Below are 70,641 nucleotides of genomic sequence, written 5' to 3' on the forward strand. Positions count from 1 at the left end.
ATATAATTTGAAAAACAAATGAATAGTAAGTCAGTAATAAAATAACCATCATAATTGATTCTGCTTAGTGTATATTATACGATCATATGTGTGAATGAAGACAATTCTAGAACACATATAAAGACTTATAGTTATCCTTTCTAAAAGATCAATAATCAAATGTTAATAAAGTTAATTGCTCTCGACAAGGGTCTGATCTAGAACAGCCATTGGGGAAGATTGACTTATTAGTCCTTAATCAAATGATTAGTCCTTATCATAACAATTGACATTTAATTTGAGCATGGGGGAAAAAAAACAAATGACAAGACCCTTTTCTTATCCTCCTCCTAAAAGTTAAAGACGATGAGTGCATTATCTATATATATGTGTATGTATGTATATTATCATTATTTAAGGATAATTATTTGAAGGTAATCATGTCAGATTTAGAATTTGTGGCATTCACAATCTAATACCCCTCCAGTCTTAATATAGGATTTAATTGTTGAGGTGATTCTAATCCTAAATATAAAATCTATTTCTTATATTTATCAATTTTTTAAATTATCCCTATGGATACTTCCTCAGCCATAATCAAGTATAAAGGAAGGAAGGATATTAAGAAAGATGATTACGGTGTTTTAGAAAAAATATGTCATATTTTTATAATTAACTAACTTACCTAACTTTCTAAATCTAGTCAAATTATTAAATAGGTCTTATATTAAAGACCAGAGAAGTACAGAAGAAGAATATCCTGAGAAAATGCTTGGTTTGGAGTATAATAATGCAAGCAAGATATACAGTAGGGCTGTTCACGGGACAGGCTCGTCCCGATTCCGTCCTGATGAACAGTAACGGACAGATTTTCTGTCCCGTGTCCCGGCCAGTCCCGGTCCTGGTCGGGACGGGACGGATCCGGGACGAGACCGGGACGTCCCGAACTTTTTTTAAAAAAATTTCTTTTAATTTTTTAATTTTTAAATTTTTAAAATTTTTTTAATAAAATCTAATTTTTTTTAATTATTTTTTTTGACTTAAACCTTATAAAAACATCTTTTTATTTCTTTTTTATTTGTTTGGCACTCTTAAACAAAGCTTAAAATATTACATATAATAATCATTAAAAACTCTAAACAAAAGCTTTTACCACAATAAAAACTTGCTAAAAATTCTAATCATCAATAATCTCAAATCATTAACAAATATAAAAAACTCTAAATACATATATCCACAGTTCCATACAATAGTCTCAAATCTAAAAAAAATATGAAAAAAATGATATTATATAAATATGATAAAAAATTAAAAAAATAAAAAAAGGGACCGGGACCGGGACGGGGACGGGGTCGTCTTGTCCCGTCCCTGTCCCTTTTTTTGTCTTGTCCGGAAAAATTTCGAGACGGATCCGTCCCATCCCAATAAGACCGGGACCGGAACCAAAACGGGCCGACGGGACGGCCAGTCTTGAACACCCCTAATATACAGTATCCCGTATTGTAATTAGCTACAAATGAGATAGGAGCTTCTGGAATTGCAGCTTCAACTAGAAAATTCTAATCCTTAATATAAGAACCAGTTGAAGGGTTAAATTTAATTTTAAATATAAGATCTTAATTAATTTTATCTTTTAAATTTATAATTTTCTCCTAAATATTCTATTTATAAGTTGTTTTCACTAAAGAAGATAATTTACGAAAGCCAACCTATATTTGTTATAAATAATTAACTTAATTAATTTTATTAATATTTCCAAATTAATTATCTACCTCTTATATTAGGGATTGAAGGTAGTTATCATAGGATGACGCTGAAACAAGTTTTACCGCGGTAGCTGATTCACACTCACATATTAGTGTTTTTTTGGTCGACCCGGAAAATTTCACAGTGATGCTTGTAAATTGCGATGTATCATGATATATATAAAAAAGCTTATAAATTTTCACATAATCTAAGAAAATAAGGACTCTTCCCCAAATAATCTGAATAATATTTCCTGACCAGAATAATTTCAATATTGAAATTTATTCAGAACTAACATTTTTCAGTGGTTAATATATAAAATAAGATTTATTTGAAAAAGAAACATACTTTTCTCAAGTTCACAAGAACTTCCAAGGTCAAAATAAAAAGTTCATAAGACTTCTTTCTCAGATATTATACTGGAAATAAGCTTTAAAACAATTCACAGAAGCCCAGAGAATCGCCTAAGAACAACCCCATTTTGATGTTCAAAATGGGCCTTTGGATCGTATCATCACACGTAGCCTCAAAAGGCATGTATAATTCAGCCCACTACTCGCCTTACCTTCCCTCCCTGGTCGGTGTGATACAGGAGAAAATTGCAATAAAGTAGAGAATTAAATATAAAAAAATTCCTTAAAATCATTAAATTGTTTTGAAATGAAATTTCAAAAGACGACATTTTATTTTTCTAATTATCAAATTATTTTTATTATTTTTTAAAAAAATATACATTGATAACTAAAAGAACAGTCATTGACAATTTAAGATGTAATGATTAATATTGACAAGTACTAACAACATATTTTCTTAGTACATCACAAAAATATAATGCATGAGTTGTCACTATCTTTTGGAATAATTGTTAATCATTACCCCCTCTGTTTCTTATTATAAGATTTTTTTAACTAAATTGCGTAGTTTAAGAAAAGAGTTAAAATGAGTTAAAAACAATTAATATTTAACAAATATATATTTTTTCAAATATACTCCATATATAAATGGGTAAATGTGAGAAAGTAACAGTGAGATAAATGAAGACAAAGAATGTATCAAATGCATTAAATTAGGGATAAAATAGGTAATAATGCATTAAATGTTTAGACAAACTCAAAGAGGATCTTATAGAAAAAGACAGACCCATTTAAAACATTGAATCTTATAATAAGAGACGAAGGGAATACACCTTAACTTATTAATGACTGCACTTTCAGTTGTTAATGCATATTTAAAAAAGAAAGATAAGGAAAATTTGGTGATTAAACAAATGAAATATTTTCTTTTAGGACTTCAGAATAATTTGACAATTTTAAGGAACATTTTCGTATTTAATTCTCTTTTATAGGATCTTATTGCAATTTTTTGTTTGATATAATTATAATTATAATGCTACCTTTGGTCATTAATATAATAGTTTATTTGAATTTTATTTTGGTCTTAAATATAAAATTTTAATTCATTTTATCTTTTATATTTATTTATTTTTTTAAGATAATCCTTGTAATAATAGTAGTTATAGTCAAGACACATGATTAATAAAATGTCTTAAAAAAGACAATATATATTTATTACAAATAATTAACTTAATTAATTTTTTTAATTTACTCAAATCCGTTAACTAATTTAAGAATCGGAACTAAGATAAACAAAAAAACAAATTAAAGAAAAAAGTTAAATAATCAGAAGAGGGAAATTATCCAGTCAATACGTCCGGGTGGCTAAGGAGACGGACTCGAAATCTGTTGGGTTTTCCGCCTGCGCAGGTTCGAGTCCTGCTGTCGACGCATTTGAGCCGTCCGATTTTGTGACGTCCTAGCACCAATCAACGGATATTCAAAAAGTATTTAAGTGGGGTCCAAGAAGAATCCCGAGCTTAAGCAAGTAATGTGTTCATTATTAATGAATCCGCGTTTTGTATATGATTAATTACATCTTAAAATATGATTTGCATCCTGACGACTAATAAATCAATTTTTATTAATTATTTACGCATAGCATTTGAAACTCTAATAAATTATATTATTCATGAGTCATAAATATTATAATTTGTATTAAACATTTTATAAAACTTTGTATTATCATCAGGAAAAAAAATCATTTATATTAATTTTTACTGCATAAAATAAATATGTTTTCATTTTTTTCTTTGTGCAAGTATTTTGTTCGAAGTAATTGAATTTAAAGTACTGTTATCTTGTAAATATGAGTATCTTTTAATCGTGATTTGAATTTTAGCTCACTAACTATTAAAACATGTTTTGCTTTGATTAAAAAACTAAGTAAGCTAATTGTTTAAGAATTTTTTTTATATAAATTTTAATTTTGAAAAATGATTGTATTTGTAATATACTACCTCTGGTCCTTAATATAAGATCCCATTTGACTTTTTGTTTGGTCCTAATTATAAGACCCCAACCCATTTTGTCTCTCATATTTATGTATTTTTTTTCCAAGATAGTCCTTCTAATAATGATAGTTCTAACCAATACAATTAATTAGTAAGGATATTTTAGGAATGATAATATTTATTTATTACAAATAACTAACTTAATTTATTTCCTTAATCTCCTCAAATAAGTCAACAGGGTTTTATAATTAAGACCGGAGGTAGTAGTAATTAGTTTTTAATAATTTCTACAAATGTAAGGTAAATTTTCTTTTTCTTTTTTAATCTGTTCTTTTCTTTCCCCTTTTTTTTTTTTCCTTGGACGGACTGGAAAATTGATTTGCGATCCTTCTGCTTCAACCGCCTGGCTAGAACAGTGGTGACCAGAGCATCCTAATCTCACTTTCATACACACTTTCTCTTCATTCCCCTCAAAGCTCATCTACTTCATGGACAGAGAATCGCCAGCCTCTTCATCATCATCATCATCAACAACAAGCACAATGACCAGCAACAATCTCCCACCACCCGAAGATGCTTGGCTTAATACCTGCCACAAGCTGCTGCCTCGTTGGGAATCTCATTCCCTTTCTCATCAGGTCCCTCTCTCTAATCCGCCCAAACTTAGTCTCACTTCCTCAATTGGATTCTGTCCCGTAATTTTCCACTTATCTCGTGAGTTAGGGTTTGATTCTTTTTCGTCGGTCAACTTCTTGCTTTTCATGTTATTTAATGTTCATAACTTGAGTCCAAAAAAAAAAAAAGTTCATAACTGTGCCTTCTGTGTTGATTGGTAATTTTTTTCCAATTACCTTTCCTCTTTTGGAACGCAATATACGATTTCTTTGACGTTTCTTGTGCCACTCCCCTTCCACCAAAATCGGTTGCGTGTGAGCCGTGGAGTAATGTCTATCTTTCATCAATGAAGTCCAGTAATTTTTTGTTGTGCAAAATGATAAGCATGCCTGACCCTGCTATATTGCCTGATTGTTACTTTTCTGTGTAATATGATTTCCTTGCATTGTCAATTTTCACTGTAGGATGAATACGTGTTCATGTCCCCGCACACGGTTGGTTTTTTTTTTTTTTTTTTTGTTTTTGGGGCCTGACCCGCACACGGTTGATTAGTTTGGTTGAATTTCCTGCAGTCAACAATTCCTATTTCTATATCAAGAGTTAACCAAGTTGATGCTGCTAGGCTCGATGTTGAAATGTCAGCTATGTTGAAGGAACAGTTGGTTAAAGTGTTCTCTTTGATGAAGGTAAAGTAATGTCTTGCTTTCATATGTTATGAAATTAATTAACGTAGTAATCTTGGACCTTCTCTGAACATCTTTTAAATTCTCGTTGTTTTTGGATTTAGCCACGTAGTAATCTCGGACCTTCTCTGAACATCTTTTAAATTCTCGTTGTTTTTGGATTTAGCCAGGAATGTTATTTCAGTACGAAGCTGAGCTTGATGCTTTCCTTGAGTTTCTTATTTGGAGATTCTCAATTTGGGTTGATAAGCCAACTCCAGGAATTGCTCTCATGAATCTGCGGTATAGAGATGAGCGTGCAATTGAACCAAGAGAAAAGGGTAAGAAGGTCTGAATATCATTTAGTTGAATATGTGATATGTTTGAGTTAAAAAGGAGAGATTTAGTTTTCTGTAAGTTGCACAAGGCTATTGTTGGTATTGCCAGCGTTATGAATGACTGTCCTGTAAATGGTGTAGATGCTGATTTGCTCTTAATATCATTTTGTGAAACGTACGAATTAAGGTTGATTCAAATGTATCTTTCAAGCCACTGATGTGAAGTTTTTCTTGTATTGAGCTTGAATCTCTATGTCATCTGTGATTCTTCTCCTCTGGATTATGTTCACATGATGCGCCAATAGAAGGTTGAAATATGATCATGTGGAGAGGCTTTTCCTTGCTTTAAAATAACCAATAACTGAAGTGAGGAAAATTTACTCTGATCTTTCAGTGACCAGTAACCACTGCATGTATATTGTCATTAGAGTATATTCATTCTAGTGGTATGATGGCCTGTACAAACTTATTATAGTGTTTCTTGCATGGTAACTACCACAGTCAGAACCGGTCTTGAGGGTCCTGGACTCACTGTTGCTCAGAAGATTTGGTATTGTATTGCAACCGTTGGTGGTCAGTATATCTGGGCCCGCATTCAATCCTTTTCCGCTTTTCGTCGGTGGGGTGATTCTGATCAGGTAATTTCTTACCTTTTTGGGTCCCCAAATTGACAGCTGCTTTTATTCTCCAGATGGAGGTGGATGGAAATGAGTTCTCATTTGGTTTTTATTTTATTTAGAGGTCACTGGCACGCCGGGTATGGATCCTTATACAACGTATAGAAGGAATTTATAGAGCTGCTTCATTTGGCAACCTGTTGATATTTCTTTATACCGGAAGGTATTTCTGTTCATCAAATGCTATTTTTATGATTCATGTATTTTCAATTATTTTCTACTCTAATTGAGTGATTGGTTTTCTCTAGTGTTGACTGTTTCTAAGAGTTCTCTAGGATGAGTGCATCTCATAATAAACTCCGCTATTATGCTAATCTTCCTTTTGCTTGTGCTAATGTAAAGCAGATATAGAAATCTCATTGAAAGAGCTTTACGAGCTAGGCTTGTCTATGGGAGCCCAAATATGAATCGTGCTGTTAGCTTTGAGTATATGAACCGGCAGTTAGTTTGGAATGAATTCTCGGTAATTTCCTCACCAACAAATCTAGTATCTTGGTGACTTGACAGTACTTTTGAAAGTAGCTTTTTGTTTCAGTGTTTTCTGTATTGAAGTTGATCTGCATTGTGCCCATCGTTTGCTTATAGTGATGAGAAATTTGCTCTTGCTGATGGTTATATTTCGATTGAAATGAGATTTAGACCTTGGATTGTTTTCACTGTTGAACTCTCATACTCTATTGCTCCCCCAGTCCTTTTTATAAGGCACTTGGAGCGGAAATTTTTGTTTTTTCCAAGAAGGCATCATATGGGACGTTGGTTACATTTTCTCCATATTGCCCTTGTTTAATACTATTGGTTTATGTTTCTCACTCATCTTTTCAAGAAGTTGTTTAATGGGGGTGTAATTGGGAACTTCTTTATTTTTGAGACAGAGTTAATAAGTTTTAAGTCTTTTCTTGGTGCCGATGAAAATGCTGAGAGTGACTTATAAAAAAAATCAGAGGGAGTATTTATGTTTCTAGTTTGTAGGAATATGCAATTGTTTTTTGCCCTCATTTCCCGCCTTGGAGTTCATATCTTGTTCTGCTGGCAGGAAATGTTGCTGTTGCTTCTTCCTCTTCTTAATTCATCGTCTATGAGAAATCTCCTTCGACCATTTTCGAAGGATAAATCCTCAAGTTCAGATCAGGATGACAACATTTGCCCCATTTGTCGTTCTACTCCAACCGTTCCTTTTGTTGCTCTCCCTTGTCAGCACAGGTGCATTTCTAGACATACAATCCAACTATTATGTTGATGGAACCTGGAATTTCTATCTGTGAGAGTATCCTTTCTGTGTGTATGCTTTAAATTAAAGAAATAGTCATTGAAGGATCAAAATTTCTCTGAATACAGATATTGTTATTACTGTCTTCGAACACGCTGTGCTGCTGCTCCATCATTTAGATGTTCCAGGTGTAGTGAGCCAGTCGCTGCTATGCAGCGGCATAATGGTGGTGTCACAAATGGATGATTCATGCGCAGGGAGAACAACGGAATAGTATTGAAGAGCATTTGATCAACATACAGAATTAGCGATATATAAAACACTACCCAGAATCAGGGTGGTATTCTTTGTCCCTTTTGTGTTGCTTCCCTCTTAATATATTTTTTACGAAGAAATCCATATCTCATTATAGATTTGTAGTTATAGGTTTATAGCATCTCTTCATCCATTGAGTGATGTATCCTATTTTGTAGCAATTTCCGGTGTTTCCACGCCGTTCTCTCTGTTTTTCTTATTTATTTTTGCAAATCAAGTTATAGTCATTCATATAATGTTCTGTTCCTTTGTAATGTGGTTGCTTCGATGTTGATTATCGCGCGGGCGTTAATTTTGCATCCACTTGATTCTGAATTGAACAATGTTAAAATATCGTGGACGATAATTGAAGGTGATTTGAGTTCAGTTGATAGAATATTGGGCCAGATTTGTAATTATGATTTCACAATCTTAGCTGAGAAGGGAAAAAAAACTATCTTTTGATTAACCTTTAGCTTATGTTTTGGATTGTAGTTATTTATTTATTTATGTTCTGCCTGACAAATTGCTTTTCTACTTTATTTATTCATGCAAATCCAATTCTGTTATTCTGGGAGTCAGGGAGGTGGAAATATGGCGTGCAGCCAACTTCAACAATTTCGGCCATATCGGATCACCTTTTCTTTTTCTTTTCATTTATTTCTTTCCTTTTCTAGTAAATGCTAAACTGTATGTCCTAAATACTAGCTGTATTTCTTAATATAAGAATTAGTTAAAAATTGAATTTGATTTTAAATATAAAATCTCAATTTATTTTGTTTATCATCTTTTATCCAAAATACTCTCCATAAAAAAATGATTTCAATAATTTAATGCACATGATTGAAGATGATAGTTTAGGAAAATTAATATGTATTTCTAACAACTAGTGAATTTAATTAATTTTTTAAATATTTTTAAATTAGTTATCTAATTTTTTTTTTAAAATTAATATCATGGAAGACCGTTTTCTAACTCTTATATTAGGTAGTAGCCCCTTGTTCACTGAAACGTGGGTTCGGATTTTGCACTCCACGTGTTGAAAGAAAGCACCGCTGATGCTAATTCTAGTTTGCAAGGCACAAGTCTATTCCTTGCAAGATGCATGTTGAGCTTAAATGGGCAGACTGGACGCCCTCTGGCCTAAAAGCAATTAAATATTGAAAAAATTGTTGAAATTTTTCTTATTGAAATTTGTTTAGAGATTTAGTTACAATTCATAATATGTAACTATTCTTTAGTTACGTGCAATTAATCTTTTATGCATGTGCAAAATGACAGGCATTTTACATACCTAAAGATACGTTGCACATAATTAGAGAATAATTGTACCTATTTAATTTGAATCCTTTCAAGCAAAAATAAAAATCTTAAATAGGGGTTTTTTAGCAATCTTTTTCTTAATATTTTTTTAGTTTAAGATAATATTCATTCCGTTTAAATGATTACAGAGAAGGGAGAAAGTTTCAACACGTCAAATTCAGTCAAAGCCTCTTTTCCCCCTTTTCCTTTAAGTTTTTTTGGCTGTTTCCGTGCATGATTAAAATGAAAAGCTCATAATTCATAGAAAAGGGGAATTAGATGAGACCGCTTGGGATGAAGGATGTTGGTGAGAGTGGAAGACCAACGGTCAAACTCAAATTCTATCTCATCAATTTCTTATCATCATCTTCTTCCCCTCAACACGTGGCGTGTGGAATCCAGAAGCTTTTTATGAAATAAAGAAAGAGGAAAATTTAAAGGTGCGAAACAATTCCAACTTTGTTTGTTCTTTGGAACATTAGGGATCATGTTTCCTTTTCATCTATTCGTACTGTGATGGGAAAAAATTGCCGGGACAACGGATGCGTAAAGGGTTTCAACAACTTGGCAATTTGCAAAACTTGTCTACTTGCACAACTTCCCCACGTTATATCTATTTTGTAAAGTATAGTTAGAATTTGAGCTTTTTTTCCCCAATCTAATTAGAGGTGATGATCCTCCGAATACATTTTCTCTAAGCTTACGATTTGGTACGAAGGAATTGGAAGAGACGGGGGAGGTTGAAAAATTTTAATGAGTTCGATTTAAAAAATTGAAATAGTAGGGTTTTAAAATTTTAATTAAAAAATATATAAGATAGAATAGGAATAAAAATTTAATTAAAAACTTTTAACTCTACTTTTCTAATTTTTTAAATCAAGCTCATTAAAATTTTTACCCCCTCTTTTCCCTTTCTCTCATACCAAACGTAAGGTAAGTTAATATTATTATTGGCCCTTATAATTTGATCGAATTTTGACTTTGATCTTTGTAGTTTTAATTTATTGATTTGGATCCTTATAATTCATAGATTTAGGGGAGATTTGGATATAGCCAAACCATGGTTTGAAAAATAGCTTTTGGAGAATAGATTATAGAGAAAATAGATTTTTTGAAAAAATGATTTTAATAAAGTGAGAGTATTTGGATAGTTATTGTCAGAAGTGCTTTTTTATATATAAAAATTTCTAAAAAAGACATAAGTTTAAATGATAATTACATATAAGATATATTTCATAATATATGTTCATTTGAAGTAATAAATTTGTTAATGATATATATTTTGGCAACGTAATAAATAAGACATAAATAATATAAATAATAAAAAATTAATTTGTATATATATTAATAAAATAATTAAATATGTTTTTAGGAAAATGATTTATTTTGCCAACAAAAAAATATTATTATTTCACCGTTGGAAAAGAGGCGGAATGGGAGAAGAGGCACTGGATGTTTTTCACTGTTAAGTGATTTTGACACAAATAATGATGACTCCAACTCTTCAAAAGCAAAAATGGGGATGCTTATACGAAAACCATGGTTTGGCTGGCTAAAACCATGATTTTTTCTAAGACCTGGGTTTAAAAAAAAAAAAAGAGTGTTTGGCAATCAGGCTAGAAGTACTTTTGAACTGATTGCCAAACACCCCCTAGTCTAAATCTAAGCATAGATACCAAAACAAAAATTCATTTAAAGTATAAGGACTTTCCATTCAAATCAAATCAAATCCCTGTAAAAATATAAGATAAAATACAATGATTTGAAACTACAGCCATCAAATTTTAAATTTGACCAAATTATAAGGAAAAGTAATTGTAGGAAAAAGAATATAAGTATCTTAAATGATATAATTTTTATACTATTTTCGTGAAATGAATAGACTTAAAGGATTCAGTTCAACAAACAGTAAGAACCAATAGCAGAGAGGAGCAACTTGAAATTTTTAGGGAAAAAAGAAAAAATTTGAAATTTGGGAAATGAAATTGTTTTTGGGTTTGTTGTGTTGTTTATTGTTAAGCTCCTTGTGGATTTATCAGAATGCTTACACTTTCTGATTCTCCTGGTCGGTGCCTTGTCATCTCATGTTATCCCCGCCCAAAAGCAATGCCTTCCACATGCTAGAAATTTCGTTTTCTCAGACAAAAAAAAAATTACAATTGAAAAAAAATCCAATAACATAACTACATAAGTAGTTTTCTTTGAACCCACTTTTACATGTAATTTGAATTTTAAAAAAAAAATTATCGATTTAATTATTTTGGCTATCACGTTAAAATAATATAACCACAATTTTATATTGCATGAAAATTTAATATATTAGTTAAAGATTAAAAATGATGTTTTCTAAAATAATTAAGATTAACCAACAAGCTATTTTTTGGCATGTTAAACAATTTCATCCTGTAAAAAAAAGAATACAAATTTAAATTTTGAAAAAGGCAGTAATTGATTACCCCAAAAAATAAGATTAATACATGTGGGTTAAGTAAATTGCGCTTGAGCCGTCTCAGTTCGTTCATGTTGTCGGTACATTGTTGTTGATAATGTACTCATTTAGTCTTGTTTATAAAATATTTTTAATATATTTTATACAGATAAATAAATTTTAAAATACCTTAACTGTTGAAATATAATAAATTTTTAACTTTATCACTATTTATTATATATACTTTTTAAAAAAACCTATCTACACTGTAATAAATGAAGAACAAAATAGTATATTTATGTTAAAAATTTAATAAAATATAAATAAGATAAAAAAAAAACTTCTCTCCCTGTTATAAATAGGATCAGATGAGTATGTGTGTTTAGCACGCCTATGAGTCACGAGTCATAACTACCCCCTCTCTCTCCCATATTATCATAATACTCCTATCCTTGCATATCCTATTAATATGATAAAGACATTGAAGACATAATTTTATTCTTTTTTATTATTATTATATTAATTTTATTATTGTTTATAATGTATATTAGATAAGGATAAAATTAGAAAGTTGTTAAATTTAATTATAGAGTTAATAAACTTTAAAAATTTTTTATGTAATACATATTAGAAATGATTTATATTAACCAATTATTGTGGCTCATAATGAATAAAATTAATTCGGCGGAACAAAAATAAAACAAAGAGAGGCACATTTTTAATGGTGTCAGAACTGAACTAAGGAGCTTGTTGTTAATTATTGTCATATTGGGTGAGCAGTATTATAATGAGCCAGTAAGATCCCAAATTTTTGTTTGTACATGTGAACCTGAATTATTGCTTCCTCCACCACATTCCCCCTCTTATTTTTGTTAATTGTTATTATTGTTGTTATTATTATTATTATGCATTCTGACATTGATCTCAATACCATTATTAGGCCCTACCTCTACCCTATTCCTACCTAGCTCAGCTAGATATGTCTCCAAAAACAATCCCAACGTGTCATGTTGTTATTATCTATTTATTTTTCTTTTTTTAGTTATTTATTCTTTAAAAAAATCCCACAAAAACATCGCTTCAATTTCAAAATTTAAATTAGTTTTATTTCATCTACTTTAATAGTTATTAACCTTATTTAATAAACAAATAACAATAAATTTTTGTAAAAATTCTTGATTTGAGATTTCAAAATTTAAGTAGTATTATTGTGGGATTTTCTTTTTATCTTTGTATTTTCTTTACCATGATACTACTCTACTTGAATTTTGTTAATAGTTATTTTACAATTTTATTTTATTTTTAATCAAATTATTGTCATATTTTTAATTATGTCCTTGTTGTTTCACATAATTTTTAATCAGATCTCTTAGATGCCTAATAGGAAAAAAATCACAAGGAGATAATAAGAAATTAGATAAAATTATAATTAAGTACTTGATAAAAATAACTGTATAGACTTGATTGAAAATCAAGTAAAATTATAAACACACAAAAGAAAACTATAGGGATATGATTAAAAATAGGAACTGACAGATTAATTTTTCATATTTATTGCTTTGGTTTCGTTTCAAATTTATATATTTATTAATGTTTTAATAAAAAGTAGTAAATAATTACATGTTATTATTCATTAACTTTTTAAAATTGAAATATATTAATGATTATTGGGATTGTATGTTTTGTGACTTGTGTTGCGAGAACGCTCATGATTTTTTTTTAATTTAATCTTTTTTCTATCATATTTCAAAGGAGACTTGAATCTTTTAAAATTCAGGCACTTGTACGCTATTAAGAAAAAAAGTGGGAAATTTCAACCATATTCCAAGAAATGGACTTAATTAATCTAAAGTTTGTTGACAACCGAAAACAATACAATGACAAGTTTTAATGTAAGAAATGACAATTGATTTATACTAATTACTTGTTATTAAAACTTTTTAATAATTAAATTTTTTTATTGAGACTTTATCGTAATTCTCCCTTAAAAAGAGAGAGAAAGAAGGATCTGAGTAATCTACACGCTCATCCTCTCTGAAGCCTTTTGTTTTACACTTCTAATTTAAAAAAAAAAACTTTTTACTTAAAGACAAATTTTTTTAATAGATCTATATCTCATAGAAGGGAAATCACTTAAAATAAATTATAATTGCACACTCAATTTAAATATAGTGTAAATTATATTTTAAAAGTAGGTTGTAAACTCCTACTAATCACTATATTAATATATTCATAAAAAATCATAAACGGATACACCCCAAACCCAAATTGAGGAAGCTAATGAAGCTGCCACTAAATCCTATTAATTGATGTAATTAATTCACAGAGAGCTCTTAAATCTTAATGCACTGCAAGTCTACAACCCATCAGCTTTTCTCTTTCCAACCCCAACTTTATTATTATTATTATTAGTATAATAAAAGCGAAAAAGCATCCTCAAAAAGGAATGCTCGATGAAAGAAAGAAAGAACTTAAAGAGAACTCATGAAAATCAAGAGCCCCAATTCAAAGTTTAGTCTTTTCCTCTCCATCTCTATAAAATTCTGAGACTCTCCAACACTTTCAAGTTCCTTCATCAAGAGGTCCTCTCAGAAAATTGAAAATACTGTGATCAAATTTAAAGCTTTATACCATATACAGCCTCCTTGTTCGACTTCCTCCCAATCGCATATCAGCAAGTTAGAGAGAGGAAGGTAAAGTAGGAAAAAAAAACCCCAGAAAATTAAAGAACAAGAAAACTTGTCTGGGTTTTCTGGTTCTTCTGAAGGTCCGGGCATGAACTGAGGAGAGATCTGTTTCAGTAAATGATCGTGGACATGGGTGGGAACCCTAATTTGTGGAGCAATATGCATGACGCTGCTTATGTTCTTGGATCTTCCATTCCTTTCAATCCGATCCCTCAAAACTCCGAGCCTCGTCCTTCCACCTGGAGCCAACTCGTCTTGTAATTCTCTCTTCGCTCTCCATAATTGCTTCCTGTGTCTTCCAAGTGTTTGATAGAATGGTTTATTGAACTTGATCCAACAACTATGCCAGCTAGATAGCTAGCTTTCATGGCCTGTTTGGAAGCTTGATTAACTTCCATATTCTTATCTCTTTTCTTTGACCCAGCTTAATCATGCGGCATATCTTCAGTATTGGCACTGATAATTTTCCTTGGGTTGGTTTTGCGCAGCTCAGGAGCACCAGGAGAAGAGAAGAGACTGAGTTTTGATCATTTTGAAGCAAAAAGGTTGGGCAGGTGGGAAGAACAAGTTCTGAATCCATCCCTGTCGAGATTTCATGTCGACGAAGGAATAATAAAGCAACAGGGTTGCCTGTACGGCAGCCATGGCGGTGGTGGTGAGGAATTTCAGGGTACTCATTCTTCATCTGCAGGTGGGTCAGTAGTAGCTAATTGGTCACACATGGCGGGTCCTGTTTCTTCTTCCCCTAGGTCGTCCTGCGTCACTAGCTTGACTAGTAGTAATAATAACTACAACACTGTATGGGATTCTTTCTCTTATAAGAAGGCCGACACTAAGAAAAATTATCTCCCTGCCGCAGATCACTCATCTGAGGTAAATATTAATCATCAAGACTTTCAACCAAGCTGGTTTCTTGATTTAAGCATCTATGTAAACATTGTATTTTGAAAGTGATTAATTAATATTTTTTCTTATGATCTATCTATCCATGTACATAGTGTAGCACAGCCACTGGGGGAATCTGTAAGAAGGCTAGGGTTCAACCAACTTCAAGCCACCCTCCTCTCAAGGTCATCACCTACAAATCTCTCTCTCTCTCACTGTCTCACTCTCTCATCATCTTATTATATTTGAAGGACAAAAAATAGGTATTATTTGTAAAGTTCCTGTTATTATCTGGTTCGTGCTATACTGAAACTTGTGATATATAAAATAGTAAAATACTACTATGTGTACTGCCGCCAATTCTTATTATAAGCTTCAACTAACTAATTCATAAATAGTAAATAATTAGTTAAAAATAATAAATAGGTTAGAAATATATTTTTGTTTTCAAATACGTCCTTATAATAAATGAGAAAAAAATAAAAAAGAATGTGTGAGAAAATATGATAGAAGATAAAAAATTAAGGGTAATATTAGAAAAAAATACATTGAATATCAAGACAAACTTAAATTAAAACTTATAAAATAAACCACATCTTTTTCTAATTTTAAAATTTATAAATCGAGGCGTAGGAAGAAGTAGAGTATATGATGAGGTTTTTTATACTTCATTAATACTAGTATATTGTTCATTCTTGTAATCAAAACGTTAAACTACGTTAATGAAAGAGTAGGTGGCTGTCTCTATCAAATTAAAGACAGCATTAATTAATATTCTTTGTGGTACTGATCGAAGCAATTAAAGGTGTAATTAATGGAAGATGTGAAAATATGAACAGGTGAGGAAGGAGAAGCTGGGGGATAGAATATCAGCCCTTCACCAACTGGTTTCTCCTTTTGGAAAGGTAACCACCTCATTAATTAAATTTAATTTATACTATCCCACATTAGTGACCTTTTTTTTTTAAAAAAAAAAAAAGCAAAGTCGTTCTTATCGTTTCTTTTGTCTTCAGACAAACTAGTATTTATTTTTTTAAATTTTTGATATATATATGTATATGTATATGCATATGCATACTATTAAATAAAAGAACAAAAAGGAAAAGAAAAGGATGACAAAAGTGGGAAATGGTTTGCCTGTGCAGACTGACACAGCTTCAGTGTTGTTCGAAGCCATTGGATATATCAGATTCCTTCATGGTCAAATTGAGGTGACATTTCTATCACTCCCATCATATTTTTTTTAATTTAATTAGTCTAGTAAATACTAAAAGAGTGTTTGAATAAAAACCAAATTATGAGGGTGTTTGGCAACCTCCAAACTATGATTTTAGAAGTATTTTTTTCACAAAACGAGACAAATTCCTTCACATATTTACTTTATAAACTGTAAAAGCACTTCTGAAATCATGATTTGATTTCTATCCAAACACTCTCTATGACTTTAAAAGTGCTTTTAAGGTTGACGAAATAAATATGTAAAGAGGTTTGTCTCATTTTGTGAAAAAGTGCTTTTAAGAAACACTTTTATCAAATACCGCCTAAATAGTACACTGAATTCAATTTTTGGTAAATCAGTTATATATTAGTTTATTTAAACAGAATGAAAAAGAAAAAATAAAATTAAAATTAAAAAATATATTAAATATTAAGATAAGCCTAAATTAAAATTTATAAAATAAATCATATTTCTTCTCAAATTTAAATCTTACTGCCATTACAATTACTCTAAACAGTTAAAAACTAAAAGCAGGTGTTCTTGGTATTGTTATTGTACGAACTCTGCAAACTGTTCAGGCTTGAGAGTCAGTGACGAGAGCACGCAATTAAAGAGAAAGTTTCATCAATTTTTATGTTTCTTTCTCCCAAAAAAAATATTTAATTTTTTATTATTTTGAAAGTTTCTTTTGTTTTTTTTTTTTGAATTCTTATTTCTTGTTCTTGCATTCCCCGCAGGCTCTCTGTTTTCCTTATTTCGGAAATTCATCAAAACACTTGAGGAATCATCACTTTGTAAGTATTTGTACTTTTCCTTTACATATTCCATATCCATGAATCGATTAAATGAAAGGATATTTAAAAATTTTGCATGAAATTCAAAAATTAATAAAAAATTAAATATACAGTAAAAATACACTATCAGTTTATTTTGTTTTATTACAATTTATCGACAACATATATTTGCTATTATTTTTTATTCACACTAACTTGCATGGATATCCTTTGGTCTATGAATTCACACTAACTTATTTTTAAAAAAGAATAAATTATTCTGGTATATATATCTTTAATCTATTTTGAAATCAGTGTAGACAAAAAAATTTCTATGTATTTTGAAAAAACATTATGCATAAGCAATCTCAAAGAAAAAATAAATATCTTAATTAATAGTTTACTCTATATATGTTTGTTGAAGAAAGGTTTAATATGTAGCATCGCATAAAAACCATACATGAAAACTATTCCTTCTTTCACAACACACCAACACAAATGTGATATGTGTGTGTGTGTGTGATATATATATATATATATATATATATCTATTGGTGAGAGTGTGGCACATATAATGATATGGTTTAATGAACAGGTGAATCATGGAGAGAGAAATTCCGTATTCCCAGAGGACCCTGGACAGGTACCCGTTTATCATATTATATCATAATAATAATTATTATTATTATTATTTTTTTAAAAAAATTATGCATAATAATAATAATTATTATTATTAAATTTTTGTGCAAGAAATGATAAAAGTCCTTACTATTCACAATTTCTGTCGATTACGTTGGTTTTCCTCAGGACTTCATAGTGATTTTGTGTCTTTCTTTTTTAAAAAAGATAATGCTCTCATGAGAAAAGTATCTTTTTGTTTTATTATTATTTTAAAGTTATAACGTGAGATTTAAAAAAGGAGAAAAATATTATATATAATATATACACACAGACTGATGATTTCTTGTGTTTTGCTTTTGGGTCCTTTCTGTTCCCTTCGCGAAGCTCTTGAATAATGATGCTTCACTCAAAAGAAATGGAGCTTCAATTGCAAACCAGGTATTCTTTCTTTCTTTAATTTGATTTCAATACAAAAACAAACACATACTTTAATGAAGGTCCTTGATGCTTACACATTAATATATACTACCTCCAGTTCTTAATATAAGACTTTGTTTGACTTTTATTTTAGTTCTAAATATAAGACCCCAATCCACTCTGTCTCTTCTATTTATGTATTTTTTAAGGTAATCCTTCTAACAATAATAGTTTTAGCCAATACATTTGATTGGCAAGGATATTTTAGGAAAAACAATACATATTTATTATAAATAACTAACTTAATATTTTCTCTGAGTCTCTTCAAATTAATCAACGAACTCTTATAATTAGAACCGGGTAGCGTGTATATATATATGGACAATGAAAATCATATAATATTGATATGCCTCAGTTTGCTTATTATTGTTATTATTAATAACGAGGATGGGAATATCTAATATATCAGGAAAATGGAGAAGAAAAGGCAAAGGACTTGAGAAGCAGAGGATTATGTTTGGTGCCAATATCTGTGAGCCACCATTTTGGAAGTGATCATAATAATATCGGAGCTGATTTTTGGTCATCCACTTACCGCAGCGGTTTTTAATTAAGTAACTCCTTTCCATTAATTAAATCTGAGCCTTAATTCACTAATTAAATCCGTAGGCTCAGTCTATATATAGAATATAATTATAAGCAGGTTAAATTAATCCATCTCAAAAATAAATATGTAAACGTTACCCATAATTTTTAGTGTAATAATCCTTTTATGATGATGATACATATTTACATGTTCACCACTTTGCTTTGGTTTGCTTTTTAATTTATTCTTCCTTCTATTCACATGCGTAATTCAGTTCTCGTAGCTAGCTTCTGCATCCTGAGTAATCAATTTATCCTAGTACAAGACTGAATTAATATGAATAATGTTATATATTGCATTCGATCCTCTTTTTTTTTTATTGCATTCGATCCTTAATATAATACTCCTCCGATCCTTATTATAAGACCCAATTTGACTTTTTATTTGGTCCTAATTATAAGACCCAATCCATTTTGTTTCTTATATTTATGCATTTTTTTTCAAGATAATCCTTCTAATAATGATAGTTTTAGCCAATATACTTAATTAGCAAAAATATTTTAGGAATGACAACACTTATTTATTATAAATAACCAACTTAACTTACTTCCTTAATCTCCTCAAATAAGTCAATTGGGTCTTATAATTAGGACCGGAGGAGTAGTTAGTTTGACTTTTAGTTTAGTACAAATATAAGACCCAATTCACTCTGTTTTTTGTATTTTTTTTTCAAGGTAGTTCTTATAATAGCTATACATGTTAAAGATTTCATCAAATGATAATTCTAACTAATACATATGATTGGTAAAAATATGTTAGAAAAAATAACAACTATTTATTACAAATAACTAAACTAATTTTTTTAATCTACTCAAATTAGTTAACTAGTTCTTATATATTAAAGACCGAAGGTAGTAATATATATATATAATATGTGCGTTCAAGGTTCAAAAATTATCATCATCATGGTCATCATCTAGCATTTTCATTTTATTTGTCCCTGAATCTAACTAAGATGACTTATGTTTTTCATAAATGATATGTCAAGAAAACTGTTGATTGATCTGTAATTTTGGTTTGAGATTTGGTTTTTTTTCCACTAAGCTATTCATCACTATGCCTCCATGTAGTCTCTTGTGAGAACTGCTTAAATTAAATTTTAATGATGTATTAATCAATACTTAAAAAATTTAAGTATGATTTTAGTCCTTTAACTTTATACAATGTTTTACTTTATTCTCTTAATTTTAAAAAGTATAGTTTAAATGCTAAAATATTAAGTTTAATTTTTTAAAATATTGTGATTGTTACAAAAAAAATTATTTAAGACTAACGATTTAAGATTAAATTATTAAAAATACACTTTAATGAGTCAAATTAAAATTTTATAGAAAGTTAGATGACTAAATATATACTTTAGCTTTTTTAAATTAAAAGATTATATGTATACTTTAGTTTTTTTTAAAAAAATCATTTTTAAATCTGAAACAACAAATTCAATTTGATGAGGCCTATATTGCCTGCAGTTCAAAAGCCATTTCTCTTTCAAATATGGATTTTTATATAAAGTAGCAACTTAAATTTTTTTTAAAAAAAGTAATTTAATCATCCTCTTTGAAAGAAATAAGCATACTCTAAAAGAATACTGTAGAAAGGTTTATATAAAGTGTATTTTAATGAATATTAAGTCAATTTACAATATGATTATATGTGATTGGAGAATTTGATATAGTGGATATAAAGAACTTGATATATGAAAAAAAAAAAAACCTCTTCTTAATACATAATTATAAAACCATTTTTAAAATGATAAACATAGTAGAAAAAGAATTGAGTTAGAGTGTTAAAATACTATCATAGTTATAAAGAGTTTAGGTTATTCCGAAAACATCCCAAGTGACTCAGGATACATAAAACACCCATGGGTTTAACAACACGTAGAACAAAGCCTCAAAGCACAGTAACCGCCCATAAGCCCAACATAACATTCATCCCACAAAGATTTAGGGCACAAGAAACATAGGGTGCTTAACCCAGCCCACAAGTCATACACATAAAAGTATCACATACAGCACAGTCTTATGGCCTTCAGCTATTTTAACAGCATTCCATCAAATACAGTCATCTAAACAAAAGAAAGTATATGTCAACACAGTCGTGGGTCCTAAGATAGCAATATACATAACATTACATGCCTAAACCAAAAGAGGACTACTAGGCTATGTTCACTTATGCCTTTGGTTGCTTCCCTTCACGCCGAGCCAAACTAGATGGCTCTCTTGAAAAGCATTGATGAATAGTAGGGTGAGACATAAAGTCCCAGTAACCAAGTATTAATTTATGACATATACAAGTAGGATGGCAAGTTGGTGAAGTAGTACTCAAATATAGTTTAAGAAATAAATGATATTTTAATAGGTACAATCACATAAAAAGAGTATATCTCTCCATCCACAACACAGTTCATATGAAAGTACATATATGCAACAACACAATGAAATATGCCCTCCCATCACCTTACTCTTTCTTATGACTCCTTGACAAGGACCCGGGCTTTTTGTGCTGAGTAACCAGGTCAAAGGTTACCCCACTCACATCAAGCAACGGGCTCCCTCTTGTACCTACACTGCCCAAGAATGGACCATGGTGCAAGAGGTGTCTACCCAAGAGTTTGTTCTCAATTCCAGGCCAAGTAAAAGGAAGAACTACATGGGTCTAACAAAAAGGCCAAACACTGGGATCAATAGTGTAGGCATGCAGTGTGGGCTTCAAGAACAATTATCCTCCACATAACAAAATCCCAACCTCCACATATTAACCCCATGCATAGTCACGATATATATATAATCTCATAATTTTTTAAAGTAAGATTATATAATTTCAAACAAAGTACGATACATTTTCATTTTTTTTTCAATAACATAATATTAGTATATTAAATTCAGCACCACAAGAAAACAAAATTTATAATAAAGCACCACTCAAGTATACTTAAATCAACATACTTCTCACTTCACCAAAATTTGTCATGTAAGAAAATATACACTTTATTCACAGGCATAATTTCACAAATTAACTTGAGAAAATAAAAACATAATAAACACCTTACAATCCAAAACATGTATATAAAATAAATTAACCCCGGTTACCTCTACTTCAAATTTAACCTCACAGCTTGAGAAATAAGAGCACAAATTACAAACTCCGAAGTACAAGATAATCTACAAATAATATAGATACAATTTAATATACATACAAATAATTAACTTAAATTACATAGAATTTATTATTATTAATATTTATACATATATTTACTATCCAAAAATTCTTACTTCAAATAACAATTTTTCTCTACCCAAATAACTCATTTAAATTATAAATATTCATAAAATATTTTTTTATCTAATATTGTAAGAATCTCAATTTATAACTTAAGTTTCTAGTTTCAAAATTTTTCTAATAATATAGTCTTAACCTATTTTACATTTTAAACCGATTAAAATATCAATAATATATTAAGTAACCCAAATAAGTTATTTAACTTAAATTTAACTGGTAAAAACATTCTATATATCTTGAATAGTACATTTTCCAACTAAAATCTTAGTTTAAAATTCTCAAAACAATCAATAAACAAATATAAACCGATTAAAATTTCAATAATATATCAAACAACTCAAATAAATTATTTAACTTAATTTTAATCGGTATAAATATGATATATATCATAAATGACAGATTTTTCAACAAAATAAATTTGATTTTAAATACCATAGGTAATAAATGGATAAATCTAAATTGATTAAAATTTCTTAATAATAAATCTTTAAATTTTTACAGTCAAATATTTTCGAAACTCAATACTTACTCTATATTCAAATCACAAAATTTTCTCTAAACATTATAATGATACTACTAATATAAAGCTCTAAATATATAGGAAATACTTATGGAGAAAAATTTAATAGAAAGAAATGTTTAATATATTTATATGATTCCCAGAGCTTGTATGACTCTTCAAACTGCTAACACTTCTCTTCTTTCCTCTCGGTCTCTCCTTCTTCGCATCTTACTCTTTCTTTCCATTCTTTGTGATCACTTTCATTTTTTATCGTTCAAATTCCACCGTCCTTTCTCAATTTTTCTTCATTCATTAATGCTCTCTTCGTATTTTTCTTCCTTCAGTCAAAAGCTTTCCCCCAAAATTCCTCTCCCTCTTAAATACGTTCAGTTTTCAACGTGTTGTCCCTTTCCCTTTTTTTTTAATATTAATAAAATATTATTATTTAATAGTAATAAAATATAATATAATATATATATTTTTGAAATAATAACTTTTTTTTTAGGATGTCCAATTACAAATTACAATCCATTCAAAACCATAAATTAATCACAATTACATCCCATTTAAGTTATTGTGGAAAACACTAACGATGTTTCTTTCCTTTCACATGTACTATTAATTAATTAATTATAAAAATGTACGCTGATTAGTCAAGTAACATGTGAGTCAATTTTCAGTTTTTTATTACATCCTTTTTGCCACGATAAAAATAATAATTAAATAAAAATGGTAAAGCTGGAAAACAAAAGTAGTTGATCCTCATCTGCAAACTTTTCAAACAATTTCCAGAGAAAAAAACAAAGCAATACATCTTTATAATCCAACTTCGTAAAAATTTTGACACCACATATATATATGTGCGTGTGTAAGAAAGTCAGTAATATTTTAACAAGATTTACGATTTTTTCTATTGAAATTTACTTGTTTAATTTTTTATATATTAAACGATGATAATTTCAAAACCTAATCCAGGATTAGGTATATGAAACTTTTCATCAATGTTTACTTATTTGTAATTATTCCTTAAAAGTTGAAGAAGGGATAATTGTTTTATGTTTTTTTTTTGACCAGGATAATTGTTTGTATGTTACCTTTTCACTTTGAAAAGTAAAGCCAATGAGATAATGACTGTGATTACCTTTCTCCACTAACAGATTTAATTTATACAATATACTAGTATAATACTGCCTCCGGTTTTAATTATAAGAGCTAGTTGACTAATTTGAAGAGATTAAGGAAAGAAGTTAAGTTAGTTATTTGTCATAAATAGGTGTTGTATTTCCTAAAATATCCTTACTAATCAAGTGTATTGACTATAATTACCATTGTTAACAGGACTATCTTGGAAAACAATGCCTAAATATCAAAGATAAAGTGGATTGGGGTCTTATATTGAGGATCAAAATAAAAGTCAAAAGAGATTCTATATTAAGGACCGGAGGTAGTACTGATTATGAGTGTTTTGATTAGTTATGTGATAGTCCCATTCACCTAAGGTGGCTCTTAAATATTCTTTTGACCTAATTAATTGAAAATATGTTGAGTTCCAAAAAGCCTTATAAATATACTAGTAGTTTATAAGTTTGAAAGATTTTCTCATAAGATAAGCTAAGTTTTTTTGATATTGGGTTCTTTTTTTTAATTCTTTACCCATTATCAATGTACTTTTGTTATGAGATAGATGTTTAAAAAGAACGGTATCTACATAGTTCAGAATCTAATCGATAAGAGATTAAGTGAAATGTTATGACATGAAGTCACTAAGAATGCCGTCTCTCGAAAGAGGCCCATTGTTATGAGTTTTATATTAAAAAAATTTCAAAAATAAAATGTTACTACTCGTTGCTAAATCATTCATAAAATTGAAAAAAAAAAAGGGCACTGCACTTTGTTTGTGATTGCATTATTTCCCTGCTAACCAATGCTTGCGACAAATTGAAATAATATGTAATTGCGCACATACAAAGAAATTTTAAGCACGCAAAGGAAATTACTATGTTTTTTCCTTTTTGATTCCTTTAAGTGCTTTCAAAGTGGTGTCACTTTTCTAGTGCTTGGTGACTAATTCCACACCCCAATTGAAATAGGTCTTCTTGACTTTTTTTTTTTAATTTTCTTTTTCGATTCATTTGCGATTAAAATATTATTTTGGTATAATCCTTGCCATGATTTTGTTCTCATTTCGCAATATTATTGTAAAACTTGTCATCTCAAATCAATTGTCAAAATATGTTTTTCATCAATAAAATTATTCCGTGCGCAATAAGTGTTGAAAATTTCATGTAACGCTTTTTTTAAGGAAAAAAATTACTGAGATACTACAATTATTAAAAAAGAATGTAATTATTAAAAATTCTTATAAGCAGTCTGTAATGATAAATTATGGTGCATGAAATGACAACAATTTTATGTTGCTTCCTTATTATGAAATTTTGTGGTAATTATACTCTATCTAATATTTAGTATAGGACCTAGTTGAATAATTTGAAGAGATTAAAAAAGTAGTTAAATTAGTAATTTGTAATAAATATGTGTTGTATCTTTTAAAATATCTTTGCTAAGCATGTGTATTAATTAAAACCACTATTTAAACATTTAACATGTGTAACTATTATAAGGATTACTTTGAAAAAATAGATAAATATGAAAGATAAAGTAAATTGAGATTTTATATCTAAAATCTAATTAAAAATTAAATTAACTTTTATATTAAAAACTATTTGAGAGATTAAACGAAAAAAAAGACGTTAAAATGGGTCAAAGCCGGAAGCCTCCTTGTTTAAACAGCAAATCCAATGAGCGAGACGTTAAATATATTTGGGCTCGTTCATATGAAGCCCAAAATCTGTGAACATAAGCCGTAGCCCACAATTGCTCTTAAACTCTCTTAAAAAAAAAATTTTATCAACAGATTATTAGTTGAAATAGTAAGTCGTTTTAATTCTGCAAAGAAGAAAACACAAGTTCAAATTTAAGGAAAAAAAACCTACTTATTAGAAAGGTTTTAACACCACAAAAAATGTCTTACAGAAGTATTTATAAGAGAAATTTGAACTTGTAATTTTGCTTGTTATTAGCCCAATTCCAATGGGCACACTAATTATTCTTTCCAACGATGATATGGTATTTTGTTTCTCCGCTTCTTCACTATGTTCATGGATCCAGTCCAGATGATTTTAAGATTCTTAATATGGTTTGATTTTTAAAAATGTTGGCAGAAAATGGTGAGAAAACATTGATTTCCATTTCTGACCTCCATGAATGTTTGGACTCGCTATTAATCTATTATCACTGCCACGGCAATTCTCAATTGCCAATTCAAGGCACCAAACACGGGAGGCAAACAGGTTGTGTTGATTGGCAGAATTGAAAAATCAACAAATCAAAAGGAAGAAAGCAAAATCAGAAGAGGAACGCGGAGAGTTACAGGAGATGGCCACGCTTAAAACCTACCCATCCTTTTCTGGGTCATCTTGTTTTCCCCCGCACTGCAAGCTCACGCCCTTTTCATCTCTGAAATTCAGTGTACCCGATTCTCGTTCTGGGTATTTCCTTCTCTTCACTCTGTTTTCTCTAATTTCGACTGCTTAGTGATATATATACTTACTAATTTCGGTTTTTGCTTCAAGTGCCTGTGCAGTGGGCTCATCTATAGTAAACCCAATCCCTTGAGGAATTCGTCTCTGCGCTCAAATCTCGAGTTTCAAAAGGCTGCGCCTTTGGAAATGGCAGATAAGTGGGCTAACACGGCTCTTCTTGTCATCGACATGCAGGTATGCTCTTATCACTCCTCACTCAGGCCTTACCTCGTAGTATTAATCTGAACAAAGTGTAAATTATACTTCTGTATGCGAAATGCATGCTTGTGACGGGTCTTTCTAGTCCTACAAATTTTTATCTTGTTTGCCTCCAATTCTGCTAAATTAAAAGCTATGCATGTGGGGAGTTTCAATATGAGTGCTAGCAAAATTGAAAACACGCTGGTGGAAGTTAGCCTGTGGGATCAAATTTCTGTCTTACTCTCCGTTCTCTTTTAACTAGTACCTGGAGACCAAATTAAGGACTTTTAAAGGATCAAACTAGAATGTATGTGAGACGGATGAGACATAATAATTGAATCTTGGCGAAAGTAAAGTTTCTCTGGGCTTGGTTATTGCAGAGAGACTTTATAGAAGATGGCCGCCCCGTGGTAGTTAAAGGAGGCAAAGCGATAGTCCCCAATGTCGTTAAGGCTGTCGAAGTTGCTAGGCAGCATGGTATGCTCATAGTTTGGGTAAGCACAATTCATGCCCACTTTTCATTCTTGCCATTTCGTTTTGACCCGATGAACTGTGTTGTTTATGGCTGTGATAATGAAGATACAAATTTACAATATGTTAACCTGAGAGATTTGAACATCCAATCAGAATGTTCTATGGGGAATGAAGGAGGGATAATGGTTCGCATGTAAATGGAAATTTTTTCACGAAACAAGCCTTGCTATGAATTAATTGTTTAGTTGGTGGAAGCCTGAATGCTGAGTGAAGTTTCCAGGAAAGGTATATATAGTTGGAATAGTGAAGAAATGAAAAAGGCAAAGTTGTGAAATGAGTTTTATAATTCGTGTATTTACTTCCCAATACATGTTAGCTTATAAATACCCTGCACTGCTGTCAGCAGTTTTGCACATTTGCTTAGCTGATGTTTGTTTCCATCTCTCTTGAAGAGTCTGTATAATCTCTTATTACTGAAAAAAATAGAGTCTGTATAAGTAAAGAAAATTGAAGAGACATGTATCTTTCATTGTGTTATTAATTTTCAAATTTCCTTTCTTCTTGGGTAAAGTTGCTCCATTTTATTAGAGCAACTAACATAAAGGTTCCAAAGAAACATACTTGTCAAGCAGTTTATTATTTGCACTCATAGTTAGGTCAACAAATTTTATATTTGAAGGTCCAAAGGCATTACTTGTTTTGAGGTGCTTCCGCAAAATGTTTCCAGGTTGTACGTGAACACGATCCCTTAGGAAGAGATGTTGAACTCTTCCGACGGCATTTATATGGAGCAGGGGTAGTCGGACCAGCTATCAAGGGAAGTGAAGGTGCAGAATTAGTTGATGGCTTGGTAATTAAAGAAGGGGATTATAAGTTGGTGAAGACTAGGTTTAGTGCATTTTTTGCTACACATCTTCATTCATTCCTTCAAGGAGCAGGGATCAATAGTCTAGTGGTCACTGGTGAAAAGTTCAACCCAACAAACCGAATTTATTTATGCTTTTATGCGTGCATATATTGAATTCTCAAATTACTATTCTTAGGTGTTCAAACTCCAAATTGCATCAGGCAGACGGTATATGACGCTGTAGCATTGGACTATCAACCTGTAACTGTTATTGTTGATGCCACTGCTGCTGCCACACCTGAGATCCATCATGGTACGTCCTTTTCACTTGCTTAAGAGACTTGCAATTGGCTGAAAATTTATTTGGGATAACTATCAAAGATAGTTGAAATCCTTCTTTACAACATTTACTTATGAAAATACTGTGGCCAGAACAATTTCCTTTTAAGCTCTACTATATGTGTGTTTTATTGAATCCATTCAAGAATGATAAAATTGTGTGTCTTGTGATATTCATCTAAACTTTCTGGCTAAGGATCGGGTTTTTATTACTGTTGTAATAAGCATGACTATAGCCATATTTGCACTATGGCCTAATTCTTGCCTATACGTCAATGTTTCTTGAAAACTTCCCGTTTCACTTCTACACATTTTGCACTCGCTTCTCCAAGGATCACGAATGAGGGACATGTATGTCTTATCAATGAGTTGCTCACTATTGCAAGGGTTGGTTGATTTGTGTTTTATGGTCAATATAGTTCGAATTTCAGGGGAAATTATTTGTTTTTGCAGCTGTATAATGCAGTCAATAGCTTATACATCTAATATCTATTGATCAGGACCCATTAAAATTGATTTTAACTTGGAGAAAGTCATGATCCAGTGGTATGCCTGTGAGAAAGAACATAGTTGCATTCTGGGATGCTACCCTTCCCCTTGTGAATATTCCTTCATGTATCATTATATACCTTTGTGTTGTAGATTGTAGATGCCCTTTAGTCAATTTATTTTTTCTTTTAATTTCCCCCCTAAAAGACTCTGTGATAATCAAAGTTTACATCACTAGATCTTCATAATGGGCAATGGCCAATGTCTTTCTTTGTTTTCAGCCAACCTATTTGACATGAAAAATATTGGAGTTGCAACCCCAACATTACAAGAATGGAGCAATATGTATGAAGCTTGATCTGTGTGGAGCATGCAACTGTGGGATATCTCAGACGCTTAGGCTTTGATGTCTTCAGTGTGACAAACAGTGAAGCCAAATGAAACGCATGCATTGCTCAACCTAATGCCAGTAGAAAAAGTAGCTTATTTTCAATTTGACTTTTAAAAAAGTGAGTTTGAGTAAAAGTTAAATTGAGTAAAGTGAATTGTGTTTTGGATTGGAGTTTAAAAAAATCAGTTTGTAGAAGTGAGATTAGTAAAAAGTTATTTAGATTGTAATTAAGGGTGTGTTTGAATTAACGGTGGGAGAAGTAACTTTTTTTTAATGTGATTTTTACAAAAGTCAGATAGGATAATGTGATTTATGTTTGGATTAGATTTTGTAAAAAAGTCAGTTTGAGAAATTAAAACTTGTTTGGATGACTAATGAAAAAGTTAGTTTATATGCAAAATGAACAAAAAGCATATGAATTTTATTAAGTAATACTATCTCCAATTCTTAATATAAGAGTTCGTTTGACATTAAATTTGATTCTAAATATAAAACAACTATTTATTATAAATAACTAATTTAACTTTCTTAGTTTTTCCAAATTAATTAACTAGTTCTCGTATTAGGTACCGGAGGTATCACATATTTAATATCAAATGTATATAATATGACAATTGTCAAAAAAATATTGAAAATAAAATCATTTAAAATAAAGAAATTAATTTATTATTAAAAAGAAATTAAATAATGCTACCTTTCCACTGTACTGTTACATCCCACCGGTAAAAGCAGGATTGATTAGCTTTTTTCATAAGTCCATTTGAGATCCAAAAGTCAGATTGTATAAACGTTAAACCAAACACTACATTTTTTGAGAAAGCATCGTTTGGCATTTGAATCAAATGTTTTGGTGTCAAAATGTGAAGTAAAGTAAGTTTGTTTGTTAGATTATCAAAATGGGTATGAATTTTAATAAATAATCAAATATGATTAAAAAAATGATTTTACATAGTACAATAAATTTAAATTAATTTAATAGGAAAAAGTGAAATTTAATGAGTGAATTAAATTTTAAAACTTTAGAGAAATTATAAAAAATATTTTAAATATAAAGTGAAACATGATTAAAAAATAAATTTATATAATACAATGAATTTAAATTAATTTAATATGAAAAAGTGAGATTTAATGAGTAAATTAAATTTTAAAGTTTAAAGAAATCATAAAAAATATTTTAAATATATCCAGAGGTTGAGAGAATATTACACGAGAGACCTTTTCTGATTGGAAATAATGAAGAGGAGTGAGAAAAACAAAACCCATATGACATGTCCAACAGTCCAATAAGCTCGGTTTTCATTTCAATAAGCTCCTTATGCGAGCTTATTGTAAACGTACGTTTCTGATAGCTTTTGATCACAAATCTAGATACTTCAGCAGTTCTCCCAAACAGGCTTCAGCAAAAATTAATGCACAATTGTTTTTTCTTTCCTTGGAATGCTTCTCCAATAATAGTTTGATCAGTATCAACAGTATGCAGTAATAGCACAGGATGATCTTTCAAAGATAATATTTTAGAGACTATAATATTGATAGAAATAACAATGGAGTTGATATTCTTATTACTAGGTTTACCAAAATATAACATTTTTTGATTAAGGTGTAAATTTGTTTTGAAAATTTTTCATTCAAGAGTGTTGGGTATTTGGAATTTGTTTGAGAGCAAATATGCCTCAGAAGTTTAAAACCGTAGCAAAATTATCTTATACCCTTAAAAATATTAACATTTTAACGGTCAACGTTAGTTTTTTTATAGTAAAGGGTAATATTACCAAGATTTTAAACTTTTATGACAAATTTATTCCCAAAACAAACTTATGGATATCCAAAGTTTTTGAGTAAAAATTTTTAGAACAAATTTACACTTTAATTCAGTAGTTTTTAGTAAAATACAAAAAAGAACAATTTTCTTGCAAACAATTGTATCACTCTCTAAATGAAGCAAATATCATAAATATTTTGATTGAAAATTTGACACGTTTTTCTAAAAAAATAAATGTATTGTTTGAGTTATAAATAGTATTCCCTCCAGTCCTTGGTATAAGACTAATTTTATAGTATAAATTGCATTACAAAGTTAACTTTATATTAAGAATTAGAGGAGTATTATTTTCTATTAATATTAATTTCATATGTCAAATTGACAAATTATACTCCCTTTGGTCCTTATTATAAAGGGTTAACAAACTAATTCACACAGACTAAGAAATGATAGTTCTATCATAAAATGTACACCGAAAGTATACAATTTTTCAAACCTATACTCATAACAAATTTCGACGAGTTATTGAAAAGTTATTTACATGAGTAATATTACCCTCGATCCTTAATATAAGAACTAGTTGATTATTTCGATTTAAGAAAATTAGTTAAATTCGTTATTTGTAATACATATGTATTATCTTTCCTAAAATATTTTTATTAATCAAGTGTATTGGATAGAACTATTGTTATTACAAAGACTACTTTTAAAAAATAAATAAATATAAAAGACAAAGTGAATTAAAATCATATAATTAGGATAAAAATAAAAGACAAACAAGTTGTTATAAAAACCGGAGATAGTAATAATTTGTAATTGGGGATAAATTAGGAAAAGATTTATCAATGACCTTGTTAACTCCTTATAATAAGGATCAAAATTTTATTCATGACAACCTTTTGTGGTAGGGACTAGAGGGAGTATGAAAGGAGATGAAAACAAGAGTGAAGCTAGTCGATTGTCTAAACTCTAAACAAAGTGGTCCAAAATTTTAGCTACATAACTCAATGGTAAGAGGCTCATTTTCAATTATGATTTACAAAATATGAGGTATGTAAAAAGAATACTATCTCAATTTACGTGAAATATGTATAAGCATTTAAATAAGTCAATGTATTACATTAAAGGAAAAAAAGGGCCAACCTATTTGCTAGCAGACTCGGTATTAGGTAGAACTGATTAATATACAGATTACATAAAAATTAGTAATATTCATTTGATTTTTAATATATGGCCTAAATTAAGAGTTGATGTTGGTCTTATATGGAAGACTTATTTTATATATTTATCAATTTTTTCTTAAATTAACCCTATTAATATTCTTTCAACAATAATCAAATAGGCAATAGAACGAAGAAATTAAGAAAGATGATTAGAATGTTTTAGAAAAAGTATAACTTGTTAGCTAATTTAACTAACATTTTTAGTCTACTTGAATTAATTAATTAGGGTTTATAGTAAGAACCACATGAGTAATATATTTTTCTTAAACCATAAAATACAAAATTTAAACAATAATTAAAAAAGACACATAACATTGTAAGCAAATTGATTTTTCTTTTCTACCAACTGCAGACATATCGGGTACTATTGGTAACAAGTTTTAAACTTTTGAGCATGCAGTATCTCTAGTCCTATTTATAAAATTTTATTTATAAATTATAAATAAGATTTTATAAACAGAATCAGAGGTACTAATTGATAAGAAAACAAAACGAAAAACGTTACCGGGAACAGAGCACTAAATGATCATGACTGAGGCCTAAAAAGTAATAAATGAATCTGACAAAAGAATGAATAAAATAAGAGAACTCGAGTAGCACGAGCGGTTCAGCGAACCAGCTGCAGAGGTTTAAGCAAGTACGCACTGCTTAATGTGGAACCATGAGCACAGAGTTTGTGGAATTGTGGGCGCATTATTTGAAGCCCTGATTGAAATTATTTCATTTAGGAAGGTGTTTGAAAATGTTTAAAAGTTTTCTAAAAAGTATTTTTCTGTAAAATGAGATAAATTTCTCTACATATTTATTTCATAAACCGTAAAAATATTTTTAAAATCATGGTTTGGTTTACATCCAAACACCTCATTAGAGTAATAAAACTATTGGTGATTCATTTTTTAAGACTATGATGCAATAGAAAACCAAGTAATCCCATGCTCACCTTAGCTAAAGAATTGGTTTTAATTTTATATGCAAGACATTAATTCATTTTATTATTCATGCTTGTCATTTTTTTTAAAACTAAGTTATCTCATTTATAAATAACTTATAATCAAATAATATTATGTAAGTATTTTAAGATATTATATCACATATGTTATAATAAAATAATTTATTTAATTCCATTAATTTTTCTAAATTAATTAAGCTGCTTTATATTAATAGAAAGATACATCCTCATTAAGAGAAGAGAGATCCACGTAGTCCAGTGTGAAACAAAAGCGGCAAAGCGCAACGTCCAGACAATTTACCGAAAGCAACGTGGGACCTACTTCCCCCCTTATGTGCTGGCCTGCTAGGCATGCCATGAAAACACAATACCATAAAAGGGCATTAATCAACATATCTTCAAATCAATACTAGTACCATATTTAAGCCCAAAAATAACGAATTAATAATAGTTAAGTTCTTAATCTTTTTTAAAAAAGTTGCAAATATCCATTACAGTTGGGAAAAAAAGTCAATTATAAATTGAGAGTAACATTTAAGATTTAAATGTTTAATTACAGTTTAATCTGAGACCTGATTCTCTGTACAATCTTCGCACACTTACATTGTGTGTCCACAGAGAAAAAATTGTCATCCCCATGTCATCTTTCAAGCGTTTCCCACTTTTTGTTCAATTAGTTTCACTTTTTCCCTTCTTTTCTCCCTTGAACTACAGAAAAGATGATATGTTTGGACTGTTTCTTTAGGGACCATACAGTGCATTACTGGTATCAGTTTTGAGTCTCACCTCAGGCCTATATCTTTCAATCAACACCTCTTCAAACCCAAATGGATCATGGCATAAATCCCTGAAATAATCATCGTCCTCTGCACGTAAAGTTCTCTGCTTTTTCCCACTTTGTCACTTTTTTTTCCTTGTCTCTTCTATAACGGAGATGGAAGCCATGGGTTCTTCTTCTTGTTCTTCTTCAGGTGAAGGCGGAACAATGGCTCGTCCTCCTCTGCTTTCTCAAACCCAGAGACACAAAGGTGGCTTCATCACTATGCCCTTCATTATAGGTATTACTTTGCTCCAATCCATTCATTTCCAAACAACATATTTACTGGTTTTGTTACATTATTAATTTCTGTGGCATAATCTGGTTTTGGTTCATAATGTTGCAGCAAATGAGGCACTTGCCAAGGTGGCGAGCTTAGGGATTGGGCCGAACATGGTTCTGTATTTGATGGGGGGTTACGGACTTCATATAGCCGCAGCCACAAGGATACTCTTATTATCCTCTGCTGCTGGAAATTTCACCCCTTTGGTCGGTGCTTTTCTCGGTGATTCTTATCTGGGTCGGTTCCTCGCTGTTGGCTTAGGTTCTGTCTTCACTTTCCTGGTATTCTTCCTTTTCCCCTTCGTTTTCTCTTTAAGGAAGAAGCGAAGTTCAGTTCACAAGTGTATCTTGCTCTTTCACTGTTTAATTATTGCAATACATAGTAAGGAAGTGATGGAATCCCGCTAAATATATAGCACAATGATTTGACTACTGCAAAATATATACTACCTCCGGTTCTAATTATAAGGCCCAATTGACTAATTTGAGGAAATTAAAGAAGTAAGTTAAGTTAGTTATTTGTAACAAACAAGTGTTGTCATTCCTAAAATATCCTTGCTAATTAATTGTGTTGGTTAAAACTATCATTATTAGAAGGACTATTTTGGGAAAAAATGTAAAATATGAGAGACAAAATGGATTGGAGTCTTATAATTAGGACCAAACTAAAAGTCAAACGGGGTTTTATATTAAAGACCGGAGGTAGTATTGATTAATTATTGCAATACATTACTATGCTTCATTAATTTGTTGACCGATGCTGTTTTGACTGAGTCTGTCATAATCTGCATCATCTCAGTTTGTGCTAATAACTTCAACGAGTCAACTTTCTACTAGCAATGAACAATCTGTAGGTCATTTTTCTACTAACATTAAACAATCTGTAAGATCTTACAGATTGTTTATTGTTAGTAGAATAAAATAGACTAACACGATAACGACCGTAACTGCATTTTCATAAGAGAAGGACAATGACGCAATAGAGAGGAGGAATGATGATTCACTGATTACTACAAGAGAGACCCAAGTTTATGGTTCACCAAATGTTGTATTACTTCCGGCCCTTAATATAAGAGCTAGTTGACTAATTTAAATAGATTAAAGAAATTAGTTAAGTTAGTTATTTGTAATAAATAAGTATTGTCTTTCCTAAACCCATTATTACAAGGACCACATTGAGAAAAAATGGATAAATATGAGAGACAGAGTAAATTGGGATCATATATGTAGAACTAAAATAAAAATCAAACGGGTTATTATATTATGGACCGGAGGTAGTATTAGAATAAAATCATAAAAAATATGCTTATATTGGGATGTATGATGATCATCATGGGAAAGATTATTCCTAGGAATCCTGAAGACTTGAAGCAAATAAGACCTTACTTTCTATCGTACAAAATATTAACTTCCATAGTAGCACACAGGGAAAGCTGGAGATTCTTCATGTGGTATAATAGAGAATAAGGCCTACAAGAACAAGATTTTGGGCTTGACGCACTAATATAGCATCATTAAAGTTGAATAATTTATCTAACTGTATTGTGCAGACTTTAAATTACCCGCTGGGTGAGTTGGCATTCAAAATCTGCTGAGTAATGTTTTCTTCTCTAATTGACAGGGAATAACACTCTTGTGGCTAACAGCCATGATGCCACAGGCAAGACCACCACCTTGCAACCAAGCAACAGAAATATGTAGCCCAGCAACTTTAGGGCAAATGATTCTCTTACTCTCTTGCTTTGCTCTCATGAACATTGGAACCGGTGGGCTGGGTTGCTTATTAGCATTTGGTGCAGATCAAGTGAACAAAAAGGATAACCCCAATAACCAGAGAGTCTTAGAAATATTCTTCAGCTGGTATTATGCTTCAACTGCTGCTGCTGTCATAATTGCCTTCACTGCAATAGTTTATGTCCAAGATCATTTTGGCTGGAAACTGGGTTTTGGAGTTCCTGCTGCACTAATGTTCTTATCAACCTTCTTGTTCTTCCTTGCTTCTCCTCTTTATATAAAGCGGAAACCAACAGCTAGCTTGATCACTAGCTTCTCACGTGTCGTTGCTGCGTGGTATAAGAACAGGAAACTTCAGCTTCCACCCAAGAACTCACCTGGAAGGTATCATCATGAGGAGGGCTCTGATGTCCTTGTTCCATCTGATAAACTCAGGTGATATCAAAACTCCCATTTATCGGACTTTAGAGAATTAAGTAGATATTAGGCTTGTCTTTCTATCAAAATAGCTTTAACCATTTCAATGGGACTTACCTTCAGATTATTTATCTTTAATTCATTCTTCACTTAGTCAAAATGGGAATCTAATATATTTTAATACCATTCTTCATGAATCAATGTGCAACATTAGGTGACACCTTTATTTGTACAGGTTTCTGAATAAGGCTTGCTTGATCAAAGATCCAGAAAAAGATATAGCCCCAGATGGTTCAGCCACAAATCCATGGAGTCTCTGTACTGCACGGGAAGTGGAAGAACTAAAAGCTATCATGAAAGTGATTCCACTGTGGTCTACTGGGATAATGATGTCGGTTAATGCTAGCCAAGGCTCATTTCCGTTGCTCCAAGCCAAATCCTTGAATAGACATATCACATCAAGCTTTGAAATCCCAGCAGGCTCATTGACTGTAATCATGATATTCACAATATTTGTGTGGGTAGGTATCTATGACCGTCTCCTCCTTCCTCTAGCATCAAAGATCAGAGGCAAACCAGTTAGGATTGGTGCAAAAAAGAGAATGGGAATTGGGTTATTCTTCTACTTTCTCCAATTGATTGTTGCAGCAGTCGTGGAGACTATAAGGCGAAGAAAAGCCATTGAAGAGGGACATATTGATGATGTTCACGCAGTTCTTGACATGTCCATAGCGTGGCTTTTCCCTCAACTTTGCCTTGCAGGCATAGCAGAAGCATTCAATGCAATAGGCCAACAAGAGTTCTATTACTCGGAGTTTCCAAGGAGCATGTCGAGCATTGCCTCGTCATTGTTTGGGCTGGGAATGGCAGGTGGCAACTTGGTGGCCACCATTGTGTTCAGCACTGTGGATGACATAACTTCAAGAGGAGGAAAAGAGAGCTGGGTCTCAGATAATATAAATAGGGGTCGTTATGACAGGTATTATTGGATTCTTGTCACAATGGGTGGTGTTAATCTGCTGTATTACCTGTTTTGTAGTTGGGTTTATGGACCAACTTCTGATGAATTACCGAAAGAAAATGAAGAAATTGCTTCAATGGAGGAAGACTTTACTGAAGCAAAAAATGGGGATAACGATGAAAAGGACAAATAGGAGAGGATTGATGGACATGTTGAGAAGTTCCAAAAGTTTCTTGGTTAATAAACCAGAGATCGAATAGCCATGATTGTTTCCTTCCCCTTAGAAATTTATAGTTAGAGATGTGAATAGGCTTCATCCATATATATATATATATATATATATATATATATTGCATAGTTTCACTTTTATATCAATAATCTTGATTGTGGTATGGATGAAATTTCAATGCTGGAGATGAATACACTTTTGAAGGTAAAAAAAGGCCTATTTGTGAAAGATATGTTGATGATAAGGAGAGGGCTTAATTTACCTGTCATCTAAATTAATTATAGCTATAAACTGTCAGCTAATAACCAAAATTTAATTATATCAACAGCATCTCAAATTTAGACAATACAAACCCTTTAATCCTACTCCTATAGTGTTAACCTTCAATGATAAGAGATCCGGGCTGGTTTTTCAGTTTTATCTGGCCTGTTTATTTGATCTTTCATAGGCTTCCAAATGCAAAGTAATATTCCTCTTGTATTAAATATAAAACTTATTTTATAGTGTAATTTATATTATAAAAAAGGTTTGGAATCGGAGGAGTAATTTTTTCTTCCCATAAATAAAACTTCATAAATTATGTCACCGTGCATCTAAATAAGAGTAATTTATTTTCACTAATTTTGCTCAAAAATTTGTTTTCACTAATTTCGTATTAGTAACACCTCCAAACATTATGGCAACATCGAAAATTGTCCTTGTCTATGGATCTGCCACATAAAACAGCAAGATGCATAGGGCAGGAATGTGTAGTATAATCCGAGAAAAAAAGAAGTTCAATTAGTTAACATTCCCTCCTCTCATTAAAATAAGAGGTCTTTAATTACTTTAAATAGATTTACTAATACGTTTTTTCTCCAGAACGAGTTCGCCACCACTGTAGCAACACCATCAAGTCAAATGAATTAGGTAGTTATAATAAATATAACAAGATTTATTTAAAATACCCATTTTTAAGTAGACAGATGTCTTATATTTAGAATCAAATTTAACTCCCAATCAGTTTTGATATTAGGGACCGAAAGGAAGAATATACTACCCTAATCTTTATTATAAGAGCTACTTAATTAACTAATTTGAATATATTAGGAAAGTCAAATAAATAAATAAATGATAATAAATATAATATTGACTCCCTAAAGCATCCTTCTATAACATTAAAATACATACATATATTTATATATCAGTTTTTACATTGGATAAATTGATTTGAAAGAAATGATAAATATAACAAATAAAATAAATTAAAATCTTATATTTATGATAAATTTTAATCCCTGATTAGTTCTTGTACTAAATATCAGAGTGAGTAGTGTACACCTGGCTGAAGTTGGAATCAAAATCATGGACGGCTTTGATAAGGGGCGGGCGGCCGGGTGGGTATGATGCAGACAGGTCATATGCTAATCCGGTATTGCTTAATGCAGGAACACGTTAACAATGTCATGTGAACGTTGACGCGTGGATGATAAGGAACAAAAAAGCACAAGATCTCAACCCTTCTCTCGCACGGTCTTCAATATGCTACTTTCTGCCCTTATTGTAAAAACTAATTAAATAATTTGAATAAATTAAGAAAGTTTGTTAAGTTAGTTACTTGTGATAAATAGGTATTGCCTTCCCTAAAATATTCTTGCTAATCATATGTATTAGTTAGAGTTACCATTTGATGAAATTTTTAACATGTGCAATTACTACAAAGACTACTTTAAAAAAATAGATAAATATGAAAACAAAATGGATTGGGATCTTTTATTTAAAATCAAGTTAAAAGTCAAACTAGATCTTATACTAAGGAATAGAGGTAGTGAATTAAAGAGAAGAACCAATAGGGAGTAATATTTATAGGAAAGAATCATAAAAATTAAAATTATTTAAATACAAATTTAAAAATATTATATTGTTCCTATTCAAACCTCCCGTATTTTCTCATATATTTCTTCCTACATTTTATTTTTCAAAATAATACAAATTAATAAATTTTACTAAATCAAACATGGTTTCTCTCAAAATTTACAAACTACAACCTAAGTAAATTTTTTTTTAAAAAAAGAGAAAATATTGTTCAGCCATGTAAAAATTAAATTTTTATTTTCTTTATAAAAATTTTAAATTTTCATTTTAAAACTCTCACAAAATTTAATTGCAAATAAAAGTTATATAATTTTATTTAAATTTAGATTATTATATAATTTATCATATAAAATTTTTTTAAAATTTCAAAGAAAATGATTTCTTTAAATTTCTTAACATTACATGAATTTTTTATTTTAAATCTGATATAAAATTTTATCAAATAAAAAATATTATACGAATTTTTTTGAATTTTTTTAAATAATGTGTATAATAAATTATTTAATCATCTAAATTTTAATAGAATTATATAACTTTTATTTTCAATTAAAATTTGTGATGATTTTAAAAATAAAATTTTAATTTTTTATAAAGAAAATAAAACTTTAATCTTTACATGAATTTCCATTTTTTTAAATTAATTTTATGCAAGTTGTAAACTTTGTGAGAAATCAGGTTTAATTTAGCAAAATTTGCTATTTTTCATTAGTTTTAAAAATAAAATGTAGGAGGGAATATAGGAGAAAATATAAGAGGTTTGGACAGGGACAACATGGTTTTTTTAAAATTTATATTTAAATATTTGGTCATTTTAAATAATTTCAATTTTTATGATCCTTTCCTATAAATATCACTTCCTATTGATCCTTTTTTCTAATTCTGTTATTTTTCTCCTCTCAATAATTGATTTAGAAAACTTAAGCGGTGTTTGATTAATAAAAACATTTTTTAAAATGTTTTCACGTAGTTTGATATGAAACTATTCTTACATACTTATTTCATGCACAGTAAATTTGTTTTTATAACTATAATTTGGTTTCTGCCTAAACATTATCTTAGAAGAAACCATTGGCTTTTACTCCTTCATTGTTACTCTCACATTAAAAGCTTTTGTCCAATATAATCTCCTTTCTATATCGATAGAACAAAGCCTTTTCTTTTTCGTGCCAGCCATGGAACAAAGCACTTGCTCTCATAATATAATGCCATTTTTCTGGTAGGCACCATCTCGAGCTATTATTGCATGATCTTAAATAACATGATACATTTTTCAATTTTAAATGTAAAAATTCAATAATTACTTTATACAAATAAAAATATATTTGAATATGTTATTTATAAAAATGTTTTCATTTCCCTGAAATAAAGTACAACTTTTCATGATTTATATTAAAACTATTCTTTTAATAGAATACCTCTTAATATGTGTAAATAATTGAGTTTATAAAAAATTATAAATTAAAAAAGGTAGATTAAAATTTTATATTTAGAATCAAAGTAAATTATTTTATTTATTTTTATATTTAAAGTGGGAGGGAGTAGTAGTTTTTCTTATATAGAGTATTATAAAAAATATTATTTTTTTGTTTAATATTACATAGTACTAAGATTTGTATTAATGGATGTCAAGTGTTCCACCTCCCTACTGCATGACTTTTTCTTTTCTTCTTTCATTTTAAAGATAGATCATTACACCATTTTCATCTCGATTTTAAAGATGTCTAGCACTTTGTATATGCACATATATAAATCATTATATATGTGTGTGTATGTACACACACAACATGCTAAGTGTTTTATTTTAGCAAAAATTATTTGTTTAATTTACTTGATGAAGGATATAGCCAAATCAAGTTAATTACGTTGTGATAAGCATACAGTATATTTAGAGTTTCGAGAAAATTTTAGGGTAAAGTAGTATCTAACACTATAATATTATTTGTTTATGGTGCATTCAATATCTTAATTTTTTTTTATTTTTAACACCTTAATCTTATTTATAATGTATCTAGCACCTTAAACCATAAATAAAATTATGATGTTCCATGTAATGATATTGAGGTGCTGAATGTGCTATAAATAAAATCAGGATATGAGATGTAACTGTAAAATAATATCAGAGTATTGGATACAATTTTACTCTAAATTTTATTAAGAATTTGTGCCCATTTGATTTATTATCGCTCCTTTGTTTATCGCAGATTTCTATCAACCAATTGAAGCAAATGAACGTAACTTCGTCTTACAAAAAATATGGAGCACATATATTAATGCGGTCCTCATTTTTTTAAAAATCTAATTCACCACCTACTTTTCATGTATAAACGAGGAAAGAGTTAATTATAATATAATTATTAAACGTGGTTTGACTCATTGTATTCAAAATTTGATATATCATACAAATAAAAACCTTTTCTCCCGATCAATTTTCTGTTTGAAAAATCGAAAATTTCACGTAAATATGAATCTCTTGTACTATTGTCAATATGATAATAAAATAAACTCAAAACATGATAAGCTACTTAAGAACGTAAATTGATTTTCAATATGAATAAAAATAGTTGAAGAATTGTTTTTTTAATTAAAAAACAGAAAGTATGTAAGAAATTAAAAAAAAAAAGCTTACTTAATTTACAAAAAATAAAATGAAGAAAAACTAAGTCCAAAGTTTTTAGTAAATATATATCCTAAGTAATATGTGTGTATAATAGTTCAATGAATTGGCAAAAAACAAAAATTCAGTAAAATCTAAATCCAAGGACATAAAATAATAATAATCAAGAAGGAAGCTACTAATACTACAAAAAATTTGATTTTTAGTATCGTTGTTGAAAGTCTAAAAATCACCACTAAAAACTAAAAGTCGCCGCTAAAAACTCACTGCTGAAAACTAAAAGTCGTCGCTGAAAGTTTTCAGCGGCGACCTTTTGTCACTACTAGATCGTTGCTCCAATGGCTGTGACTGATAAGTATTAGTGGCAACAAACTTATCAGCAAAACCAATAATGTTTGTTCTCTTCCTAGTAGATACTTGCATCGATGGCACGATGGTAATCTTAGCTTCTACTGTTCTGCACTTCTACGCTACGTGTGGCCGCGTGTGTGTAACAGGGAGGGAGGAAGTGAATTGACCAAGTGTCGAGTGAATGTGAATATGTGATTACTAGTTAGGGATTTAGGGTTTTGCTTGGACAAGTAAACAGTGGTCAAGCTGAAGCTGTACAAAAAAGATATAAATAAAAAAAAATTTTGGCGCGCTTAAACGGGTTGGGTGCAGCCCTACAGGCCCGGCCCTTTTAATTTTCAGCCTTGTAGGGCTGACCCTTTTAAATCCAAGTCCTTTTTGAAGACCCTAAATTATAAACTCAATCTTTGACTTAAACGGGCTTAAATGATGGGTTCGACCTGTTTTTCCGACTCTAAATTGGTGGGTAGTGGTAGTAGAAGAGGAGAGGAAGTTTGAGTTGTGAGAGAAATAGAAATGAAGGTGTGAAGACAGAGGAAGCCTGAAGCCATAGTGCTAAACTCGGTGCAGAGGGTTCTTCTTTTGCTTATTTGTTTTGCAAATGACACTGTATGAGTCCTCTTTTTTAATTTTACAACATTTAAGCATGGTTCAAAATTTCTCTTCCTATACTCTTTTTTATTTTAAAAAAATTGTCTCAAATTAACAATATATTTGTGGTAAAAAAAATAACAATAACTTATTTGAGGATAGAATGTGAATTTAAAATTTTATAGTATTAAGTAAACAAATAATGTAGAATTAAATAAATAAAGTTGTGTGCTAACAGCCCATCAGAGGTAGTGTTTTAAAAGTGAGACCAAACACAAAATCAAAAAGACGAATGAGTCACAATTTTTATGGTTCAACCGGTCAGACTGCCAATACAACCAGTAATGTCATAAATTTAACAAGAAAATATTATATGTGTATATATAATAATACAATGTAAGAAGTAAAATTTTAAAAAAAATTAAACAACACAGATATACAAAATAAACAAATTACACCAACAAACATATTACATAAACAATTTAGAAGACAGTTTAAATAATAAATAAAAATAATAATCATAAATAAATATTAATGAAAATTGAAAAAATAAAAAAGAAGTTAAAAAGCAAAGCATTTTGCAATCAATTGGTCATTTTTTTAGCCATTTTAAAATATGAGAATTGGTTTCTAGATAGAATAGGCGGCGCTCCTACTCTACGGAATCATTTTTTATATTTAGTTTGTTTTATTTTCTTCTCATGAAAAAAAATTGAGTGGATTAAGACTTTGGGTAAAGAATAGCTTATTTATTGTCAATAGATTTTAATTTTTCAACCAAGTGAAGGAAGGTCGCCGACATTAGTTCGTTCTCTCCTAGCCATGTTCATTAAGCTTCTGTTGTGCTATTATTTTTCTTCTATTGTCGAATCTCTAATTATAATCAGAAAAAAAGAGGTACAATTGTTGATTTGTGATCTTGTTTCCTATTTTCTTTCTCTCATTTCTCTCTATTTTCTTTCTCCCTTCCATCCCAACCATTTGTACTTGCTTTTGCTGCTTCTTTTATTAACAAAAAGCATGAATGATTTGATTTCATAAAAAACCATTACTGTTCCTGGCTCAAAAGCCGATTTTTAGTGGTTCAAAATGGTCAAACTCTTCAAATAGTTGAATTATAAGAAACGAACTGTTAAATTTTTCAACTGCCGGCTGGACTAGTCTAACTATCTAATTTAGTCCAAGTTTTAAATCCATGAATGGTGATGGAAACAAGTGTAGTATCAGATGAAGACTAATTATTGAATGAACTTGTTGTTGCCAACCAGAAGGAATGGTCATTGAAGAGCTTGGTACTATCAAACCTGAGGAGTATGCTATTATTGTACCTTGATCATCTTGGCCTTGCAAATTCAGGCCCATTATGACTACTCTGATACCACATAGTTTTATTTGAGGTTGATTGACTTATTTATTGAATAAATAGATACATAAACCCTCAGTTAATGATATTTGGCCAAGACTTTTAGTGATATAGAATCAAAACATAAAATACAAACATAAAAGATATTTAACACAATCTAAATTAATTTAAATTTGTGGCAGCCTTATTAGAAAAAGCTAAACCTCGACAGGAACATTTCTTATAATGTGCGAGTTTCTCCCTATTATGTATGCACTACACTTCATACTTCCCATTAGCCATAATTTTTATAAATTTTAATATTTTATTAATGTATAATCAAAATCAAAACTTTTGTAGAATTTTAATATTTTTATTGCACACAGTTATATATAATTTTTCATTAGAATTATGAAATCATATTATTAATTAATTATAATTGAATTGGATAGCCATGATCCTAATATTATTTTTAGGAAGAAGATTTTTTTTATTGAATTAGCCTCAAAGATTAGAGTATTGTTATAACTACTTAAAAAAATTGTCTGTTTTAATTTGAAAAATATGGTCGTATTGTATAAATAGGATACGATCGTCAAGTCGCCCGGCCAAAAAAAAATTTTCTAGTAGCTTTCTTTTCAAGTTTTACTTGCCAATGTTATTCTTAGTGAGGAATTCTTAGGTACTCCTAGAGTACCACGTAACCTATATGTTGACCAATGACATGATGCCATGTGAACCAATTTTATCCCATCTGTCAACTGAGATGTTAACTCTCACACTCTCTAATATTTTAATAGATTCATACAGTAATTCTTGCCGTTTTTAATCTCTTATATTCCCTCTCACGTACATCCCTTTCTCAGTACCTATTCGGCAATTCCCCCTCTCTCATTCGGGCACATCACTCAAGACCCCCTCTAGTGCTTCTCTTCCCTCCTTCATACTTGCATTGCAAAAATTTTAAAATGATTTTTTTTCATTCCACAAATTTTGTTTACCTTTATATTTATATAAAAAATATAATAATAATAATTTTATATATTAAAATAATTTAAATGGTTGAATTTGAAGACAAAGTTAATAAAATTTAAAAATTTTCTTAGCCTAGATGAAACATATTAAAAATGATTTATAAATAGGATAGGAGAAATAAAAATTAATGGACTAAAAATATGCTATATAAATTTAAACAACATAACTAAAATGTAAATTTGAAAAATCTAGCCTAACTCAAAAATTTGTTGGGAATTGCAATAATTCAAAAGCTTGCATAAAATTCAAAAGACTGGTAAATTTATATAATTAGAATTATAATTTTGATACATAATTATTTCAAGATTTAAATGATTTTAATATATAAAATTATTATTATATATATTTTATATAATATAAAGGTAAATAAAATTTGTGGAATGAAAAAAAATCATCTTAAAAATTTTGCAATACAAACATGAAGCAAGGAAGAGAAGCGGGGGGTCTTGCTTGATGTGCCTGAATGAGAGAGGGGAAATAGCCGAATAGGTGCTGAGAAGGGGATGTATATAAGAGAGAATATAAGAGATTAAAAAGGGCACGAATTACTATACGAATTTATTAAAATATTAGAGAGTGTGAGAGTTAACATCTCATCTGACAAATAGGATAAAATTATTTACATGGTATCATGTCATTAGTCAGCGTACAGATTACGTGGTACTCTGAGAGTACCTAAGAATTCCTCATTCACGGCCCAATTCCACCGTACCAAACGTGATGTTATAATCCTGCCATCCACAAATAAAAAATGTATTAGTGGAATATGGTCACATGTTTATCAGCCGCAAATTCGGAAACGACAGCGTTTCGGAAGCCGCCGGTTGGCCTCCTCGTGGACGGTGATAAGATGAGTGCCACCGGCCATCGCACGCTTCAAAAGCCTCGTAGCTCTCCTCTCCTAACGCCTTGCTCTCAGCTTCTCCTCATACAACAATGGCTTCAATGGCGTTTTCCAGAACCTTCTGTGCCCTTAAGATTTTCAGCAAAACCAATAACATTCCCCGTATCCAACTCTGCAATAAAAAACCCCACGACAAGCCTCCAGAGCAAATCAAACGCAGGTCAGACTTCTTCTTCTTCTTCAGAAACTATTCCGTTCATCTTTTATGCTCGTAGGTTGAAATTTGTTATGCTTCTCACATTTTTACACAGGGAGCTAATTCTCAAGAGTAGCGAGATAGCCACCATTGGTGCCATTTTCAATTTCAGGTCCACAGCTGTTTTTCATTTCCTCCTAATTTTTTTTTCTTGTTTTAATCTATGGGTTTGGACTTGGTGATTGAAGCGCATGTTAGGAACATTTGGATTATTCTTTTTTTTATTGAAAATGAGGTAATTTTGGCTTGGATTTGTCCTGCATTTCAGTGGGAAAAAACCTGATTACCTTGGAGTTCAGAAAAATCCACCGGCACTGGCTCTGTGTCCGGCAACTAAGAACTGCGTGTCGACATCGGAGAATGTCAGTGATCTTGCGCATTATGCCCCGCCTTGGTAAAGCTTCCTTTCTTCTTCTTCTTCTTCTTCTTCTTATTTGAACTCTGGTTTCTGAGATTGAGTGAATTAGTTTAATTTATTTATCACTGAAGGCCCGAAATGAACTCTGCAATCTGATAAACCTCTGAATGAAACAAACCAGAAAAGATGAACCGTACGGGGTTTGGTGTACAAGGGGCGGCTGGAAGAATAGAGAGCGTGCCCATGTGAATCATGTTGGAATAATTTAACACATTTGGAATTGGAAACGTGAAATTAGTGCGGTGCTATAGTTGGGCTGTGGGGCATTGACTTTGCGAGAGATTCTTTGACTTTGTCATTCATGAATAAACGTGTTCGTTTTCTTATTTTTAGGCCAAATAAACACCATATAAAATATAAAATCTATGTGGAACATGCTATTGATAAATTGTAATTGATTTGTTTTTTTTCTCTCGGTTTTTGTATTTACTTAAAAAATTTTCTTCACCCATGTTATTCAACCTTGTATAATTCTTTTTACCTTTTCAATCTTTTTGACCCCTTTGAACAAGGTTTAAGTACTCGAAAAACAAGTATAACATAAAAATTTGTAAATTGTTATCCTTCCGCTCCATCAACTTACTGGTCATTCCATTGCGCGTTATAGATTGTACCAACTAATCCAAACCATTGGACAATAGTAGATATACATAGTATATTCAAAGATGTAATGAAGACAAAATTTGGGTCTTACATGTAATTGTATATTCCTGACTCTTACAGGAACTATAACGGTGAAGGTAGGAAAAAGCCTGTGAGCAGAGAAGAAGCAATGGAGGAACTGATAGACGTGGTAAGTCTAAATTAAAATTATGACCCCGAATCTTTTGAATAATCAAATTTGTACTATCTCATTCCTCTCTGAAGTAAAGCTTGGTGGCCTCATTTCTGGCTAATTTTGCAGATAGAAACAACTCAACCTGACAGATTTACACCACGAATAGCAGAAAGAAGAGAGGACTATATTCGCGTGGAGTACCAATGCCCAATCTTTGGGGTATGTTAAGAGATTTTTCATAAGATTGTTCAGAGATGTTAGTAACACCATGGCAAAAACCAGACAATCTGATGCATTTATCATTATGTTCTATCAGTTTGTGGATGATGTTGAGTTCTGGTTCCGACCTGGGAAGAACTCAATTGTGGAGTATCGATCTGCATCAAGACTGGGAAACTTTGATTTTGATGCAAACAGAAAGAGAATCAAGGTAATATAAGCAAAGCATAAATCTTTTTTGTGTTATTGCTCTGTTTGCATGCATATTTGGTATGATTGATGAAAGAATCTTGCTGGGTTAATAACAGGCATTGCGACTAGAGTTGGAGAAGAAAGGATGGGCATCTCAAGACACATTATGAGAAAAATCTTGTGCAGAAAATTTAAGCAATCATAGCTGCCATCAAATTTAATTTAGAATTTCGGTTGTTTCTTTTTTCAAAAAAAAATTCATGGCCTTGAATAGTATCTCTTATGCTGGACTGCAAAAGATTAAACAAATCTTTGACAGTGAAAAAATTGTGGTGTGATTCTTTGTCTCTCCTTCCCCCTTACATATGAATTTCTCCCTATTCGGGTATAGTCTGTACAATATGTGGATATTTCAACTCCTGAAGGCTGTACCGTTGGAGAGTCTATATGTTTAATTGACAATATTTAATCAAGTAAACTTTCTAAAATGTTTATTATGAAGTGGTCTGTCAATGATTTTCTGTTTATTATTAAAAAAATCATTAAATGGATAAAAATACTAGTTTAAAATTTACTTCGGAGGGAGAAAAACTTAAGGACTTCAGTTAGTCTTTTTTTCTTGCTCCAGTTAGAACATTTATATTTTTCTTTTCTCGGTGCATGTTTTATCTTTTAGCTAACTCTAAAATTAACGTTTTGAAAAAAATACAGCAAGTACCTAAAGCTTCTCCTTGATAAATATTTTACCGAAATTTTCTCCTTAATAACTATTTAGGAAAGACCCAGTTGTGATTAAATTAATTCTAATTAAACTATTATACTCTAATTTTAACTTATTATTTTTATCAGTTTTCAATCAAATTTTACCGGCTCTATTTTTTACGGGCTCTGCTACGTAGCAGAACTCAATTCACACATCAATCTAGTTGACACAATTTCTTCCGAAAAATCCAACCATGCAATGCTGTAAGAAAATTGATTAAAAAAAACATCATTTAGTTATGTTTTGATTTAAGAAATTGATAATAGCTCCTCATGCCAAATGGTCATGTATTATTTGGTCTCATATCAACATCCATGTTCTCTGGGTTTTCATTTTCAACTACATTAACCACTGGTGGTTCAGTATCCACCGATATCAAGTGGGATCTCTTGTTCAAGTGAATATCAGAATCTACAGCATGAGACATAACTGTGGACGTACCATTGGCAGTGTTCTGCTGGCTACAATGCTTTATAGTCTCCGTTGGTGATCCACAAGAAGCACCATTTCTGGAAGAAGACATCTCACTCCCTGTAGGAGTCAGAGCCCCCTCTCTGTCCAGTGGCAACATGTTACTCACGACAGCCTCATCAACAGAGTACAAACCTGGTGGGATTGGCGAAACACAAATCCTCGATGGGTCGACATCCATATCAGCCGGTAACGTGCCTTGTCCATCACCAATAACCTGATCTCCCGAACCAACATTTAGTAATCCAGGAGCTTCACTTCCTTCTGCAGAACCGTCACCTTCACGAGATGAAGCATCATTTCTTTGTCTCATCCGGCCCAACAATGTTTCTAAACTGGATGTTAGTTGATTGGTGTGATGAATGGTGTGTTTCTCACCAGGAGGATCCATAACATTCTGGCGGCTTTCTGAATCAAGCAGCATATTTAATTGCTTCTGAACAGAAACTGCCAATGACACAGCATGATCACGAATCAAAGAATCATAGGGTGGACAGTGCAGCATGTCTATTAACGCCTGGTGGTACTGAAATAAGCTGATAGATGGAAGAATAGACCTTTTCTTCTGACAAAAACTAATAACTTTTAAGATGTGCTCACAAAGGTTGCCTTCTTGTGCCCAATCACAATTACAAATTCCAAACATAGAACCAGGATTCCAGACAACATGAACTTTATCTTGATCGAGTTGATCAATAACCTTAGCACATCCATCATCCATGACAACATCAGAATCTTGTATCTTCAGTGTTTTGCGCCATGATGTTAAACCGCTTGCCCATTCATTTTTCCAATATCGTGCAAAATCATCTTTTCCCGTATATTCATCAAGCCAAAAATAAGAATGAACTTTGGTACCCAACTTGTCAACTAACCAATCAGCACGCTGATAAACACTGATGTTTTTCTCATTCAACAGTCTAATCTTCAGTTGGTTGTGGTAAAATTCTATCGCTGCACAAGTCTCATGGCTGGCAAGAGGAAGAGTTTTTAGTGCACTGGTCCACCTCCCTGGGTCAGACATACCAAAAACGTCATAATACAATTTAAAATAATATCAAAGTCACATTGTTTTTCTCCTAAAACAAAAATGATTTTATTCATCATTTGACAGCCACTAAATTGGCAGACCAATTATCCCTAACTACCATGTCTGAAAGCACAAAGTAACAGCAAGAGCCACATGAAAGTTTTTTTTCCCGCTTTTTTCAGCCAGAACTGAAAGAGATAATTTAAATTCCAGAATAAAGTTTATGGAGTTAATCCACACTAACACCAGGTAAAGAATTATTATAGTGGAATCACAATTTCAAACTCCAGGTACACAATATTCCAAGGTTATATAGTCAATTTGGAAAACTAATTTTGGGCACTAGCTATCATTATCAGTTATAAAGATTACTCAACAATATTATGGCTACATCTCTGATTATTAGTACAACTTTCTTACTGTCACAAGTTCAAAATCATGGTTGAACAGTAGATATCACATACCAATATTATTAGGATAAACAACATTAGTTCTTCAAGTTTGTTACCATAATAACTTAAAAGTCCTTAGTTTCTATATCTAGTTTTAGAACTTCATGAACAGCCCTTTATAAGTGCAGAGTTTCAAAACAAAAATTCCCATAATTTTGACTGAGGCAAAACTATTCCAAAGTAGGCGAAGACTGTTTTTCCCCTTTCAAAACAAAAGAACATTGGTAAACAAGAAGAACTGTTCAAAGGGAATGATATTCTGTTAGCCAGATAAAATCATCAACCTATTCTGGGATACCAGGTAGCCTTAAAATAATCCATAAAATCTGATTCATCAACAAAATCTTCAATAAAATCTTCAAAGAGGACCACTGTTCCCTGGCCCCGGCATATTTTGTCCACTATTTGTCCAAGGCGTCTTGATATTTCAGCTTGCATCCCAGTATCCAAACACTTCTTCATAATGTTTTTATGCAATGCATGACGAATCCTCCAGAAGCTTACCAATACTGAACACTGAAAAACATCCCTGAGAAACATATAGGAAAGGTTGATACTCAAAACTCGGATTTTGATCAGGAGGGGGAAAAAAAACACCTTTTAATGAAAAGTATTCAAATCCACACAGCTTCATGTTTGAATTAATCATCAGCAGTCAGCACTAACATACACACAAATCTATATCACCTGGAACACGTCTCATGACTAGGACCAGAGGACTCAGTCATAGTTACAGTTCATTTCACCCATTTTCTAGTCCTAGTAACCTATACATATAAGTTTAATTCTTATTCTTGGAACTTAAAAAATGAAAATGAAAAGGATCAATTTTTGATTCAAAGAGAAAAAAGAACACATAAAGCACTGATCCCATGATTGGCAACAGTGAAAACAGATGCATCTACACCTGTTACCCGATGATAAAAGTCAAATATAGCTGCAGAGTCACCAGCTTTTGCAGTGCATTCCAAAGCACCCAAAATTTATAAGCAGGTATCAATCATCAATAAATGTCTTCTCTCCTTTGCAAAATGTCAAACAGAAACTAGAATTTATTATTCTACTATTTGGAAGTTTTAATCTGCATATTAGAAGAAAATTTTGAAAAAAAAAAAAAAAAACATATATAAGCACAGCCAACCTGATCGCAAGGATATCACATAGAGGATCATCTACTATAAAGCCAGCCAACCTCCACGTAGGATCTTTAGTATGGACCCTATTATAAAGGGCTCTCATCCATCTATGTGAATCCAAACTTGAAAATCTTGGCATTATTATCCAAGCCACTGGTATGGCCTTCTTGTCAGAGTTGAATACTAGAAGACTGTGAATGGGGTACTGGATGCATTTGTAAATGCGCTTCCAGTTAGTTTCAGTAAGACTAATAATCTATGATAAAATGTTTTAAGATTTTCATTACTTCAAATCAAGGAACAGAAGTCAACAAACCTTCAATTTGTTGGTACCAAATTTTGAATCTGAGACAAGGAGACTACGGTTTCCAAATCTAATCATTTGTTGCAACTGCCACTCAGTTTGAATGCCTAAAGTGAAAGGGTCTGAATCAGAGAAATCTTCATAAAAGAATACATGACTCTGGTGGCTTTCAACCCACATGCTGATACTGACAGCATCATCAGGATCAAGTTCATATGTAGACCGACGTATTGCCCGCTCTTGCCGTCGAACATAACGATGGGTTAAAAGGTCATCACGGTTAGATGGACCGCCTTGTCTCTCCACTGTTTCATTATGCCTCTGCATAATGGTCTCCACAGAGACACCAACATATAGAAGAGATAACACACGAAGTCTAAGATCTTCTGAGATGTACGGAGCAAACATAGCACGTGTTCCAGCAGCCATCTTGTCCTGAGGACCATGGCATGGCAACCCCTTTTTATCCACATGCTTATCATCATTAAAAATGATAAGGGCAACTGATGGTTCAGCTATCAGGCGTTTCACAATAAAGTGACATGTGCATCCCCTTTTGGTATTTGGTCGACCAGCATTTTTTTTCTTTGGAACATAAGTACTCCGACTGGGCCGTACAATGCCACCCTTCCTGTGGTCATCGGGACCAAAGGAACACCAATACCTACACACCAATAATAAGATCAATTTCTAAACATTTAGGATAGTAGAAGTTGGAGTATCGACTAAGAGTTGTTGAACAAATAATTTTGCAACGTACAGAATATATTCTAGTATGCCGTCAACCTTTGGCTTGTAAGACATTGATGCAGGCCTCCTACGTCTGGCTTCAACATGAAATCGTGTGGGACAATCTTTGTTGGAGGATTCACCCCGAACAAAATCATCAACTCTAGCAAATGGGATTAAAGCTACTCTGTCTAATTTGTCATGCCAACCTTCAACTTTTGACCATACTAGATCAACAGAAGAAAACTCCAGTGTAGGAGGATTTTGTACAGGAAGAGAAAGAATTGCATCCCATCTAGCCATCTTTTATTGAAGCTAAAGAAAATTCACCTGCATAGGGATAATTAAAATAAAAGGTATTACTAAATCGACTTACATGGTCCAATAGCCAAAAGAATCATAATCAGCATAAATGAAATGTTCCTAACATCTCCCAACATGCATGGCGCCAAAATCAAAATTTAAAAAGTATCAATGAAAGAACGATGGCCAAGATTCTTTTAATATCAATGAAAGAACGATAGCCAAGATTCTTTTAATGATTAACTAGCATGTGCTTCCTGCACAATGCAGGGGAAGTTCGTGAATTTGAAGTAGTTTCATCTTAAACTTAATTAATAAAACAAATTCATAGCTTTCACAACAAACAAATATTTTAAAAACAAAAACATTTCGTGAATTCATGATAGCATGTCAATAATATCTCATTATATGTTTTTTATGTGATATGTTAAAAGTTCATGACACGCGTAAATCCTAAATACCTTCATAAAATATTTGTTCTCTATGCACACACAGAGAGATTAATTTTTCACTCAAGATCAATTGAAATCACCTAAACTTACCCTTCATTGTATCTAGACATGATTTGATCCTTAAAACAATAAGTATTATTGTCAAATTTATGAAATGAATATCATCAACCGAATCAACATCCTATCATTTTGTTACTGTGATGTCAGAATTTCAATATATTACTTCTTCGTAAAAGCATGACATGCCCTCATTTTTCGACCAAATATATGTCCTCAATAGGACAAAATTTGCCGATCAAATTAAGTTAAAATATAGAACTAAGATGATTCAACATTTCATTTAAGCCTTGTGATCAAAATGAACCAAAAGACAGGCAGAAAAATCATCTAAAAATCTCGTTAAATAAAACTTCAATTGACCACGGAACAAAATGCAACTTTAATTACCACAAAACAAAGTTGGCATTTCTCGACCAATCACTTCCAAATAATGAGCAAAATCCATCTCTAGGATAACTGTCCTAGTGCAGGCAAAAACGAAAGGAAATAAACATTTCAGAGGGGAAAACGAAATTGGCTCCTTGAGCTGAACCCTATTACTCTTCCAGTTCCTTAAAAATGACCATGTAATTGTTCTCTGGGCTTTATGCCGAGCCTTCGCCATTGTCAATACTCTTTTTGTCCAGAAAAATACCTAATGATCAAACTTGTCATACCCTTTTCATCTCGACTTCTCAAAGATAAGAGCTGAGCCTACTACGAATTTATGAGAAGAGGAGATTCTGACTATGAGAGCATGATTTGTTAAGTTGAAGCTTTACATCAACCCACAATTGCAGGAATTCGAAAATAATGAAGGTAACATTGTTATTGTTTATGTAGTTTCTTCTATGCTTAAAGGGATAATGCAAAATTATGAGTCATAGCATTGATATGATTTTTTTTTTTTTTTTTCAGTGACAGTATTCTATTAAATTAAATACATAGTTTTTAACTCCAAGCATTCATATGGATTAAATATACACATTCTTTGATTCATAATATGGCACAACAACACGCTCTTAGTTTCCATGGTTTCAATGGCATATACTCCTGTACAATCATGCCAGCTAGCAAGCACACCTAAAGCATGCTTATAATTAGAGTACCCAATACCCTCCCTTTATTTGCGTGTGTTTTTCAGAAATTGCTGCCTCCACCTTCACATAAGCCATAAATTAAAGATAAAGTTTACTAATGAACCACATCAAAAAACACCAAAACAGCAATATACAACACTTAACCCAGACATCCCAAAACTTTTTAAAGATACATAACATTATTGAGCTTCAATCAATAAAACTAAAATATGGTTTTTATATATCAGCAAATTTGAGATTTCCTATTGAAAGGCAGGAGAGATTATGAAACCTACCCGCGACCTTCAATTCTACAAATTATTCTCATGAATTATGAAGTTTACATTGAATTGGATGTTGCTTGTTTTAAAGTTATGTTCAGGTTTTCATCTTCAGATACCTATCTGTTTTGTGCAACTCCAATAGTGACAAGTCATACTAAGCTTTTCATTTCGAATTATTAGCATTTTCAGGGAAATCGTATACTAATGGATACAGTAAATTATAATTAACCTGCCTGCCATTACACCAAATTTTTAAGATGCTAGTTTTATTTTCTTCCTCAGTATCATCACCATATTTTTCTTGATTTTCTTGACACGGCATCCTTTCAACCAGATCCAATCTCCCTAAATACTTATGACGAGCCACAATGAATCATTGGGTTGTTTCAAAGGGTATATTCTCTTGCTCTCTTCATCTACATTGCCCCAGACAATCTTTTGAGCTTAGTTTTAACTCCAATTTGGTTCAGATATTTAATATATAGTGTCTGACAAGTCCCATTCTATGATAGCATACTTTCTGCTAGCTTTTTAAATCTGAAAAGTAAACCAATGCATGAGAAGCCAACTTAACTAAACTTTACACTACAAACTCATTAAATGAAGCACTGCTAAAAGAAAAAAAGAAAAAAGAATTGGTAGGTGAAAACAATATACACACACAACATTCAAATTCCAAATGCACAGCACGGAAACACTAAAGAAAGAAGAATTCCGCGTTACTCCCAACATCACAACAAATCAATAAGAAAGAAGAATCAAAGCTCCTTAACCCAGCCAAGCACATGGATGTAGCATAAAGGGAGAAAAATCTTGACCTTATCACACACCTGAGGAGAAGGAAAAGCGGCGACGGAGAAGAGGGGAAGGAAGAAGACACTGAACCAAAGAAAGGACCGAATCACACAAAAGATCGCCTAAGCTTCTTCAACAGGCACTGGCGACGCCGACGATGAACAAAAGAAGAGGAAGAAGACTGTGGCTTCAACAGGTCAGGAGAGAAGGTGGCTGACGAAAGTGTGAGAGATTTTAGGGAGAGTGAAAAAGATTTTAAAAAAAAACGGAAGAATTAACCCAAAAGACCAGAAAAATATTTAGTAAGAAGGGCTATAAAAATTAGAATTATTTAAAAGAACTAAGTGTTTAAGTACAGATTTTAAGGTGCCAAATTACCCTTATCACTTTATTCGTTGGATTCTTCTAATTTTGTTTACATTGAAGGACTTAAAAAAACGAGTAAAATACATCAACATTCTTTCTAATTAAATTACAAATATCTCTTTTTTATTTTGAAAATCTACATAAATATTCTTAAAATCAAAATATATATTGTACAAGCCTTTCTTCTAGTTCTAAGATTTATCTTTTATCTATAACCATTAAATCATAGTGTTAACTTATTATTTGGACCAAAATAGCCTTCCTTAACACAAATACTATTTAATAATTACTACCTCCGGCCCTAATTATAAGAGCCAGTTGACTAATTTGAGGAGATTAAGGAAGTAAGTTGAGTTAGTTATTTGTTTTAAATAGGTGTTTTCTTTCTTAAAATATCCTTACTAATCAAGTGTATTAACTAGAACTATCATTATTAGAAGGGTTACTTTGAAAAAAAAAGTATAAATATGAGAGACAAAGTGGATTGGGGTCTTATATTTAGGATCAAAATAAAAATCAAACAGGTCTTATATTAAGGACCAGAGGTAGTACATTTAATCACATATAACATATCTTTATTCAAAATTAAAAATACATATTCTAATATTTTTGTTATGCAATTAAATCAGTTACCATATTATAAGTTTAATTAATTTTATAAAAATAAAATTTTATTTTGTAGTAATTTAAATGTTTAATTTCATTTATTTATTAAAATTTTTTTGTGAAAATATTTTAAATATATGTGTTCGCTGAAAATATTTTCAATTGTGTGTGTATATATATATGTATTTTTAATTAAATTATAAAGGGTTAATTAATCCACAAGTCTTTATAGTTTCAACGAATTTTGAATCAGGTCTCTATAGTTTTTTTTTCTTTTTATCAAGTCCTTATACTTTTATCTTTTTTTAATTAGGTTCTTATATTTATTTTTCTTTTAATTAAGTCCTTATAATTTCACTAAATTTTTAATCAGGTCCATGTAGTTTTAATTTTTATTTATTAATTAAATATAAGCTTAATTAAATAGATTAATACTAAAATATAAAATATTAATAATTAAATTAAATTAATAATTATGTAATAAAAAAGTAATAGAATTAATTAATTCAGGAAAATTTTTTAGAACAATTAATTTTTTTGCTGAAAAAATTAAAATCATTATAATAATTCAATATCTTTAGAATATTATTGTTTATAAACTAATATTAAATAATATATACTATTTTATGTTTATATAATAGTACTATTAGAATTTATAAAATAAAGAATAAAAAATTCAGGGACTTAATTAAAAATAAGGTGAACTTATAAGGACTTGATAAAAAGAAAAATAAATACAAGGACCTAATTAAAAATAGGTAAAAGGATAAGGACCTGATAAAAAGAAAAAAAAACTATAAGGACCTGATTCAAAATTAGTTGAAATTATAAGAAGCTGCGGATTAATTATCCCAATTATAAATTTACATATATTTTTAATTAAATTAAATCAATTGCTAATGGAAAACAGAAAAACTCACTAACTGTCAATTTTTGAAATATCTTATGAGAGAATATAGGAGGATTCGTTGTGGGCAATTTTGTGTTTCTAAAATTATATTTTAATATATGGTCTTTTAAAATAATTCTAATTTTTATGATCCTCTGCGCTAAATATTTTCCTCTACAAGTCCTTTGTTCTAATTTTCCAAAAAAAAATGATATCTTGCTGGTCTGTGCAGGACTAATTATTCCTAATAGCCTCTGATCTGATCCGATGACTTAGGAGGTGCTTGGATGGAATGAAAATCATGATTTTTTTTTGTTGGAATGAAAACCATAGTTTTAAAAGTATTTTTACAGTGTACGAAGTAAATATGTGGAAGAGTTTACTTTATTTTATGAAAAAACACTTTTTGGGTGCTTCCAAACACTCCCTTAGTCAGGTTCGGTGAGTCTAATTGCCTCATCTGGTTGTTTTAGACTTGATCGGACTGGGTCAAACCGGGTCTATTTACACAACTGCCAGTATATTCTAAGTAGGCACCAAGTAACTTGTGAACCTTTTTTTTTTTGGGGCAGAAGTAACTTGTGAACTTTATTTTACATTATTCTTATCCAAAAGAATGGTCAACTTTTGAAGAAAGTCAGCCTGGTTCTTTTTAAGGAGAATTACAATCAAGTTTCACAGAAAAAAAATAATTACCAAAAAGTCTTAACAACAACGTCAACAGCTTATTATGACAAGTCTTATAGTGAGAATGACAACCTCTAGGACTTGTTTTTAATTATTTTTCTTACTTGGGATCTAATTATAATTCTCTCTCTCTCTGTTTTTTTTTTCAACGTGAATGCAGCCTAAAAGTGACAAAGTGATTAGCTGCTGGCAGAAATTAAAGTTTGGTCTGACGCATGCTGCAAATTTTTGGGCAAAGCATCTCTCCATAGATCAGAAGGGAGAAGCAAAAGTTTGGACATAGCAGGAACAAAAAGAAGAATGGAGCAAGATTGAGAACCATTTCAAGAATCTAAATCTAAAATGAAATGAAGAATGGAGTAAATGGAAGATCTTTATGTATGTGTACGTCACACAGTAGAGAGGTTTGATAAACAGAAGAACAGCATATGCATCTAGAAACAAACACAACGGAATTTGTGAAACCTTTGGGTGCTTATAAGATTCAAAAAAAATGTCACAGTCTTCTCTATCAACATTTGTATGCATGGATTATCCTCTGCTGTTGGAAATTTACACTCCTTTGGTCGGTGGTTTTCTCGGTGATTCTTATCTGGGTCGGTTCCTCGCTGTTGGCTTAGGTTCTGTCTTCACTTTCCTGGCATTATTCCCTTTTACCTTCTTTTTCACTTTAAGGAAAAAGCAAACTTCCAGTTTACAAGGGTATCTTGCTCTTTCGCTTTCTAATTATTGCAATGCATAGTAAGGAAGTGATGAATCTTGCTAAATATATAGCAGATTAGCAGATTGATTTGACTACTGCAAAATGAATATCGATTAATTATCACAATACACTATTAATACTTTATTAATTTGTTGACCGTAGAGATATTTTGACCGAGTCTATCATATTTGAAGGATCTCAGTTTGTACTAGTAACTTCAACGAGTCAATTTTCTAACGATAAACAATCTGTGAAACTCCACTCTAAGGTCCTGTTTGTCAGTTGGAAAGATTAGGAATGAAATGAGCTGGGATGATAGAGAATAAAATAGACTAAAATGATACTACCTCTGGTCCTAAATATAAGAGCTAGTTGACTAATTTGAGCAGATTAAGGAAATAAGTTAAGTTAGTTGTTTATAATAAATATGTGTTATTTTTCTTAAAATATCCTTGTTAATCAAGTTTATTGATTAGAACTACTATTATTTGAAGGATTATCTTGAAAAAAAAAAAATATGAGAGACAAAGTAGATTGGGGCCCTATATTTAGAACCAAAATAAAAGTCAAATGACATCTTTTATTTTGTACCAAAATAAAGATCAAACAAAGTCTTATATTAAAAACCAGAAGCAGTAATAACCATACATAACTTTTCATGGGAGAAGGACAATGAAGTGATGGAGAAGTGGGAATGATGATTCACTGATTACTACAGGAAAGACCCAAGCTTATGGTTCACCAAGTGTTACATTAGAATGAAATCTTAAAAAGTATGCTTATATTGGGATACATGATGATTATTATGGGACAGATTGTTCCCAGAATCCTAAAGAGTTGAAGATATCATCATAAGGAAGGCTCAGATGATAAACTCAGGGGATGTCAAAACTCCTATTTATTAGACTTTAGAGAATTAAGTAGATATTAGGCTTGTCTTTCTATCAAAATAGCTTTGGCCATTTCAATAGGACTTACCTTCAGATTATATATCTTTAATTCATTCTTCAACTAGTCAACATGGGAATCTATGTATTTTAATACCATTCTTCATGAATCAATGTGCAACATTAGGTGACACCTTTATTTGTACAGGTTTCTGAATAAGGCTTGCTTGATTAAAGATCCAGAAAAAGATATAGCCCCAGATGGTTCAGCCATAAATCCATGGAGTCTCTGCACTGCACGGGAAGTGGAAGAACTAAAAGCTATCATGAAAGTGATTCCACTGTGGTCTACTCGGATACTGATGTCGGTTAATGCTATCCAAGGCTCATTTCCGTTGCACCAAGCCAAATCCTTGAACAGACATATCACATCAAGCTTTGAAATTCGAGCAGGCCTCATTAACTGTAATCATGATATTTACAATATTTTTGTGGATGGGTATCTACCTCCTTCCTCTAGCATCAAAGATCAGAGGCAAACCAGTTAGGAGTGGTGCAAAAAAAGGAATGGGAATTGCAGCATTTATGGAAACTATAAGGCGAAGAAAAGCCATTGAGGAGGGACATATTGATGATGTTCATGCAGTTCTTGACATGCCCATTGTGTGGCTTTTCCCTCAACCTTGCCTTGCAGGCATAGCAGAAGCATTTAATGCAATAGGCCAGCAAGAGTTCTATTACTTGGAGTTTCCAAAAAGCATCGCCTCATCGCTGTTCGGGCTGGGAAGGGTAGGTGGGAACTTGGTGGCCACCATGGTGTTCAGCACTATGGATGACATGACATCAAGAGGGGGAAAACAAAGCTGGGTCTCAGATAATATAAATAGGGGTCGTTATGACAGGTATTATTGGATTCTTGTCACAATGGGTGGTGTTAATATGCTGTATTACCTGTTTTGTAGTTGGGTTTATGGACCAACTTCTGATGAATTACCCACAGAACATGAAGAAATTGCTTCAATGGAGGAAGAGTTTACTGACTCAAAAAAGGGGGATAACGATGAAAAGGACAAATAGGAGAGGATTAATGGACATGTTGAGAAGTTCCAAAAGTTTCTTGTTTAATGAACCAGAGATTAAATAATAGTCATGATTGTTTCCTTCCCCTTGAAAATCTACATGCCGTTTGGTACAAAACACTGAAAATGAAATATAAAGATGGGGAATGTAATTAAAAAAATATATTAAAAGAGTGTTTAGCATGAATGACTGTTTGTTATTTGGGATTAAGCAAACCTATATATGTGAAATTGAGAAATACCATAGAGGGAGGTAATATTCTCTCATCCCACCTACATAAAATTACTAATTTCTTAGAACAGAAAATTACTCATACTAAACACTTTTTAAAAGTTTTTCTCAATCTCAATATTAATCCTTATCTCTTATTTTTAATACTTTGTACTAAACAAGACCTTATAGTTAGATATGTGAATAGGCTTCATCTATATATATATATATTGCACTACTAATGACTTATTAATAGTTTCACTTACATATCAATAATCTTGATTGTGGCATGTAATGAAATTTCAGTGCTGGAGATGAACACATTTTTGACGGTTAAAAAAGCCTATTTATGAAAGATATAATGATAGAAGGAGAGGACTTAATTTACCTGTCATCTAAATTAATTATAGCTATAAACTTTCACCAAATAAACAAAATTTAATTATATCAACAGCATCTCAAATTTAGACAACACAAACCCTTTAATCCTATTTTTATAGTGTTAATTTTCAATGATAAAGGATCTGGGCTGTGTTTGTTTTTTTCATTCATGGGCTCTCAAAGACAAGTTCATCAGAAAGTAGTAATTGTTTGCTTCGCATAAATGAAACTTCATAATAAATTATGTCAACGTGCATCTAAATAAGAATAATTTTATTTTCACTAATTTTGCTCAAAAATATTATTTTCTCTAATTTCTTATTCGTAACACCTCCAAACATTATGGCAACATCGGAAACCTGAGTTGTCCTTGTCCATGGATCTGGCTAATAAAACGGGATGATGCATAGGGTGGGAATGTGCAGTATAATCCGAGAAAAAGGAAATTCAATTATTTAATACTCCCTCTGCTCATTGAATAAAAGCTGCTTAATTAATTTGAATGCATTAAAAAAGTTACATAAATTAATTAGTTATACGACTTCCAGTCCTAATTATAAGACCTCATTCATAAATTATAAACAAAGTCTTATAATTAGTACTAGTAATAAATATAACATATGATCTCTTTAAAACACATATTTCTGAGTGGACTAAAGTCTTATGTTTAGAAAGAATTCAATTCTCAACCAACTTTGATATTAGGGACAGAAAGAAAACCAAATTAATTAATTAATTATAATAAATGTAACATAGAGACCTTAAAATATCCTTACATACGTGTGTGTGTTTTTTTTTACATTAGATAAATTGGTTTAAAAAATGATAATCATAATAGATAAAATAGATTGAGATTTTATATTTAAGATCAAACTTAGTCCTTGACTAGTTCTTATATTAGATATGAAAATGAGCATTATAGTCGGAATCAAAATTATGAACAGATAGCTTTAATAAGGGGTGAGCGGGTGTGGTGGGGACGGGTCATATGCTAACAAAAATTAACAAATTAACAATGTTATTTGAACGTTGACGTGTGAATAATAAGGAACAAAAAAGCACATGATCCCAACTCTTTCCTCGTACGGTCTTCAATATATTACTTTCCCCCTCTCAATAATTGATTTAGAAATCTTAGACCAAACCATATTTTTATCAAACCATTGGCTGTTCCTCCTTATTTGGTACTCCCACATTAAAAGCTTCTGTCCAAAATAATCTCCTTTAATTTGTGTATCCACAGAGCAAAGCCTTTTCTTTTGTGCAAGCCATGAAACAAAGCACTTGCTCTCATAATATAATGCCATTTTTCTGGGAGGCAAGCACCATCTCGAGCTATTATTGCATGATCTTAGATAGCATGATACTTTCTTCAATTTTAAATGTAAAAATTACATAATTAATTTATAAAAATAAAAAATTATTTGAATTTGTTATTTATAAAAATTATTTATACACCTTTTGATGATTTATATTAAAACTATTCTTTTAATAGAACACTTCTTAATATGTGTAATTAATTGAGTTTATAAAAAAACTATAAATTCAAAAAAAATTAAGATTTTATATTTAGAATTAAAATAAATCATTTTATTTAATTTTACATTTAAAATAGGAGGGAGTATTAGTTTTTCTCATATAGAGTATTATAAAAAATATTAATTTTTTTTGTTTAATATTGTATAGTACTAAGATTTGTATTAATGGATGAGAAGTGCTCCACGTCTCTAGTGCATGACTTTTCTTTTCTTTTCTTATTTTAAAGATAAATCATTACTCCATTTTCATCTCGATTTTAAAAATGTCAACTTGATTCCATGATCTATTAATTATCGACAAATAGTACGTACAGCCCTCAATATATTATTTGGTAAATTTGCTTGATGAAGGATATAGCCAAATCAAGTTAATTACATTGTGAAAAGCATACAGTATATTTAGACTTTAGAGAAAATTTTGTGATGAAATAGCATCCAATATCATAGTGCTATTTTCAAATTGGATCCAACAGTCTAATTTTATTTATAGTATAATGCATTCAATACCCTTATTTTATTTTTTTTAAAGTATTTCTAGCATCCTAAACTTATTTATAGTGCATCCATAAATGAGACAATGATATTGGATGTAAATGAAAAATAACACTACGGAATACCAGATGGATAAAGAAAATGGCAATGACGTGCTAAATATGTCATAAATAAAAGTATAGTGCTAAATGCTATTGTAAAATAATAGGATGGTGGATGCTATTTTACCCTTAATTTTATTAACAATTTGTGCTTATTTGTTTTATTACGCTTAGTTTGATTTATCACAGATTTCTATACTCCAGTAAAGTCAACCAGTAGAAGCCTGTGAACATGTTAAGTTAGCCTTACAAAAAATAAGGAGCACACATATTAATGTGTTCATCATTTTTTTAACCTAATTTACTACCTACTTTTCATATATAAACGAGAAAAGAGTTAATTATCCTATGATTTTTGAACGTGGTTTGACTCATTATATTCAAAATTTGATATATCATATAAATAAAAACCTTTTCTCTCGATCAACTTTCTGTTAAAAAATTGAACTCCACTTACACTATTGTCAATATGATTATAAAATCAACTTAAAAGATGATAACCTAAGTAAGAACGTAAAGCAATCTTCAATATGAATAAAAATAGTTAAATAATTGTTTTTATTAAAAAACAAACAGTATAAGAAATTAAAAGAAAGCTTATTTAACTTACAAAAAATAAAATGAAGAAAAACTGAGTTTAAATTTTTCAGTAAAAATACATCCTCAGAAATATATACACAGAGTAGTTGAGTGAAATGTAAATCTAGGCAAGGACATAAAATAATAATAACCAAGAAGGAATATAGTAATGCTATAGGTCTTCCCCTATGCAGATTAAATAGGCCATAGCCTATAAGATCAGCACTGGTCACAAGTACACCAAGATTTTGTATTTAACTCTCTCTCACTCTCTCTCTCTCACACACACAGTTTCCGCTGAAGCAAGAGGCCAGAGGGAAGTGAGGGATCGTGGACAAAGAAATGGAGGCAGGTTCTTCAGTTGGAAGGCGAAGGGGAGGCCTCATTACTATGCCTTTCATTATCGGTACTTAATCTTTAATTTCTTGTTCTGGTTTTGTTGGGAAGATTTATATATAGATACACACATGAATATGAATATGAATATGAATATATAGATGTTAACTGACGAAGATGGATATATTGAAAACGCATGCAGCAAATGAAACATTAGCGAAGGTGGCCATGGTGGGTCTGATGCCAAACATGGTCTTATATCTGACACAGAACTACAACCTTGAAGTCCCCAAAGCTGCAAATACCATCTTCTTCTGGTTTGCTGCTTCAAACTTAGCTCCTTTGTTTGGTGCTTTCGTTGCTGATTCTTTTATTGGTCGCTTCTTCTCCATTGCCTTTGGTTCCTTCTTCTCTTTCCTGGTCCGTACGGAACTCTTATTAATCTCTCTTCCTTTTAAATTTCATCATTACCGTCTTTATCTTCTTTGCTCTTCCTTTTACATTATACGCTTAGTTACATCTCAACAAGATCAAAAGTCTAACTTTCTATTCGCTCCTTTCGAGAAAGAATATATAATATGTGCAGGATTCAAAGCAGTTTGGCCAGAACATCACCGATTTCAAGGATTTGTATATTTTACTGTACACCTTTAGTCTTCACCGTCCATGTTCATGTAATTATAGCGTGACTGACTCAAAGTATCTAATTATATATGCAACTCAGATTCCATCTTTTATATTAATCATTTCATCTTACTATTTGAGCTAACCTATACTGGTATTACCCAACGTAGGCCTAACCTAAATTGAGTAATGGGTTGGAATTGGATCAAATACTACTAGACAACAAAGAAATACCACTAGACAACAAAGGGATCACGCCTCATCTTTATATCCATTATATATATTGATTTTATACCATTCTATACATGACCACATGCACTATATTTTTTTTTTGGGTCAAAACCACATGCACTATATTATTCGATTTTATAAGTGAAGAAAAGGCCAATTAGGGGGGACTGTCTAAATTCTTTGCTTTTGTCTCATGGAATCATTCCTAAGATCTCATGAAAATTTGCTTGTTTAATTTTATACATTAAAGTATCCTGCATTTTTAAGACTAATTTATCTTTTCTTGATATCAAAGTGGTCTCTTTTTATAATATGAAATCCATAAGCAACCATAGTAAACTTCATGCAAATTATAAATCCAAGATCTAATTTTTAAAGTGAAGTTACAATTTTTCTTATGCTTGGGTTACAGGGGATGATATTGTTGTGGATAACATCAATGATCTCATCGTTAAGGCCAAAGCCAGGCCAATCAGCAACATCATCCCAAATGGCATTCCTAGTGAGCAGCCTTGGTCTGACCTCCATTGGAGCTGGTGGCCTCTCATGTTCACTAGCATTTGGGGCAGATCAGTTCGACAACAAAGCTAACCCTAATAACCAGAAAGTGTTAGAGACCTTTATCAGCTGGTACATTGCTTCTCAAGCTTTTGCTTGCTTGCTTGCTTTGACAGCAGTGGTTTATGCTCAAGACCACCTCGGATGGAAAGTGGGTTTTGGGATTCCCCCAGGTCTTATGGTCGTGTCCATTGTCTCCTTCTTGCTTGCTTCTCCTCTCTATGTCAAGCACAAACCACACTCCAGCATGTTCACTGGATTTGCCCGGGTCATTGTTGTTGCCTTTAAGAACAGAAAGCTTCCTTTTCCTCCTCATAACACTGCCGGAAAGTACCATCATTACAAAGGCTCAGATCTCCTTGTTCCTACTAATAAATTAAGGTTCAAATTCCATCATCTCTATCATAACAAATTTCATATTTATAGGGTGAAATGCAGTTCATTTTGAATGCTTTGAACGGTTTTCACTTTTTCATTAATTTGTGCTTAAGAAATTTGACTTTTTGTTTATCCAAGGTTTTGCTAACAACAATGTACTTTGAGGAGTACATTAATAACTGAGTCCTTGAATTGTTAAATCTATTTTATTTTTAATAATATTTTGTAAGTTTACAAATAAAAAATTGATTTCATCATGTGTCTTGCCTCGTTTAGAAAAATGTTATAAACAGTTCATATTTAATTCAGAATATTATTTATACATGATTTGAAAATAACACCAAAACCTGTTATTGCTTGCAAGCAACAATTGAGAACCCTAGCAATGCTATTGTTATCCCTAATATTTAAAAATTTTGAAGACTAAAGTGAAATATGCCTTACAATTGAGGAATCAATAGCCAAAGGTGGAAAAAACCAGAATTAATTCGCAAATGGCAAGAATTTTGGAACTGTTATGCTAAACCAGCAATGTGAAAACAAAGGAAACAACTTAATTTTGTTTCATAGTTAAACTTTATGATAGGCCTGAAGTGTGATGAGTCTTTGTTGTGTGTTGTTATAGGTTTTTGAACAGAGCCTGCATAATCAAAAACCCAGAGCAAGATATAACCCCAGATGGCACAGCTTCAAATCCATGGAGTCTCTGCACAACAGAGCAAGTAGAAGAACTAAAAGCCATCATAAAGGTTCTTCCTTTATGGTCTACAAACATCATAATGACAGTGATCAGCACTCAAACCTCGTTCCGTGTCCTCCAAGCCAAGACCATGGACAGACACATAACCTCGAACTTCCAAATCCCCCCAGGCTCCTTCAACGCCTTCACCATGCTCTTCCTCTTCATCACGGTCGGCATCTACGACCGCGTCATCATGCCACTAGCTTCAAAAATCGCAAGAAAACCAGTCCAAATCAGCGCCAAGGCCAGAATGGGAATAGGGCTGTTCTTCGGAATCCTCGACCTCATAGCCTCTGCTATAATCGAAAGAAAACGGAGAACCGCAGCGATTCGACAAGGGTTTGCAGATAACCCAAAAGGGGTTGTGGACATGTCGGCAATGTGGCTTCTTGTTCATCTTGCATTGGTGGGGATAGCAGAAGCGTTCAATGTGATAGGACAATCAGAGTTTTACTACTCGGAGTTTCCCAGGACGATGTCGAGCATTGGGTCGTCTCTGTACAGTTTGGGAATGGGAATGGGAAATCTGATGGCTTCATTGATCTTAAGCATTGTGGACGGGGTTACTTCAAGAGGAGGAAGACACAGTTGGGTTAGCAGCAATCTGAATAAAGGGCATTACGATTGGTATTTCTGGGTTCTTGCAGGGATCGGTGGAGTGAACTTTGTGTACTACTTGGTTTGTGCTTGGGCCTATGGGCCTAGCGCTAGAACTGGGTCAGTGGATGAAGAAGAGAGGAATGAGGTTGAAGGTGAAGAATAATCTGAGAGAAAATGCCGAAGATTCTGTAATTTACAGCTTTGCTTCGTTACTGCAAGCTCGTGTACTAAATCATTATGGAGGTTTGCGTGAACATGCAGTTTCTTAGCATGCTTAAGTACTTTCTTTGCGTGATATTATGTTCAGATATGCATATGGCTTTGTGTTATATGTTTAGATCAATAAATAATCTTGTGAGCTAGCTAGCTAATATCAAGCCTAATAAATGCAGGGATATTGACCATATGATTTAATGCTACCCTCTCTTAAGATGTAGGGTTTTTTTTTTTTTTTTTTGGGGAAGTACTTGACTTCAAAAATGAAGTTGCATAAACTGAAAATAAAGTTAAACCATATCAAAGCCCATACGGTGTCTTCCATGAAGCCAAGGAAAATAAAAATGGAGAGAAGTTGCATTGGTGACAAATTATTACTATAATAATAATAAAATAATATAACTACACGAGAACGTGCGTAAAAAAATGTAGGCAACTTTGGTAAAAAAATTCTTATTTGAAAATTTAATTAGCTAAAAGAATCTAAATTTGACGACGTATAACTAGAATCTATAAGTGCAACATATTTTCTGCTGTGTATAACATATCTTCTACTGTGTGCAAATGATTTTCGTATTAATGATTGTTGAACATAATTGATGATATGTTGCACATAACGAAAAATATGTTGTACTTACAGATTATAGTTGCACTCACTCGAATTTATGTCATTTTAGCTAATTAAGTTTTTAAACAGGGATTTTTAACCAAATTTTCAAAAAATGTATCATATATATTTATTATTTTAATTTTACAGCTGCACACCTCACCATAATTTTTACTTGAGAAGGAAAATGCTCTTAGCTAAATTTTTATTCATCTCATCTTTATATCCACGAATTTCAAGTTTGCATATTCAAGGTGTATCATGGTATAATATTTATGACGTCATATTAACAAATTAGATACCACCATTGTTAAAGACTATTATCTTTTATCTTTAATATAAGAGCTAATTGACTAATTTGAGTATATTAAAAAAATTAGTTAAATTAATTATTTGCAATAAATAACTTATTTTTCCTAAAATATCCTCGCTAATCAAATAGATTAGCTAGAACTATCATTATTATAAGGACTATATTAAAAAAATGAATAAATATAAGAGACAAATAAACTAGACTCTTATATTTAGGGTCAAAATAAAAGTCTAACTAATTCTAATATTAAGAAGCGGAGATAATATTTTCTTTTTGTGGTAAAGTCATCCTTTCAATATGGTAGGCGTGAATGGAGCAGGAAATTATTTTCGTTTTCATCCCCTCTACTGTCTTACGGGAGAAATCAGGCGCATACTATTCCAACAGTGGGAAGTAGAACCGCATCACACGAGCGGAGATAACATTGGATGCACCGATTTTCTAGCGAGAACTGGACAGAGCGATTTTTTTGAAGGAGCGATGATTCCGGAAGGGTGTGCAAAGCTATTTTTAGCCAACACTCAACTGGGTTTTATAAATTCTTAAGACGACATCTGAAAGTTAATTTCTAGATATCACCTATATCTTATATCAAGTTTTTGCTTGCCCTTTCATCTCAAAAAAAAAAACAAAAAGAAATTATTTTCGTTTTTTTTTTTTTTTGTATTTGCCGAGTTTTGCTTTTGCCTCTTCATAAATCATGAGTACATAACCTAGGAATAAGTCCCTTTCATCCGAGGGAACCGGGGCCTGCTAAAAAAAAAAATTCATGGCATCGCGGATGTTACTTTTAAATATAGTTTTGTCTTGATATTTAATGTGATTTTTATTTCTCTAGTAAAAAATATATGATTTTTATTTTCATTTTTTCATCTTTGTCATATAACAAAAATTTCACATTATTCATAATGAAAATCACGGATTTGCATTAAAAAAAACAGGAAAAATAATAAAATACTCTAACTCAACATTAAAAATTGAGAGATTTTGCTCATAATAGAAAAATACCACTATTTGTCACTCGTAGGAATTTTTCAAATATTAAGAAGAGTATTAAATAGATAAAAAATTTTACTTTTGCCTTTATTAGGAAGAATATTAAATATTAGTATATTTTTTCTCTCTCATTCTCCCTGTTCACATTTATTAATAGGGACGGAATTGAAAATGAAACATTAAAAATAATACAAGCCACACATAAAAAAAAAAAAAACCAAAATCACTGCCAGTGACATATAATTATGTCTCATCATTAAAATGTTTTACTGCTTTTATTTATACTGTCTCTGCTCTGCTGGTATTTATAAATCACATGACTTCTTGCATTGATATAATTTATTACTAGTTTTTACGTGTGAAGTGTTCCAAGAATACTTTGCTCATACTAAAGTAAAACTGATGATGACATTTTTGAAGCTGCGTTGTATATTTAATGAATATGGGTTAATTTTTTTTATATAAATATTAAACTATTGATATTGTTGACAAATCACTCAAATAATAAAAATAACATATAAATACATGAGCATCATAAGCGGAAAAAAAAAAATATTCTTCACAATACAAAAGAAATAAGGGGTGCTGCTCCCTGTCATAGTATTGGGAATTAAAGAAAAAGAGGGAAGAATTAGTCTCTGTTTGGAATCACCTATGATTCTCGAAACAAAATTCCTCATATGTGTTTCTCGTACTATTCTAAACGCTCCTTAATCAAAGTTTGGAAGAGAGAGGCTTTTTGTTTGTTTGATGAACTCCTTTCTTTTTTGCAGGAGAAGGCGCCACCCACATGTCGGCGGACGCAACCATTTGTCCACCACGGACCTTGCTCCTAAATATTAACAAAATTTTTATAGTGAATAAGTAGGC

At 31.3% G+C, this 70,641-nt stretch overlaps 8 protein-coding genes across 14 annotated transcripts in view; 6 read left to right on the forward strand and 2 right to left on the reverse strand.

Moving 5' to 3' along the window:
* The first annotated feature begins 4,460 nt into the window (after positions 1–4,460).
* Positions 4,461–8,122, forward strand: LOC114751998 (peroxisome biogenesis protein 2). 2 transcript variants are annotated; one of them, XM_028940713.1, is made up of 8 exons: positions 4,461–4,710; positions 5,260–5,373; positions 5,537–5,690; positions 6,189–6,325; positions 6,427–6,527; positions 6,710–6,827; positions 7,398–7,564; positions 7,700–8,122. In XM_028940713.1, the coding sequence occupies exons 1-8, from the start codon at positions 4,561–4,563 to the stop codon at positions 7,815–7,817; spliced, it is 1,059 nt and encodes a 352-aa protein (XP_028796546.1). In that variant the 5' UTR covers positions 4,461–4,560; the 3' UTR covers positions 7,818–8,122. The 2 variants fall into 2 exon arrangements, with proteins under 2 accessions (XP_028796546.1, XP_028796547.1); XM_028940714.1 differs by lacking the exon at positions 4,461–4,710 and adding an exon at positions 4,925–5,013.
* Positions 8,123–14,117: 5,995 nt separating this feature from the next.
* Positions 14,118–18,955, forward strand: LOC114751999 (transcription factor bHLH68-like). Its single transcript, XM_028940715.1, has 9 exons — positions 14,118–14,539; positions 14,771–15,155; positions 15,281–15,352; positions 16,007–16,072; positions 16,313–16,378; positions 17,124–17,180; positions 17,755–17,802; positions 18,165–18,218; positions 18,667–18,955. The coding sequence occupies exons 1-9, from the start codon at positions 14,400–14,402 to the stop codon at positions 18,805–18,807; spliced, it is 1,029 nt and encodes a 342-aa protein (XP_028796548.1). The 5' UTR covers positions 14,118–14,399; the 3' UTR covers positions 18,808–18,955.
* A 6,985-nt stretch (positions 18,956–25,940) lies between these two features.
* LOC114752004 (probable inactive nicotinamidase At3g16190) lies at positions 25,941–29,177 on the forward strand. 3 transcript variants are annotated; one of them, XM_028940721.1, is made up of 6 exons: positions 25,941–26,172; positions 26,268–26,400; positions 26,787–26,900; positions 27,608–27,842; positions 27,924–28,040; positions 28,837–29,177. In XM_028940721.1, exons 1-6 carry the CDS (start codon positions 26,060–26,062, stop codon positions 28,911–28,913), a joined length of 789 nt encoding a protein of 262 aa, XP_028796554.1. In that variant the 5' UTR covers positions 25,941–26,059; the 3' UTR covers positions 28,914–29,177. The 3 variants fall into 3 exon arrangements, with proteins under 3 accessions (XP_028796554.1, XP_028796555.1, XP_028796556.1); XM_028940722.1 differs by having other exon boundaries at positions 25,941–26,152; positions 26,257–26,400; XM_028940723.1 differs by having other exon boundaries at positions 26,076–26,172; positions 26,257–26,400.
* Positions 29,178–33,719: 4,542 nt separating this feature from the next.
* On the forward strand, positions 33,720–37,403 carry LOC114752003 (protein NRT1/ PTR FAMILY 1.2-like). Of its 2 annotated transcripts, XM_028940719.1 has the most exons (5): positions 33,720–33,752; positions 33,852–33,938; positions 34,044–34,261; positions 35,601–36,148; positions 36,366–37,403. In XM_028940719.1, the coding sequence occupies exons 2-5, from the start codon at positions 33,866–33,868 to the stop codon at positions 37,282–37,284; spliced, it is 1,758 nt and encodes a 585-aa protein (XP_028796552.1). In that variant the 5' UTR covers positions 33,720–33,752; positions 33,852–33,865; the 3' UTR covers positions 37,285–37,403. The 2 variants fall into 2 exon arrangements, with proteins under 2 accessions (XP_028796552.1, XP_028796551.1); XM_028940718.1 differs by having other exon boundaries at positions 33,727–33,938.
* Positions 37,404–46,026: 8,623 nt separating this feature from the next.
* On the forward strand, positions 46,027–48,141 carry LOC114752005 (uncharacterized). Its single transcript, XM_028940724.1, has 7 exons — positions 46,027–46,171; positions 46,263–46,319; positions 46,476–46,601; positions 47,349–47,418; positions 47,530–47,622; positions 47,720–47,833; positions 47,931–48,141. The coding sequence occupies exons 1-7, from the start codon at positions 46,044–46,046 to the stop codon at positions 47,982–47,984; spliced, it is 642 nt and encodes a 213-aa protein (XP_028796557.1). The 5' UTR covers positions 46,027–46,043; the 3' UTR covers positions 47,985–48,141.
* A 683-nt stretch (positions 48,142–48,824) lies between these two features.
* LOC114751992 (uncharacterized) lies at positions 48,825–55,856 on the reverse strand. 3 transcript variants are annotated; one of them, XM_028940705.1, is made up of 6 exons: positions 55,687–55,856; positions 52,731–53,029; positions 51,983–52,634; positions 51,672–51,871; positions 50,815–51,059; positions 48,825–50,059 (listed from the first exon to the last, which is right to left on the reverse strand). In XM_028940705.1, exons 2-6 carry the CDS (start codon positions 53,000–53,002, stop codon positions 48,861–48,863), a joined length of 2,568 nt encoding a protein of 855 aa, XP_028796538.1. In that variant the 5' UTR covers positions 53,003–53,029; positions 55,687–55,856; the 3' UTR covers positions 48,825–48,860. The 3 variants fall into 3 exon arrangements, with proteins under 3 accessions (XP_028796538.1, XP_028796537.1, XP_028796539.1); XM_028940704.1 differs by having other exon boundaries at positions 55,675–55,856; XM_028940706.1 differs by lacking the exon at positions 55,687–55,856 and having other exon boundaries at positions 52,757–52,996.
* An 8,656-nt stretch (positions 55,857–64,512) lies between these two features.
* Positions 64,513–67,802, forward strand: LOC114752000 (protein NRT1/ PTR FAMILY 1.2-like). The gene is made up of 4 exons (XM_028940716.1): positions 64,513–64,576; positions 64,709–64,926; positions 65,774–66,300; positions 66,923–67,802. Exons 1-4 carry the CDS (start codon positions 64,513–64,515, stop codon positions 67,800–67,802), a joined length of 1,689 nt encoding a protein of 562 aa, XP_028796549.1.
* A 2,683-nt stretch (positions 67,803–70,485) lies between these two features.
* LOC114752002 (uncharacterized) overlaps positions 70,486–70,641 on the reverse strand; it is a 3,123-nt gene continuing 2,967 nt past the window's right edge. Inside the window, exon 4 of the mRNA XM_028940717.1 lies at positions 70,486–70,596. Coding sequence (XP_028796550.1) covers positions 70,486–70,596 — 111 coding nt within the window. The remainder of the gene's footprint in view (positions 70,597–70,641) is intronic.

The sequence above is a fragment of the Neltuma alba genome, unplaced genomic scaffold (genome assembly GCF_004799145.2).
Source record: "Neltuma alba isolate B1F8T4 unplaced genomic scaffold, ASM479914v2 tig00007209_pilon, whole genome shotgun sequence".
Lineage (NCBI taxonomy): Eukaryota > Viridiplantae > Streptophyta > Magnoliopsida > Fabales > Fabaceae > Neltuma > Neltuma alba.

Excerpts from the sequence above, each read along its gene's own strand:
- LOC114751998 (XM_028940713.1), top strand. The coding sequence starts at position 4,561 with ATGGACAGAGAATCGCCAGCCTCTTCATCATCATCATCATCAACAACA. Across the intron at positions 4,711-5,259 it reads CTCATTCCCTTTCTCATCAG|TCAACAATTCCTATTTCTAT; the intron begins GTCCCTCTCTCT and ends AATTTCCTGCAG. Across the intron at positions 6,828-7,397 it reads TAGTTTGGAATGAATTCTCG|GAAATGTTGCTGTTGCTTCT; the intron begins GTAATTTCCTCA and ends TTCTGCTGGCAG.
- LOC114751999 (XM_028940715.1), top strand. The coding sequence starts at position 14,400 with ATGATCGTGGACATGGGTGGGAACCCTAATTTGTGGAGCAATATGCAT. Across the intron at positions 14,540-14,770 it reads ACCTGGAGCCAACTCGTCTT|CTCAGGAGCACCAGGAGAAG; the intron begins GTAATTCTCTCT and ends GGTTTTGCGCAG. Across the intron at positions 17,181-17,754 it reads ACTTGAGGAATCATCACTTT|GTGAATCATGGAGAGAGAAA; the intron begins GTAAGTATTTGT and ends TTTAATGAACAG.
- LOC114752004 (XM_028940721.1), top strand. The coding sequence starts at position 26,060 with ATGGCCACGCTTAAAACCTACCCATCCTTTTCTGGGTCATCTTGTTTT. Across the intron at positions 26,173-26,267 it reads GTACCCGATTCTCGTTCTGG|TGGGCTCATCTATAGTAAAC; the intron begins GTATTTCCTTCT and ends GTGCCTGTGCAG. Across the intron at positions 26,901-27,607 it reads ATGGTATGCTCATAGTTTGG|GTTGTACGTGAACACGATCC; the intron begins GTAAGCACAATT and ends AAATGTTTCCAG.
- LOC114752003 (XM_028940718.1), top strand. The coding sequence starts at position 33,815 with ATGGAAGCCATGGGTTCTTCTTCTTGTTCTTCTTCAGGTGAAGGCGGA. Across the intron at positions 33,939-34,043 it reads CACTATGCCCTTCATTATAG|CAAATGAGGCACTTGCCAAG; the intron begins GTATTACTTTGC and ends ATAATGTTGCAG. Across the intron at positions 34,262-35,600 it reads GTTCTGTCTTCACTTTCCTG|GGAATAACACTCTTGTGGCT; the intron begins GTATTCTTCCTT and ends TCTAATTGACAG.
- LOC114752005 (XM_028940724.1), top strand. The coding sequence starts at position 46,044 with ATGGCTTCAATGGCGTTTTCCAGAACCTTCTGTGCCCTTAAGATTTTC. Across the intron at positions 46,602-47,348 it reads GCGCATTATGCCCCGCCTTG|GAACTATAACGGTGAAGGTA; the intron begins GTAAAGCTTCCT and ends TGACTCTTACAG. Across the intron at positions 47,834-47,930 it reads CAAACAGAAAGAGAATCAAG|GCATTGCGACTAGAGTTGGA; the intron begins GTAATATAAGCA and ends GGTTAATAACAG.
- LOC114751992 (XM_028940705.1), bottom strand. The coding sequence starts at position 53,002 with ATGGCTAGATGGGATGCAATTCTTTCTCTTCCTGTACAAAATCCTCCT. Across the intron at positions 52,635-52,730 it reads GGCATACTAGAATATATTCT|GTATTGGTGTTCCTTTGGTC; the intron begins GTACGTTGCAAA and ends ATTGGTGTGTAG. Across the intron at positions 51,872-51,982 it reads TTGGTACCAACAAATTGAAG|TACCCCATTCACAGTCTTCT; the intron begins GTTTGTTGACTT and ends AAATGCATCCAG.
- LOC114752000 (XM_028940716.1), top strand. The coding sequence starts at position 64,513 with ATGGAGGCAGGTTCTTCAGTTGGAAGGCGAAGGGGAGGCCTCATTACT. Across the intron at positions 64,577-64,708 it reads TACTATGCCTTTCATTATCG|CAAATGAAACATTAGCGAAG; the intron begins GTACTTAATCTT and ends AAACGCATGCAG. Across the intron at positions 66,301-66,922 it reads GTTCCTACTAATAAATTAAG|GTTTTTGAACAGAGCCTGCA; the intron begins GTTCAAATTCCA and ends GTGTTGTTATAG.